This window comes from Syzygium oleosum, unplaced genomic scaffold (genome assembly GCF_021117445.2).
Source record: "Syzygium oleosum isolate NSW1041296 unplaced genomic scaffold, Sole_v2.1 Sole_v2.44, whole genome shotgun sequence".
Lineage (NCBI taxonomy): Eukaryota > Viridiplantae > Streptophyta > Magnoliopsida > Myrtales > Myrtaceae > Syzygium > Syzygium oleosum.
Window position 1 is genome coordinate 1,167,911 of NW_026607528.1, and position 72,089 is coordinate 1,239,999.

Genomic DNA, 72,089 nt, shown 5'->3' on the forward strand with positions numbered 1-72,089 from the left:
CAATCCCAAAAATACGGTAAAAAAACACATCCCCCAAGAAAAGCAAGTCTCCACCAAAGGAAGAATTAGTTTTTTAAAGCAAAATCTGCCATGCAAAAGGCCAAGATCAAGAAAAGAATCATGGAGTCCCAATGGGGACCAACCTACTCTACGTGGACCCCTACATCCACTGTCCACCGCCACGTGTCAGTCACCCTCTCACTCTCTCTCAAATATGCCCTTCTTCCCCTCTCTCTCTCTCTCTCGCTCTCGCTCTGTCCTTCTGTTTGTGCTTGTGCCAGTGCTTCTTCTTCTTCTTCTGCTTCTTCTTCTTCTTACCAAAGACCATCTCTCTCGCTCGCTCTCTCTCTCTCTCTCTCTCTCTCTCTCTCTCTCTCTCCTTTCTCTCTCAAACACGCACACCGTCATCATGACGAAGGGTCACGACATGATACCGGTGACCGATCCTTCGTCGAAGACCTCGTCGTCGTCCGCCATGAGCAGGAGAGGAGCTTACGCTGCCGCCTCCTACATGGCCTGTGCAGGTTTATCTTCGGTTCACCCTCTTTAACTTTACTCTCCCCTACGTTCTCCTTTTTTGCTCTGCAGAAAATGCTTAAGTGGTCACTCACTAGTGGAGCTTCGCTTTACTTTACTTTTCCGCTTCACGTGCACACAAGTGCTGCATATGGATAAACACGTCATGTATATAACTACTTTTCCTGTACCAACGCACGTCGGTTCACGGGGAAATGGAAGAAGGAGAGAGAAACGCGCTCTTGAGATCGGTTCTCTTCCTTATATTGGGTGTTTTCATTCGGAGGCTGAAGTGCCTCCTTGTGTTTTGAATCCGCGTGATCAAGTCTAACGATTTTGAGTTTTCCGGGACAAGCCAAATTCAACAATGGAATCTGTAGTTTTCCTACCGCTGACATAGGTAGCCAGTTTACCTGTTTGTACTGACTTCCTGTGTGATTGTGCTCGTGAATGAGCCAGTCATGCTCGAACTCGAGCAAAAATATCAGGATGTACGATACGCGCCTGGGAGATGATAGCGAGTGTCACAGTCACTTTACATTACACCAGTTTCCTTTTTCTTTTTCCTAAAAATTGTATATGAAAAAGTGGTATATGAATAGGAACCAAATTTTTACTCTTTTTTTATGCTGGTGTTTTTCCATCCAATGAATTATAGCTGCTCCTTTTGTTTTCTGAATTATGTGATAAGGTTGTGAATTTACACATGTTGGTTGTTCTTTCCAAAATTTTGTAATTGTACTTAGCCTGCGTAGTCTTGCTTTGTGAATGGGAAACTCGAGCTGTATGATCTTATGTTCCCACTACTAGTAGTTATCTTCCTGGGAAGTCCGATAATGTGGTTTTTCTACTTGTAAATTGTAGTGAAGCTACTTCTTGGTAATTACATAACAGTTATATCTTATGCAGTTCTCTTGGTAATGTTCAACAAAGCGGCCCTTTCTTCATACCATTTCCCTTGTGCAAATGTGATCACACTTTTTCAGGTACATTGCATGCCTTGACTAGGATTGTGTGTCAACTACGCAATCCTGGTCTGTAATTTAGCATATATTTAATAGGTATGTGAGTGGAGAGGGAAATGAAAGAATCAAACTCATGAACTCTTTGTTCTTGGCGTATAGCATTTTACTAGTCCAACTAGAAGGGACATGTGACAAACAATTAACCTGGTATTGGACTTTTTCTAGACAAGCTTTGATGTGAAGATACACTATTCTCGGAAAAATAAATTCCTGTTGACTATACTTTTACTCTTCTTATTTGTCTCTGTTTCTCCTTGTTAATTATTCTACAGTTGAATTAGAGATTCCTCCCAAAGCATTGCGTTTTCAAATAAACCAGATATATCATTTGGTCCATTGCGGAGGTTAAATCATATGAGATGCTCAGTGAGGCATAAGATATTGGTTGGACTTTCTTTTCTTTGAAATTCTGATTACCTTCTTATAGCATGCTATTCAAATGTGACAATGCTTTGGGGATCTTTCTCTAAACTTAGAAGTCGAGAAGCAGTCGTCATGAGATAGCTGGAGGTATTCTCACCTTGTAGGTGGGCTTTAGATTGTTCAGGAAAAGGATGTAGCCTGTGGAAGACCTTTGTTCGTGTTGATCTCCTAATGCTATGTCAGTGGGTTCTTTCTGTGGAAAGACCTGAGGTCATGTTAATCTCCTAATACCTTGGGAAGGATATGATTTTAGACAGGGTGAATGGCATGAGAGGATTTGGGTGAGGGGTGCATGCTCTTCCTTAGTCAAAGGTTTTGAATAATTTGAGGCAAGAAAAGAAGAATACCTGCCAGTTTGCCATTGATCTCTGGAAATGAAGTCTGATTGCAAGAGTGTACCATGAAGATAGTCACTGTTATGAAGTTTACTCTTTTATTATCACAATTTCATGCATTTATTTTTTTGAATTGGGTAATTTTAATGTATCAAATATTTTATCCTTGCCTTTTATATGGTCTATTCCTTTCAGATGGTATGTTCTTGTTTGTTACTGTATGCAATGAGATGCTGGGACATCATTTCTTTCTCTGCTGGAGAAACCCAGAGCATCAGTTACAACCCTGCAACACTGATTCCCCTTAAGACATTGCTTCGCACTATTCCTCTTGCGGTGTCCTATTTGCTGTATATGGTATGACTTTGCCTAGTTCGCTTGTTGTTTTTTTTTGGCGGTTTCTTTTGGTATACCTGATTTATTTTCCTTCTGGTTAAAGCTGGTCTCCATGGAGTCCATACGCGGTGTAAATGTTCCCATGTACACTATGCTCAGACGGACTACGGTGGCCTTCACAATGGTTGTGGAGTATTTTCTAACAGGACAGAGATATTCACTCCCTGTTATAGGCAGGTAAGGAACCTTCTCGTCCTGCTAAGACCTTTCCATTTTTCCTCAAGATATAGTAGGATTAGGTGACACAAACAGCTACACTTTACTGGAACGAAAAATATATCTGCTACTGAACTATCTTCCATGTACGCCTATGAGATTGTCTATGGAAGAATGAATTCACAAGACAAATAGGGAAAAGATCCAATTCATTTTCAGCCCACTGAAGCTTTTAACATTGGGAAGTTCCTTGATTCCTTCTTCCTTGGTTGAGAGGTGAAGTTTTATGGAATCGAATGTCTCATATATAGTAGCCCAATATACTCTGTTACTCGTAATGGAAGTGTCATAATTGACTGCAGAACTATTCAAGAAATGCTATCTAAGAGAGCTTAGACTCTACTTCCCTCATCTTCAATATCTGTTCACGCTCTCAAAGAGTTGCTTTACTACTGCCATCTGACTCAGATATGCCTTTTGCCAGCTTTATGGGATGTAGAAGAACTAGACAACATTTGAGGCTTTTCCTCTCTAACATTACTTGTCCGAACTTTTTGGTAAAAGAATCAGACAAGAACTGCGTGCAATGGAACATTTATTCTCTCTCTCTCTCTCTCTCTCTCTCTCTCTCTCTCTCTCTCTCACTGAAAATTAGATATTCTAGTGGAAGGGTGTTGATTTTTGGCAATCTGACAGAACATGTTATGCTCGTCTAAAGGCTTTCATCGTTCTAACCATTCTTATTGGATTATTTCCAAGGGATGCATCAGTGTGGGGATCATTATACTGAGCGCTTTTATTGCTGGAGCGCGAGACTTGTCATTTGACTCATATGGATACACGGTTGTGTTTATGTCAAACATCTGTACTGCAGTATATCTGGCTTCTATAGCCCGAATTGGTAGATTTTATTATCGCTTCCGCAATTTCTTTGTATATGATGATGCATTGGAGAACTTCTGATTCCTTTTCATTCTGTTTAGGAAAATCTAGTGGACTTAACAGCTTTGGCCTTATGTGGTGTAATGGTAAGATACATCACTAGCACAATGATCTTCTTCCCTGGTTTCTGCCACGAAGTGCCTGCTGGTCACCAGGTGTTATTGGCACATGTTTGTTTCAAATTTAATTGTCCCCCTGGACATTATGTAGGCATAATATGTGGACCAATTTTGCTGATCTGGACTTCAATCAGTGGTGACCTAGAAACGACAATGAAGTTCCCAAATTTATTTTCTCCTGGCTTTCAGGTGATTTTTTAAACAAATGAAATTCATCAACTTCTCCACAAACATGCAAACATCATTTACTGTTTTTGTTGTTATCAGAATTATAAAGCATTTACTTTTGCATTCTGCAATTACACGTTTTTTTCCCATGCTACAATACATTTCAAAAAAATTTCTCCTTTAGCCACTATGATACATCTCATCCATTTTATTTACGGGGAGTCCAATTAATTTATAATTGCAGGCTGTCATGGCACTTTCCTGCATCATGGCTTTCCTGATTAATTACTGTGTATTTTGGAATACAATGCTAAATTCAGCGCTCACACAGACAATTTGTGGTAATCTAAAGGTTTGATATGCACACCAAATCCCAGTATTACCTCTCCTCTTATGCTCAGTTATACATAGCTATTCTGATGCTAAAGAAGTATATCTAGTATATCTACTTCTTGATGGGATTATGGTTCTTGAGTCATAGTCTTGGCTGCCATTATCTCAATTTTCTTGTCAATGCTATCGGGAAGGTATTTTGTAATAAGTGGGTCCACAGCCATTCAAAAAATGTCTTCCCAGGATATTTTGTCCCTGTTGATAGTTACTTCACCAGAATAATTGCTATTTGGTAGCACTGTTCATACTGGAGTTTGATGTCATGGACACTTGTTCTCGCTTCACTTTCTTCCTTGGAGTGCTTTTGCTGGTAGTCGAAATCAATGCACTGTAAGATTTTCAATTAGGTGACTATACTCGACCATATCTGAAATATTGTAAGGTTATTTCTCCTTATGCTTTGACTTGAACCATAGTTTGTTCACAAGGGATAAGCAAGAAGATTCGAATCGTAATTTGCATTTCCTGTGAGTATACTGAAAGATGCTCACAGACTTTCTTTTTTCTTAATGCCAACTAGAGTCAAAATTGTCATTCTTGCACTATCAGACGTCTTTAGATGTTCTACTCTTATCTTTTTCTTTCTTTTCTTTGTTTGTAAATTTAATGTATTAATAACTTCTGCTTGATAGGATCTTTTCACAATTGGACTTGGCTGGCTAATGTTTGGTGGGCTCCCATTTGACTTGGTAAGTATAAAAGCCTCAACTGCATTCCTTCTTTGCAGTTTTCATAGTTTTGATTGTACAGGAGCTAATTTCCACCGTTGCTTCCAGTTGAATGTCGTCGGCCAATCACTTGGTTTTCTAGGGTCCTGTCTGTATGCCTATTGTAAACTTCAAGGGAGATAAGGTGATAAGCAGCTTGTGAGATTTTTGTTTTCTCTGATGTAAGTCTATCAAGTAATCAACAACCAAATTTTGGGACGAAGGTTACAAGTATAGTTGAAATTCGAACCGAAACCTGAAGACTTCTCTAGCATTCATTAAAGAAATTCACAAGCTAATATGAGAGCTGAGCTTTCCTATAAGCATTTTCAGTAAATTTATGAAACTTCTCTATTTGGTCGTAGGCGGTATGTAAATTTTGTATGATTCTAGGGTAATGGATCATTTGCCAACTCGGTTGGTGGAGGTGTGGTGGCACACTTCATTTCCTCAATGAGAGACCCAATTCTAATCGTTGTAATATCCCAATGTTGCCTGGTTCACATTTGGCTATTTGCCTGAGGAAGTTACTTAGAGAAGAAGGGTTGATGGTTGAAGACTAACAGTCAGTGGGCAGCACACCCTGACTTTATTTTTGTTTTTGGCTTTATTTTTATTTTTTGGGCAAGGATCCTCCCTCTTAAATCTTTTGAAAGGCTTGCCTTCGCTATCCAGCTTGTTCGTCCCTACCGCGGTGCAATTAGTGCGGCAAACTGAATTATGTCCTCACGAGACAGTACACATCTAGTGCAAAAGAGACATTGTTGTTACCTGGCCACTGTTTTCTTCCCTTCGACATAAGTGATGTGGTCCTGCTACAATTCTTTTGAGATAGACAAGACATTAAGGATAACCTGTGAGGGAAATTCAGAAGTGCACAGAAAGGTAGAATTTGAGCCATTTCAGACCAAGTACGAGACGTGATTAAGAGGAGAATGATAAGTTGAACAAATCGCTACATCTGACTAGCATGCAATAGTTAATCACATTGTCCTGTCACGGTGTTAGACACGGTCCTGGCATGCTCATGTCCTGTTCACCCTTAGAAAAGGAGATCCCATTGTCAATCCCTCGTTTTGCTCCCATCTTTCTCCCCTGTCCAAGAAAGTGAAAAGGCGCCTTTTACCCCAGTTATGGCAAAGAAGATTCTTCTGTCACTTTTGATTTCTGCTGGATGGACATTAGATATCATGGTGTCGGCATTGTATGGTGCTTCGAATATCGTCTCTTTGGATGAAACTGTTTCCTCTTCCCTCTCCTTGCATTCTAATTCCATCGCCATCTCTGCATTTGCTGATGTATGCATTGTTCTGTTTCTCAGCGTACTATTTTTGTGCTGGATTTCCATGTGATGTTTTTCCCAAAGTAGCATTCTGTCTGTGTAAGGTCACGTATGTATATGCAACTGCATGAAATGCATTGGTCTCAGATACTCGTGTGTGAACGTCAAGAGTCTCTCTCCCTAGAAAAAGGTGGCTGTAGAGAGAGAGAGAGAGAGAATGTGGGGGATAGGGCGTGTCTGTGCTGTCTCCGGAACATGACAATGGACTTTGCCCTGATTGCTGGGCATGATTGAGACATATTCATCAAACTTCAAGTTCAACAACTTTCTTTCTTTCCTGCTTAGCCCAAAGAAAGGGGGCTACAGAAAACTCTCTCTCCTCGGTTCTTTCCCTCTTCACGTTCGAGATGAGAAGTCGAAATCTCGTACCGTGTCTCTACCACGAAGCGACCATCGACTGTGATCTTTGGTCTCATTTAAGTCTCCGTCATTGTCTCGGCCGTTCAAAAGCAACCTTAAAGTAGCCGTGTATTGCGTGAATATTGCTGCATCTAACGACTCTAAATTATTAGCGGCCGCAAGAAAATCGATCAACATGTCATGTGAAAGCATGTTCGCTTTCCTACATCGTTATGTTGAATGCCGCCATCAACTCGACATGTCCCTTACTCCCTTGACCTTCACGAAGCTTTTCAATTAGGGAATGAAAATGAAGGCAAAAGCTTCACGGTCTTTTCAACTAGCGCTCCACATACCGTGCAACTCGGGCAAAACTTCACTTGGATACTCTAAAGCCTCTAAATCTTTATCGCGGCAGATACCTGCGATCGACCAAATGATATGCAAACTTCATATTTTCAAAGGAGAGTTGTAAGCAATAAGCATGGAGTTGCTAAGCGCTTATTTCCCTTAATTTCGAATCGCCGATTAACAGGCGGGCCAAGCAAACAAAAGAGCGAAGAGAAGTTCATAAAAAGTTAGGAATAACTTGTTCCATACGAATAAACATTGCGATGACTACTAGATGGATTGATGGATGGATTAGAAAAAAGTGGCGCAATTGCAACTTGCAACTTTGGAGAGAAACAATGAAAGCTTTTAAAAGAAGGAATGATGGCGGTGGGGAAAATACCAAGCTGAACCCAAAATCATGGAACTAGAAGCTTTTTTGACCTCCCAGCTTTTGAAAGAGGTGTGTTTGTGTGTCTTGTCGTTTGAAAGAGAGGTAGGGGACACATTCAAGGGGATGAGAAGTCCCAGAATCTAGTGAAAATAGTAAAACAAATGGATAATATTACAAATGGTCTCTAATCTTTGATCTAATGAGTAATGTCGTCCCTAAACTTTTAATTTGTGCAGTGCAATGCAATCCCTGATCTTTGGCTCAATTACGATTTCGTCCATAGACTTTTAATTTGTTTAATATGACCCATGAACTATTGACAATTGTTCAATGTAATATCTAGATTATATGAAAATGTTTAAATTTTCGGGAACTGCATTGAAAATTGGACCAAAGTTCAAGGACAACACTGGATAAATCGAAAGTTTGGAGACAACATTGCACATTGAATCAAAGTTTAATTCAAAGATCATTTGTATCATTTTCCTAGAAACAGACAAGCAAAGAGTTTGACAAATCCTGAAAACTGGTCTTGTCTTTAAGGCGTGGGATGAATCTGCCTGGGGGTTGTGGCACGCGAACTTATCGCGCTAAATCAGTCTCGAGAGAGAGAGAGAGACGGGGGCCTTCATCTTTTTTACGAAAAGGGTCTTTCACGATTCCCCAAATTCTTCAAAGAGAGAGGATGCATTGAAGCTTTGAAAAGATTAAGAGTTCGATTGGAGTGATTTCATACTTTGGCCCATGACTTTTGGGATCTAATTCGTTTTCCTGGACTGTTGTTCTGGTCGTGAGTTCAATTAAAGTTTCAGTGTTTAGGAGTCGTTAATTTTGTCAAAATTTGTCATAATTTTAGCATCAAGAGAAAGTATTGGTACTTAGATGGCATGGTGGCAATTCGACTTTGAAAATGGTTTTCATCTGTATCCCGGATAATTTCAATTTGAATCGTACGTGACCATTAATAAATCATTTAAAGTTCATGACTTTTAAAATTCAGGTATTGCAATTCTATTGGTTCCATATTTTCATAGGAATATTATATCCTAATCCTACCTCCCAGAAAACTCATACTTATTGAAAAGATGATGTGACAAGTTGAATAGTGCCCGAAGAAGTGAATTAATCTAATATGCATGAAAACTGACCCGGACATCACCCAACAGCTAAATACAAATAATGGAAAGAACTATTCCTACAAGTGATGGCAAGATCTTTCACATGTCTAGTCAAGTTTTATGCCAAGAGTTGTAGAGTGTGCCCTTTGAGTTTGAGATCTATTTATAAGAAAATGGAATTAACACTACACAAGCAAAAGATTTTAATTTAGATAATAATGGAAGAATTTATCCATAATAAATTTCATATACATAGTGTTAAAACGTAGCCACACGTATATTGAAAGTTCAATCATTCTATAAAATAGATTTTAACTACACATCTTATCATATCTTTACATATCGGACGTAAAAATAATTCTTTTTTCATGGTAGGTACATAGAGTGAAAAAAAAATCCAATTCCCTTTTTCCACCCGTGGTGGACAAAATAAATGCTGATTGAAACCACAAGAGGGACACAACATGCAACAACAACAAAAAAATAATAATGAAGTGAATCGATCAAAGTGGTCAGCAAAACCCAAGAAGAGTGTCCCCTAGTGCTCATGCAAGCTCAAGGCAGGGCTACTTTAACGCCGGTGTCTCCGGTGCTGGGTTGCCTCTGCCTCTCTAGGCCTCCACTGTTCGCAAAGTGCTTTTGGTTTGTGTTCCATATCAGACTTTGTACGTACTCCTTGGAAACTTCTTTCTAGACAAACAAACTTATATAAATAAACCTGTTCAGCTTCGCTGACATTCTGCACTCCTGTTCTCAAGAACTAAGATTCTCTCCTTTCTCCCTACGCACTCATGTTATTTGACCCACGATATCTCTTAATTTAAGTCTCCCTAGGCATCAGTTTCTCCAAATTGTTTATAAGGTTTGATGTGTGAATATTCGAGCACTGGAAAATACCTGAACAGGACTGCAGAAAAAGCGGGTCCATTACCTTACCTAATCTTGCTTACTCCCTTTGCGAATTTTTCGGATTTTAATACTCGGTTTTCTTGACCACCTGTGATGGAAGAACAATTCCTATCTTTCAGTATGATATTCGAATCTGGCCATGTATGTAACACCTCTGCATTTACAGAATGTTTGGCTCTCGAATACGCAAACAATCAGATATTGATACTGCATGTGCTTAAGAAGTCCTACTTGTCAACACATACGAAATGCAAGTTCAAAAGATGTGATTACATTAGACTGCCTGCCTCTAAGCACGCTAGCCACTCACTATAGCCTTGGTAGTTAATAAACTCAAGGGATGTCAGTTTCTGTACTTGTCTGCTTCTCCAATCTGGCTTTTTGGCTAGAGACGTAGCTGCTATATATTCAATAAGTTGAATAGTGGGTGTTCCATTTAGCAAGAATTAGGTCATCTTAAAATCACAAACACAAAAGTATGTCAACCACTAGTATCATAGCGGTGATACCGCAATGGATACGTTGCGCATGACATAGAGCCAATTGGTGTTAGGTGATCTCAAGATTAGTATATCTTTCCAGGTATTTGTAACAATGTTTTAGCTAATGACATATTGATTGCTGATTAGAGTTTTAGATAAAATTCCTATATCCCGTCCCCATGGGTATTGAGATTTCTTTATTTTTTACGCGTTATCTTTTTCTTTTTGTTATCGCAATTGCTTTGACCCTTTTAAAACCTCCTCGTGACCAAGATGGAAACCTCAGTCAAAAAGTTCATTTAATTTTTCTAGACAAGGCGAGGCCCATGGAATCAAAATGAGCAATTCTCTCTTTCCCTTCACCAGGAAAAGCATAACCTAATCCTACCACTTCAACATGCTGTCAGGGACATGCATTATTCGGTAAAAGGACACCATGGAATGTTCTTGATCATAAAGTGTCCACCCCCTCCTTTATAAGTATTCAAACATAAGAATGTCCCTTTCTGATAATCAAAAGAGTGGGTTCTCTTCATTCTTCTTTATGATTAGTGTCTAAATAAGTAACAGTTTAATGATGATTCTGCTTACAGAGCGTGCATGTAAGCCAACCATCCAATTCTCTTTCTCTCTCTCTCTGTCTCTCACCCAAAAGCATTTCAATCAAATTAATGCAAGCATGAACAAAAAGTTGGGGTGTCTTAAGACTTTCAATAATGATAATGTGGACGGGGAAGGGAGAATAGTACAATGAAAAGGAGTTATTTTGTGGGTTTCTTTTTTGGGGTGGAGAGAATATTTCAAGGTGCATGCGGAGAGAGAGTTTTTTTTATGTTAATTTTTTGAGTGCAAACTAAGCATGACAAACCCTAAAAGTGAGGCTTGCTCCCTCTTGACATCATTCCACTCACCTTCTTCCCCTTCTCATCCCGAGGCAAATCCTTCCAGTATACATTCCCCCTCCTTCCCTCACTTCCTCTTCAACACAATCTCTCTTTCTCTCTCTCTCGCTCCCTCTCTTTCTCCCTCCCTCATCACCTATTATTCATTGCATGAGTTTTTCCTTCGTGTTGGTCATGGGTATGGAGTCTGTCGATCACTTTCATAAATTTCTTCATGCAAGGAAACCCTACCCTCTTTCAGCCAACCCAAAACCTTACTTCTGAGTCAAGTTTTGCTAGGAACTCCTTATTTTCGATGGCTTGATATATTCATTTATATAGCTACTGTCATGCACTTGTGTTGTGTTTTTATCTTTTCGTGTTTCATCAATCTCTAGCAATTTCCTCTTTTCATTTTTGTTCGAGCTATTAGGCGATTTCAGGCACGTATTGATCACCAAGAATACTAAACTTATTGAAAATGAGTTAGCTAAATTCATTCCATCTGCTCTTATTTCTCTTTTTCCAAATTATCGATCTTGTACTGACGCACAAGATTAATTTTAATAACACAAAATAGTGGCAAATAGAATGTTTTTATACATGAATACCAAGAATATGCAATGATTCGGGTGATCCCCACTTCACCAGCAGATAATTCTTCTAACCACCAACAAAACCCATGAATCGACTCCATCAATCCAAAGAGACCTTTTTCCCTACCAAAGATGCCTCAGCTCATAATTATGTTATCGTGCTTTTGCAAGCAGCATGAGAGCATTAGTCTGAAAGCTGAAACCAGCACAAGGCTCTTTATTCACATGGTGCAAAAGAATGTTGGGGCAAACGTGTGTCCTGCTAATGATGGAAGTTAAGTCCTTGACTTTTTGCATTTGGCTTTTATCTATGGACGAGTTTGACAGGTATGGGTGGGAATGAAGCTACAGCGGCGAAAAGACAGCGATATTGGTGAGGTTCAATCCGAAGACGGATTTACATATAGGGTTGTAAAAGACGATCTCAGATTGAGCCGCGCCAATATCACTCTCTACATATCGAGGTTCATTGCTGTTCAGTCGGAAGATTACTTCTCCTATCAGGTGCGGTCATATGTGGCATAGCTGATCGAGTACACTCCATCTTCATCTGATTTTTCTCTCAATGCGATTTTGTTTCTCATCTGATCTTCAGTTTTACTTGCATGAAAGATATTAGAGGAAGCACGTACCGAACTACCCATTTGGATTTCTGCTCACATCTTGCACCTTATTTCCATCAGATCAACGAAATACTTCTTGAGTTGTGAATATATCCATAAGGTGAAATTCCTAGATTGAACAACAAAACGCTAGACAGCATGTTGGCTTTCTAATAGAACCATTTCTATATGCTAAATTATATGTTGATTTATTAGTGAAAAGGGTATAACAACTCTCTCTCATCTATGCTACAACTATTCTGTGAGCTTTTACTTTGTTGGTCATTGGTCGACAAATGCATCCTATAGGTCATCTTAGACGACTGATATCTGTCAAATTCGAAGACTTTATCTATAATTAGCAAAAAAGTAGACTTACAAATTGGACTGTTTAGCAAAGCTAGCGTAATCTTCGGATTGATTGCACAATTTATATCTCTAGCACGGTTGATTTGGAATAGTTGGTTTATTCCCAAAACTGTAATAGTTGATCTCAACGGTGATGGAGACGACGACATATGCAACAGTCACGCATCCCGTGAAGCAAAATAAGTCCCATATTAATTATGTGGTTTGCTTTCAGAGTTCCATTTGTACATTAATGTTCTATTCCGGGGCCCAGAGTTGAAGCTTTTGGCTTATAAAAGCTTGAGTACGTTCCCTCCATGGAAACAGACAGGTACGTAAAAGTTGCACTGTCAATATCCATTCTATCAATACATCATATTTCCATAAATAATTATGTAAGATTTATGTATTTGATGGGTAGATACATATCTTTTCTGATCTTTAATTCTTAGGTTATTTTAGTTTTTTCCTGTAGCTACTAAACTTCAACCTGTATCATTGCAATTACTCCTTTTTAATTACTACTTTCAACATTGTTTCCATGTCACTACTCCGTCATTTTGCCATCACAACTATTTATGAAACTTCGATGCGGAAACAAGTTCTCAATGACACTTCACTTGAAAGTAAGGGCATAAGCGATCTCAACAGTAAAGTTGCAGAGTTTAAACAGTGAAATACAGTAGTAAAAGTTGATAAGTTGCGATGATACAAATTATAAGTACAGTAATGAAGAATGAATCACCTCCTGTTTAATGACCAGCAAAAGAGATTTAAGGGGTCTTTTTAATGTGACGTGAACCTATGAACTTATCGATCGTTCGATAAGCATGTTATCTGCGATTGATTGATGTAAAAGATGCTGATCGAGTACATTCTGGAAATAACATACAGTACAAACATTCTGTCTACGCCCATATAAAACACTGTAAACATGTTGCTCGGTCTGCGTTGTGGAAAATGCATGAGTACAGCTACTTGTTGAAGGAGCATATATCATCTTTAGCCGACAAGTTCCTCATCAACTTTCCGGTAAGAAGTACCATCGCATGGCCGTTTCTTCAATAAAGTTAGTCAATCAGTTGATAGACTCTTGTACTGGTGCGTGCGAGTCACATAAGTCTAGATTTTACATCTGATGGACTTCGCCACAGCACAATTCGCCGAATTCAAGGATGCAAATGTATTGGCTGGCGTGCACCAAGAACATGCGAGAAAATTTTCAATTGTTGGCAAATCAGTTCATGCATTGTACTGGTGAAATTTGCACTTGGGAAGGAGGCAGCTCGATCTGTGAGGCGAAAAATTAGCTGTGTAATGTCTCTTCATTCTCCGATGATCAATGTACTTGTACTTCTCCATTTTCTGCAAATGATAGGGTTCTCTCTGTTCATCTGTTCTGTTTGATTTTCTATAGTTGTTGTGATAGAATGATGTAGTGTGTTAGAAGTCCCACACAGGAATCTAAGACACGATCTTGTTTCGAATTTATAAATGATGATGCAAGATCCGAGTTTAGCTGGAAGACAAGTTGGAGGGAAAATACAAATTATTTATATTGCAAAGTCAAAAAGGGCAATTGGAGGAATACTATACTATATTTTTTCTTCTGTTTTTTTTTTTTGGGTAAGTAATTTTTTTTGGGTAAGAATCTTTTTTTTTTTCTGTTTTTTCGTAGAGGTATAATCCAACTATGTGTTGGTAAGTGTCAAATTTTTGTTGATAAAGTATGGTCAATGACTGTTCTTTCAAAGTAACTTGTTGGTAACACTTTCATGGAATTATCAATTTTCTTTATAATTTGCAAATTAGCATTTTTTTGTATTATCTTATAATTTTAATTTACATAACTTACCAATGCCCCGAAAGTTAACTCTTATACGAAATTACTAATCGTAATTAGAGTGATTTATTAACTTTTGTCTTATTAAATTACTGTCTAGTTTTGGACTACCAACTTTTTTTTTTTGGTCGGAAAGAAATTGATACCATCCACTTAAAAGAGTTTAGTGAATACAAGTCTAAAACTTATGAGCATATGTATAGAAATTACCAAACTAAATTAGTCTGACTCATGCCAACTCACATTTGATTTATTTAACCATATTTATTTGATTTTTCTAGCTTGTAAACTTCTTCGAGTGTCATCAAGGAATATTGCTCAAACTAGAGGTCTGTCGCCAATAGGCATGCAGTCCTGCTGATAAAGGGATTGAGGGGTGGGGCCAGAAAGTATCAGGTTTGGGGTTTTACTCCCATGAGCACCACACACACATATACATAAAAAAGAAGAGTAAGATAAAAAAAAAAATTGGGGGTCCATCTATATGGGTGCACATAATCGCTAATATAAACGGATCCTCGAGAAGTAATTGGGAGTTTATATATTGTTAATTGCGGTTCCATCTCTCTACTTCATATACTATATTTTCCATAGTCTTTTTTTTTTTTTTTAGCAAAAGAGAGAAAGAAAAAGGGGGAGTAAAAATTTCTTTCCTATTTCTTACTTGTTCATCCACTTTTGATCCTCCTTTGAGTTAGTTTATTAAACTTCTAAAACTATCAATTAAGTGACATATAAGTGATTTCAATTTCGAGCATATCACTATGCAAAGTAAGGTACTCATATGCTATGCCATATGCCGCGATGCCAAATGCGACATCGCTGAATAGTGAGTGCCACACTAGCTTTCTATTAAGTTTTTTTTTCTAAGTGGTTGACAGAGTGACCTAATTAAAAAATATCGAACACACAATATGACTAATTTCTTATCTCCAACGGGAAAAGAATTAGTATGCAAGTCAAATTGCTCCCAAAAAAAAGACAATGATATGGGGTTGGCATATAGTTAATGTATGCTTGCTATTAACTTAACCTCCCAAATTTTACCACTTTTATTAGATTGAATATGCTAGCCATCTAGCTTTGCAAGACGCGCTCCTTGGGTAGCAAATGGCTTTGAATTTTGTCTTTAATTTCATCTACAACCATTAAATACAAATATAATATTTTCTCTTTAATACTCATGTAAGTATTAATACCCTCTTTGTAATTGAAATATTTAGATCAACAAAAGTATATTCGCTGCAAAACCTGACCAATTGTTCACAGCTCTTTTAATGAGAAAATTGTTCAATGAGTTCTCAACATATTGTATGAATGTCAATTCAGTTCTAAACTTTCCAATTTTGCCAATTTAGTCATAAATCTTTATACAAAATTCCAATATAGTCATTCAAGTTAATTTTTATAAAAAATCGCTGATGTGGTAGTTTAGTATTGCCGGCCATCCTATGTAATATATTGTCATTTCAACGGTTCCCAACAAAAAATTGTCAAAATGACTACATTAGAATTTCATGCAAAGGTGTAGGACTAAATTAGCAATATTGAAAAATTTAGAACAGAATTAGCATTCATACAATAAATTTATGACTGATCATACAATTTCCCCACTAATATGCAATTCGTGAGTAATGTGTTGTCAATCTTGGTATAATAGTTTTTTTTTGTTCAACATTGGTATAATAGTTCAAGTTGGGGAAAATTGTCTAAAAAATCCTAAACTTATTGTAAGAAGGCAGTACTAAATCTTTCAATTGTATAAATTTAGTCCTAAACCTTTTGATGATTCACCAATTTAGTCCTAAGTATTTTGACGATTTGACAATGTAGTCCTTCTGGCCAAATATTCAAATAATAGGTTTAGAACTGAATTGGAAAATCATTAAAAGGTTTAGGACGGTTCAATTAAAAGGTTTAGGACTAAATTGGTTGCCTTACAATAAGTTTAGGACTTTTTGGACAATTATCCCTAATTTATAATATAACTTCACATAGGTTAACTTGTCTAAAAGATGTGGCGCGAAAGAACCGGAAAAGTATTAGTCTTATGTATGTCCATAGATATTGCTAATATTAAACAAGTGGATTTATATTATATATATATCTACTAAATTTAAAGGCTACAAATAAAGAAACACTTGTGCGATTTTATAGACGAGACAAATGCTAGAACCCAGATAAATGTATATTTCATTGATTGTTCTAGTACGGTAACGACGACAGTTCTATATGCAGCGTACCAAATTAATATCCTTATGAAAGAATTACAGATGTCGAATTGATATTTTAACAATGACCTCCAAGGTTAGAAGTACTTAAATTTGTTTGTGAAATTTCCAAACCAAGAGAAGAGTGAGAATTGGCTTTTTTTTTTAATATTGACTAAAAACCTAAGAATTAATATAGAAAACTAAATTTCCGTGCATGCCACATCATCATTTTACTATTCATCACGCCAAACACTTACATATTTATAGAATATGGAGAAGAACATGCACACACCATTTATATATGTGTGTGTGTGTGTGTCACCAAAAACCTGTGGTAGTTGGCATATGAAAATGTGAAACGTACGGGAATGGACGTTAAATCTCTTCTTCCTACGTAAAATTTGAGTTTTGGTTCTTCTTCAGTCAGCGTTATGATTAGCTGCTTTAGTTTATGTAGTCCACCTTCACCGAGAGCAAGTGCACTTCATTGAGATTCTCACTGAAGTTCATCTTCTCAAGAAGATTGACAGCTTCAACACGAAGCAAAGACGCAGGATTGTCTCCCGAGATTGAAGAAAAGACGCCGTGTTTGCACGCATTCGTAGACAAATCTCAAAGGGTGCAGTTTCTTCAAACTCTGAGCAATTGACATCAAGCTTTTTTTTTCGCTTTTCTTTTCCTCGTTTTTCGTGCCGAAGGACATCGACATCGCGTTGCTAGATGCACATAAACAATTGCGGAGAACAACGGGGTTCGTTCATCTAATTACAGATGTAAAACTCAACTACAATACAGAACTCGCGGGGATATCCCAAGGTTAGTTTCTCTAGCATGAGAGATCGTGGAAGAAGAACCGGAAAGCACTTTTCCGTCTTCCTTTTTCTTTCTCAATCCGGCACTAATTAGGACCAAACATTCTAGTACAAAAACCAAACTTACAATAGTACTCGAATCAATCAGAAGGAAAGGGAACAGCTGACTCGTCACTTCGAGTTCTGCTTGCCGGTGTTCAGGGGAGAATCTCTAATGCTTTTGGTCTGGACGTAACTCCGCTGCTGAATCGGGTCCGGCTTTTTTTTGCGCCTTCCTTGTTGATATGACCGTGAGTGGCAAGACAAGATTGCGAGGTCGTTGAGGTCTTGTAATGGGGTGAGCACCTTGACGATTTCGTCCATCGTGGGGCGGCACTTGGGATCCCTGCTGAGGCAGTGGTAGGCTAATTGAGACACCTTCTGGACTCCTTTGATTGAGTAGTTCAGTTCGAGGCGCGGATCAACCAGCTGGTAAAGCTTCCTCTTGTCCCCCAAATGGGGTCGGGCCCACGTGACGAGGTTCTGTTCTCCGCTGGGACGTTTCTTGTCCATTGATCTTCTACCCGTTAGGATCTCGAGAAGCACAACGCCAAAGCTATAGACGTCACTTTTCGACGTCAAATGACCTGTGGGAAATGAGAACAGGACAAGCATCAGCATAGGGCTTTGATAGTGCGGAAAAACTCCGAATCTTCTCAATGCCGCCAATGTTTGTCTCATGAGAAAATCAGTGTGACAACTTAGTTCAGATAAGAGATAATTTCTCTTGTGCAACTTTGGTGAATCGGCTCATGACTAATAACTCGGTTACTCAACCGCTGAATAGACTAATATCTAGAATGAAACTCGCTTTTTCTGGTGAATCACAACGCTATCTGACAAAGCAACGACAGTTCTTTTTCTTTTTTGAGCTACAAGCAATGACAGTTGAAGACAATTTTGGTCAAGGCACAAAAAGAGTTGTATGTTTCTTGAAAATGATCATACATAAAGCTTTTGGAACCAATTTAACAAACCAGATATCACAGGAGTACCTGTCATTACATATTCTGGAGCAGCATAGCCATATGTCCCCACAACTCTAGTAGAAACATGAGTTTTGTCTCCCTGTGGCCCGGCTTTCGCCAAACCGAAATCCGAAAGCTTTGCATTGTACTCCTGCAGAGCAAAGGTTGCTATAGTTCTTAGACTGAACAGATATTGGCAGTCCAGTATAGTGCCGGAGTATGTACCGAATCAAGCAAAATATTTGAAGTCTTGAAATCTCTGTAAATGACAGGTTTGCGGTTCCCGTGCAGGAAGGCCAATCCTTTTGCTGCGCCGAGGGCAATCTTTATCCTGTTGGACCATGGAAGAGGCACAGCTCCTTCAAGAATTACGACGTCATCAGTATATTTTAGTGAGTGACAGACATGGAGCCACTATGACAAAAGGGCAAACAATTTCGCAATCAATTGGAAGAACCGCAACTTGGCTCACGACAGTGCTTTAGACCATTTTGGCATATATTACATAACCTAGCATTGCAACTGGTCAGAACACCATAGGACTTAGATATGATGCCACAGCCATGCAAAGGAGGCAGTGAGCTCATCAGAAACATTATGTTGAGCAGGAAAATTGTGCATGCAATAGGCATGCCACCTAACCAGGTACATAGATAAACCCAATGTGGCAAATTCATGTCGGGTCTCTAACGAGTAGGCAAACTTCTCATCTGTTGGAAGCATTCTCAATCAAGATTGCAATTTGATTTTCCATTCTGTTGGGGCCGCTACATCGAACTGTTGAAAAAGGCAGAAATCAACACTTACTTCTGAAAAGATGATTTTCAAGACTTCCCCTGGTCATAAACTCATAGACAAGCAACCTCTGATCATCTTCGATGCAGCAGCCAATGAGCTTAACAAGATTGGCATGGTGAAGCTGTCCCAAAAATTCGACTTCGGCCTACATTAACGAATCTGTCGATTATGACTCTATTCTCAGCATTTCGGCGAGAAACATACTTGAGACATCAATTTTGCTAGCCAGAGTTCTAGAATGTGCTCACCATCCATTCTCTGTGCCCCTGGAGACCATCTGGCTTCAAGCTTTTGACTGCAACTGTAATTCCTGAACCAGGTTTTGCGGGCGCCGTACCGTTCTCCTCAATCCACCCTTTGAAGACATAACCAAATCCCCCCTCCCCAAGAATACTATCCGGCCTGAAGTTCCCAGTCGCAGATTTTAGCTCCTGAAAAGTGAACTGGAGAAGCTGGCACTTGGGTTTATTATCTGCCACTGGTGGCTCGGGCATATCAGAGGATAAGCGAGCTTCATTAGGAGGATACATCTCGCGGTTGCTCGCATTGAGGTATCGTGTCTCAGCTGCTGCATCAAAATCAAGAAATTGCCTCCCGTCAATTTGCAATGTTGATTTTCCCAAAATATAGAAGTTGAAATTTGAACAAGTTCAGCTGGGACATCAGCTGAACTTTGGAACTTGAATTTGACTCGGATTCGCCCTCAGGTAGATGCTCATTACAATTGCTAGTCTAAGCTCAGTTAAGTGCAATGGAAGTCAGATTCCAAATGCCAAACAAAAAAAATTAGGCTTTAGGGCATTGAATGTTCCAATTTCCAAGTTTGACTGAAACCCTGGATGACTACTTTCCTGATGCAAAACCTGAGCTATGCAAGTAATCACAGACAGTCTACTAAATGAAAACAAAAGAAATCAGCAACCGGAAAAAACAATAATTTAAGCAAAAACTCAGCCAAGAAAACAAAAGAAGGCAAGAAAAAGAGAGAAGCCTTTTGCTGGTTGCAAGATTGTCTTTAGCCAATACCAAACGGATGGCTCGGATTCCAATTAGATTTGTCGAATTGGTATCTGTTAGGGATTATTACATCCCAAAATCAGCACACAATACACTCCTCCAAATTGTAATACCCAATGAAAACATGATGATGTGTTCATGAAACGGGTCCAAAGCTTGGAGCATCAAAATGCTTCCAACTAACTAGCAACTAATTATACGCTCAAGGAATACATTCGGAAAAAAACAAAGAGAGAAAAAGAAAAGAACAAGCGAGATGCTATGAGGAAAAGAAAGTGACCCATTTTGTTTCTACATGAAACAAAGATTGAGTTTTACAGAAACTCAAAGGACACGATCATGTTAGTGCTGTTACCTGCATCATAAACTGTGCTGGTACGAGGAATGGAATTGGCAGAGTCTCTTGAGGCAGAGGAGGTGCGTCTCAGAACAGCCCAGCAACCACACCTGCTCTTCTCCATCTCTTCTTCTTCACTACCCCTCTTCCCTTTTCACTTTCATGGGTTGGTGTTAACTATATTGAGTTCATGAGATGAGAGAGGAGACAGAGAGAGACAGAGAGAGGGGCGAGGACAAAAGGAGATTCAACATACTTATGAGGTGTGAGAAACAGAGGAGAGAGGCAGAGGAATATGAGCATGAGAGAGAGAGAGAGAGAGAGAGAGAGGAATTTGGTGTTCTTTTGCTGTTGGAGATTGCAGGCATCATCATCACCATCATCGCGGTGTGTACAAAAAGAACTTTTTTTCCCTCCACTTTTTGCTTGTGGGGGATGGGAAGCAATTCTCTCTCTCTCTCTCTCTCTCTCTCTCTCTCTCTCTCTCTCTCTCTCTCTCTCTCTCTCTATCTCTATCTCTTTCTCTCTCTCTCTCAAGAGTAGAAATTTGGCCAAAATTACTAAAACGACTATGAAAATAACGAGGCCAAACACAGTGTGATTGATGCAATGCCGGTTGTCCTAGACGTTCTTGCTTTAACAGTTGAGGCATTGTCTTGCTTGAAAACGAGAAGTGCAAGCAAAGACTTGCAAGAAGATTTTCTGCAAGATGATGCATCTTCAACTATAAACAGGAAGTTTAGGTTATGATTCTCACTAGCATACAAAAATAACTTTAACTTGTCTAAAGTTCCTCCAACAATGCTAAAGCGCAAATTAGATGGAACAAAGTTGTAAGATCTACATCTACTCAATTCGACGGTCGGTGAGGTCTAGCTAAATCCAATCTTTATTAAATCGGTTTTGAAATTTTCCACGAAAAGAGATAATTCACTTGTACATTGTCATGTTGCAATATCCAGACGTGCTTGGATGTGACATTGCCGGCCGTCAAGAAAATCTTAGCCAGCAGATTGTTATTAGCAAGTAAGCAGTAGTGTATAGGGTATGTTGCAACTAAGCTTAACAAAAAGAGTTAGAAATAGTTCCGTAAATTGTTCTTGGCCAAAATAGTGTAAAGGGAATGATTTTTATTAGGTCTAGTGGCAGAGCTACCTTAATTCTACTCGAGCATCCATGTATCATAAGGTGACTATAACTAATAAAGAGAGATGGGAACAGAGAATATCAAAGCGAGATTTGTAGCGATTCAGCTTTACTTTACTCTCTCAACTCTAGCAGTTCGATCAAGTCGTATCAATTACTATCGGCAAGCATTATAAACTGCTTCGACGCAAAACAATTCTACTACCGTTCGCCTTCTACCAGACTAGTTCCTCTTCACGGCGGAATCAACCCTTTATTTTTACCGATGCCCTCCGCCGATCTCATAGCCGATTTACAAAATTCCGTGTTTGCATAAGTTTGCGAAACAAATAACTTCTACAAACATACTTAGGGAAAAGTGCCAAAAAAGTCATAAACCTTTTGCATTAGTGCCAATTTAGTCCTAAACCTTTTTTTGGTGCCAATTCAGTCCTAAACCTTTTTTTGGTGCCAATTAAGTCCTAAACCTTTTAAATTGATGCCAATTAAGTCCTAAACCTTTTGTTTTTGTGCCAATTTAGTCCTTCCGGTCAATTTTGACCGGAATTTGCCGACGTGGACGCTGCCGGCCGGCGGCCGGTCACCGGCGCCGACGTGCCACTGACGTGGACAACTTTAATAATATTTTAATATTTTTTTGAATTTTTATTTTTTTTCCTTTTTTTTCAACTTTTTTTTTTGCCCCCCCCCCTCCTTCCTCTGGCCGGTCGCCGGTCCGGCGATCGGCCAGAGGCCAGAGGCCGGCGAGCTCGACCTCGCCGGCCACTGGCTCAGGCGAGCCTCGCCATGGTCGAGCGAGGCTCGACCTCACCAGATCCGGCGAGGCCCGACCTTGCCGGATCTAGCGAGGTCGAGCCTCGCCCGACCATGGCGAGGCTTGCCCTCGCCGGATCTGGCGAGGTCGGGCCTCGCCCAGCCATGGCGAGGCTCGAGCCCTCGCCGGATCTGGCGAGGTCGAGCCTCGCCCGACCAAGGCGAGGTCGAGCCTCGCCCGACCAAGGCGAGGCTCGAGCCCTCGCCGGAGGCCGCGGCGAGGGCGAGCCTCGCCATGGTCGGGCGAGGCCCGACCTCGCCGGATCCGGCGAGGTCGAGCCTCGCCCGCCGACCTCGCCGGAGGCCTACGGCGAGGGCGAGCCTCGCCTTGGTCGGGCGAGGCTCGACCTCACCAGATCCGGCGAGGGCCATGGCGAGGCTCGACCTCGCCGATCCGGCGAGGCCGACCTCGTCGGATCTGGCGAGGTCGGGCCTCGCCCGACCAAGGCGAGGCTCGCCGTCGCCGGGCGAGGCCGCCGCCGTCGCCAGTGGCCGGCGAGGTCGAGCTCGCCGGCCAGAGGAAGGAGGGGGGGACAAAAAAAAAAGTGGAAAAAAAAATAAAAAAAGGAAAAAAATAAAAATTCAAAAAAATATTAAAATATTATTAAAGTTGTCCATGTCAGCGCCACGTCGGCGCCGGTGACCGGCCGGCAGGTGTCCACGTCGGCAAATTCCGATCAAAATTGACCGGAAGGACTAAATTGGCACAAAAATAAAAGGTTTAGGACTGGATTGGCACCAATTTAAAAGGTTTAGGACTTAATTGGCACCAAAACAAGGTTTAGGACTAAATTGACACCAATGCAAAAGGTTTAGGACTGAATTGACACCAAAAAAAGGTTTAGGACTGAATTGGCACAAAAAAAATGTTTAGGACTTTTTTGGCACTTTTCCCAACATACTTACAATGATAATAACCCTTATTCTCTCTCACATTCAGCCAAGTGTAAGTATATAGAGAAGATCTACAAGTAAGCTTTCATATCTAGACTAGACATCACAAATTTGAAACCCTTGAGAGTAATGTAGCACATATATCTTTGGCACTTCTTATCTTCGAATTACATCAATATTATGTCGTGTATATGTCTGCTTGCTTCCTCTTTCAATGATTATCAGGTAAATATAACATTTAATACATGAATATCTCCACTTAATATCTCCATAAAATCAGATCTCGTGAGGTACCTCGTAGAAAATCTTTAAGATGCGCTATTTCTTCTACATTCATTAAAAAACACCCATCAAGTACTTTGATAAGTTTTTGTGATCATCAAAATAACCTAAGAGATTTTGACATCGATTTTCAAATTGTCCAACAATAGTAGTCTAAAAACTTGATTACACAAAAAGAAAACGTCCAAAGATATCATTGAACAATTAAAAGAAAGTTCAAAGATCTATGATATCTCCATCCCTTTCTTGAGGAAATATTTCTCTCACTTAGGCTCCATTTGTTTCGCGTAAAATAAATTATTTGAAAAACACTTTCTTAAAGACAATCATTTGTATTTCTTGCAAAAATGAATGAGCGAAAAATATCTCAATCGTCCACGGAAATGTTTAGACAATAATGAAAACATTTTTCATTGGTTAATTATTTCAAGCTCCATTCATTTTGCAGAAAATGAATGATTTGGAAAAATTTCTCATAAAAATGATTACTTGCATCGCTTGAAATAATTAGCCAATGAAAAATATTTTCATTATCGACTATAATTTATATTTAAACATTAAATTTCGTTCATTCGTTTTTGCAAGTGATATAAGCGATCATTTTTTGAAAAATGTTTTTCAAATCATTCATTTTCTGCCAAAACAAATGGAGCCCTAATTCACTTATTGTTTGCTTTTGGGTTCACTCATCACCATCCGCGTCCATAATCTATCTCAAACGCTTACACAATCGTAATAGCCTGCTCTAAGCTTATGAAGTTTATAAAAATTCTAATTCCAAAATGTTAGGTGCATGTGTGAGCAAATTCGGGAAAAGAAACCCCACATTGGGTAATACGTGATGAAATATTAGGTAAAGTGAACTTGGAACTGAAGAACAGGAAAAATAAGATAAGTAGGACCTACATTAAGAATAACTGATTCCGAAGGATGTGGAACTAGCTCTCAGACAAGTTAGAAATGTTTGAACCCAAAAACTTAAATCATTAGCTAAAGGAAAGTTACGTGCATATAAGAGTCGTACCTTTATGTTTTCATTTTTTTCTTTGAAATACTCCACCAATAATTATTTACCATTTACTCGTGTTTCTTCTTGCACGTTATTAATCAATTTCTTATTTCTTCTATAGAATAATTCGGCGTAGCGCGAACTGAACCGATTAGCCCGTTTATTTCAACGGCTTAAACTATGAAAGAGGGGTGATAATGAATGACCGGAGTGTAACTTATAACCCTAGGCACTTGTGATCTACAAACATAATGCACATAGAGTAAGCATAGAATAACTTTTAAAGTTCGAAACTGGGGGCTTTTGGCAATAAATTATAAGTGCATCAATCTCGCACCTAAAAAGTTTTAAGTGGACCGGCCCAAGATTTTCTCCACAAGCTGTGTCTGAGACAGTGATTTTCTGAGTAATTTAATTATATTGCTGCATTATTTTGTTCTTCTTTTCTTTTGGGCAAAACAAGGTTGAGAGCCAGTTCTGTGGTCTCGACAGGAAAACAAGGGAGCACCATGCCTTTGAGGCATGATGATGCACCCTATTATTGTCCTCTTATTGCATTAAAACTCTTATAGAAGGCCATTGGGTGTTTGAATAGCTATCTAGATTTCCATAACTTTGCCAAACTATTTGGAACTTCTCTCTCTCTCTCTCTCTCTCTCTCTCTCTCTCTCTCTCTCTCTCTCTCTCTCTCTCTCTCTCTCATGCTGAGACATATTCACATTCGATGTTGATTTACCTAAGCTCGACACCATTTACTAGATAAGTATGCAAGAAAATCTCATATCTGTTTGCATGAGCTGCAAAGGCAATGTCCAAAAGGGTTACCTAATTTAGAGGGTTCAAATTGCTCCCACTTACTAATGATTCTTTATTGCTTCAAAGACCGCAAATAAAATCTAAACGATTCTTGGGCCTATAATTGTGTGGTCAAAGCTGGAGGAATGGTCAAGGAGCATATTTTTAGTGCAATCCCATCAAAATCTCTCTCTCTCTCTCTCTCGCTCTCTCTCTCTCTCTCAATTATTCCATTCATGGATGGGAAATGGGAGGGTTATGATAGGGTGGGCTTCCATGGTTAAGGGTTTTTTTTTTTTTTAAAAGAGAGACGGGGAAAAAGTGAAGTGGGGGAGTGGGAGTGGTGTGAGTAGTGCTTGGTGAGGAGTCATCTCATCAACCACCAAAGAAAATATATTCTATGATGCTTTGGTTGGACAAAAGCATTTTCCGATCCTTATTCTCCTTTCCCTTTTCCTTTTTTTTATCAATACGAATCATCGACCTAACCATGTCTCAATACCAAACTGTATCTCAATAAGCGTGATTACGGGTTGAATCTTAATATAAACGACTCTCTCGAAAGCCGTCCTCAAAGATCTCTCCGTGCCCGTAATCACTCGACCGGACGCCGAATGGAGAGACCGTCGCCGTTCGACGCTATCGGGTCTAAGAAGTATGAACACTCGACCCAAAAGAAAAGAAAGAAGAAAGAGAGAGATCATTATTCTTTGTTTTTTGGTTTTAAGGTGCCTTCTCTAGACTGTGCTGAGCAACTTGACAAAGGCCCCTCGTGGAAAAGGAGTGATACCCATCTTCCCCCACCTAGGCACTCACTACATGGGCCCACGGCCCACCGAAAAGAAGAAGAATAGAGAGAGAGAGAGAGAGAGATGTGTGGGGCACCACAAGCTCAATCATCATATGGGGCAAGGCAAGATATTCCATTCTTGGAGGTGGTAAAGTTTCTCCCCCAGCCATGCTGCTTGGAGGAGGAGGAGAGGCCCATCTGTCCTGCTGAGACAGGGACAAGAGAGAATGCAGTGAACATGTTGTTACTCATCACTCACAATTCTCACACTTAAAATCACTTTCCTGTAAGCATCTTGATGAAAAGCACCAATTACATGCCGGGATTTCTCAACATAATCATGAAAATTTTCCCGAATTATTTGCTGGAGGTGTAGCTCGATCATTCGAGGAAATTATGTGACACTAGAAATCGGGCCCCACGAAAAGTAAAAGAGACGCCAGCCGGTGATTTTTGTACGTGAGGATTCATTCTAATTATTTCCCCGCAAAGCAAGATTAATACTATGGTAAGGAGAGGGGGGGAAATTCACAGAAAGTTTTTGTTAGAATATCCTATAGTATGTAATGCAAGAACCCTGCTTTTTAAGATGAGTTTGAGGATTAGCAATGGTTCATAGATGTCTTCACTAATTTGATGAAACTGTCTCCTCGAATCAAGATGGGGCATGCCAGCATGGATAGGAGTTCTGTCTTCTATTGGGTCATGTTAGGCTAGATTTCAGCCCATTCATCTTGAACTTTTTGGGCTTTCTTTGTTTGTTCTCTTGTCCTTCAATTGCTTTGCACCGGTGACCCATTTTATGGATGTGCGCTGTGGGAGTCAGAACTGGCTCTGAACCAAGGTGCTCTTGGCTTCATCTCTCATGGGATTGGTGGAGAGAAAACCCTAATCTTTGAAATCATGTCTGGAAGAATTAATTTGTCTTTTCATAAAGCTTTTGTCTTTTCATAAAGCTTCTAACTACGGGTGTCAACAGTTCGGTTCAATTTGGGTTTCCGTTCGATTCGATTTGGGTTCTTTGAAAATCCAAACCGAACCGAACCATTAGGGTATATGCTTGAACCGAACCGAATTTTGAGCCAATCCGAATATGAATCGAACCCTCGGTTCGGATGAGAAAGCCAGATATTATGGTTTTTCATGGTGATTTTGAGAGGGCTAAAAAAGAGCATTTAGTTTTTTTTAGAATATCAGTTCGGTTTGTTTAGAATCGAAGTAAACCCGAATTGGAAGAAAATAATAGTTATTTTTTCATTATTTGAACTAAAACCCGAACCGAACTGAAAATGCGCAAAATTTCAGCTCGGTTCGTTTTGGTTCTGATTTAAATTCGGTTTTCGATTTGGTTTTTGACACTCCTACAGTTCTAACAAATGAATATAATCATATAAGTCACACATATCGACCCTCCTCCATTCGACCTTTTCTTTTACTTTTTATGCCATTTGCTAATGCTAGTTGACAAAATCGATTTGTTTAGTGAGATGACGGATTGCAACAGTGTGTTATTCAAGGGAGTCAGGTCGAAGCCGTCAAGAGAAATCTATCACACAAGCTCAATGAATTTAATCTTCAGATCCTGCCTTGGTATCTCTAGCATCGTTATGCACATGTAAGTATATCAATCGGTTTGTACACATTTCTTCGAGAGAAATGGGAACTCGAACAATTGATGAGAAGATAAGCATTATGTGTGTGGAAAACGTTTACAATACTGAGTCTCCAACATAACCATAGACCAAAGGCTCACGATGCCGAGGTAGAGCTACGCGTGATCATTGGGCAAACTCGAGCTAAGCTCACCTGACCCGTCATAACATATACATATTTTTTGGGCGGCAAATTGGATGAATGACCCCAAAATCCTTCGTAACCCGGCCCAGGCTCGATTACTTGTGTAAAATTCTTGGGCTTAGGATGGCCTGAAAGGCATCGGTCCATGAAATAAAGGGTGGATTGGGATTTTGATTTATGGCACCCTACATCGTAAACAAGAATAGTGTGCTCATGTCATAAATGCGATAACATAAAATGTGGTATCCATCTATCGGTGTCAACATTATGATATCGGCAAATATATGATTTATGAACATTGCAATTTTTTTCAGTCTGAAAAGCTTTAAAATTCTCATTAAGAAGTAGTTCGAAAATACATCAAATTTGCTTTACAACACAACAAATTCGAAAGGTTAAGGGGGAATAAGAGACTCAATTCGAGGGTAAGGTTTTGGTACGATGGGTTTCCACAACTTAATCCGCAATCTAATTACTCTCTCCCTATTGCAATGGGCTATATGGAGGTGAATGAACTTCTTCACGTGGGCCTAGGCTTCGATAATAAGAGCAGTTACTTGCCAACTTGCTTGATATTTAGTACCGATTTATTGCAGCTACTACTGTCTTGAGTTCCAACTTGAGTTCACTTAGCTTCACTTCGCCAAGGCTTACAAAGTATTTTAGGGTTTCCAGAATCGCCGTTGCTTTAGCTTGAATCACCAAGGAGACGGCCACCGAGCGGGCACAACCGTCAATCAATGTTCCATGGCAGTTACGGCACACAAAAGTTATAGCACCTTTCCCTGTTTCTGGGATGAACGACCCATCCACATTGATTTCAAGCACGCCGATAGTGGACACAATCCTTAGATGATACGGACCCACATAATACATTTTCATCACATCTCGTGATTAAGATCCGTTTGAAATGACTTTAACTTTTTTATTTACCTTTGTCAAATCTTACCAGCATTGTAATTTCCTTTTTTTATGTACAATATTTGATACCATTGAAAATGTCCTTATATGTACCTGTAGATTTCATATAATTTTTTAATAATTTTTTAAATTCGAACGATGATTTAAATTTTGACGAAAAAATAAAAACATTACTCTACATTGATGTCCAAGCAAACCAATTCTTTTTTTCCCATTGATTTTTTTGTTTTGGTGAACTGCGGCTTAGTCCTTGTACGGCTACGCAACACCATCAGCGCAGCACAATGCAGTGTCAGTAGATGCAGGGTGTTGCTCGTGCACCTGACTTGTCATGCATCAGTCTTATCAAATCGCATGCAACACATATCACAAAAAGGCAAAATCGAAGGCATAATTCCCAAAAAAATAAAAAAAAATCAAACTTTATATTAAGTTCCAAATTTATCTTAAATTTTTTCTTATCTCATAAAAAATCTTAAATTTTATGTATAGTCTCAAATTTGCCTTGAACTTTTTTTTTGTCTTAGAAAAAACCTCAAACTTTAAGCCCAGTCTCAAATCTGTCCCGAATTTTATTTTGTGTAAATAAATCACCATAATTCAATTTATTTTCAAAAATATACCCCGTAATCCAGTCCCAACTTGACACGACACTTCTACATCAATAACAAATCAATATCAACAAAGTAATAGGGCTTTTTTTTAGACAAAGAAAAATTCGAAACAAATTTGGACTGAACCAAAATGTTAAGTTCCAAATCTAACTTTTTCTTATCACAGAAAAAACCCCAAACTTTATGTATAGTCTCAAATTTACCTTGAACTTTTTTTTTGTATCAGAAAAAATCTCAAACTTTAAGCCCAGTCTCAAATTTGCCCCGAATTTTGTTTTGTGTAAATAAATCACCAAAATTCAATTTATTTCAAAAATATACCCCGCGATCCAGTCTCAACTTGACGTGGCACTTCTACATCGATAACAAATCCATATCAACAAAGTAATAGGGCTTTTTTTTAGACAAAGAAAAGTTCGAAGCAAATTTGGACTGAACCAAAAGATTAGGTTTTTTTAAAATAATTTTTTTTGGATAGATTTGTTATTGTCCCTAACTTTCATATTTTACAATATTTTTATTTTATAGAATTTCAACAATTTTAATTGGGTTGGATTTGTTATCCAAGTGGAAATGCAACATCGGTATGTACTTGTCGCCCATTACTTTGTTGATGTGGATTTGTTATAGACGTGGAAGTGCACGTCAAGTTGGGATATGATCACGGGGGTATATTTTTTAAAATAAATTGAAATTTGCTGATTTTTTTACACAAAACAAAATTCGGGGTAGATTTGGGATTGAACTTAAAGTTTGGGGTTTTTTCTAGGACAAAAAAAAGTTCGAGGCAGATTTGAGACTAGACTTAAAGTTTGAGATTTTTTCTGAGATAAAAAAAAAGTTTGGGGCAAATTTGGAACTAAACCTAAAGCTTGGGGTTTTTTAGAGAATTCACCCCAAAATTGAAAAACGAAAAATACATATTTATCATGCTTCATTTTGAAACCTATTTATTTTACATAAAAGGAATTAAAACAATCGCTTATATAACTTACAAATACAAAGATATTTAGACATAAATTATTGACAATAATAGAAACATTTTCTATTGACTATTAATTTCAAGGGATACAAATGATCGTTTTCGAGAAAAGTGTTTTTTAAATCATTCATTTCCTGCGAAACAAATAGAGCTTTGATGGCACGACGGATGAACTCCTATAGTTGGAACAGGATTTGAAAACAGAAATCGATCGTAATTTTGAACACTTTCTTTCCATGACCCCCCTGATTGAAATATGAGTCCACTGTTTGAAAGTCCAAATCAATTTGATTCCACCACTCGGGGACTGGCCCGCTTCTAGCTAGTTTTGATTTTCTATATTTCTAAGCACGAAACGACGGAATCATGTCGACAGAGAAAGCTTTCGACGAAGAATTTAGCTATGAAAGATGTCTTCAACGATGGAAATGACTTTACTTCTCTACAAGATTAGCTTCGATCCGAATGATGAGAAAACCAGCAACTAATGCTATAAGTGTAAGGCTTCTTTGTGCAATGAGAAAAGTAGTTGAGCAATGAAGTTTGTTCTGCATAGAAGCTTTTGTTTCATTGAATAGATGCAAGGCTTTTGCACTAATAGTGAATTCCAGGTTGATGAATATGCATCTAAGTAAGGGTGGGTATAGTTTCAAGTTTCCAGGTCTGCAGGTAAGTTTCAAATTTAAAAAATTGGAGAATCGATATCGATTGGTAGATTTTAAGTTCTGAGTAAAATTTGGACCGATCCTAAAACCGCTCACATCTACGTCCAAGAGTAAATTGTGCCTTGACCCTCTGTACTTTTAGGTCAGTGAAAGACCTCATGCATTTGATTTTGGCAGCATCTCTGTTGTACTTTCAGAGTACAAGTGCGAGACGCTTCACTTCGATTCGATTTCCGACTACATTTCATCGGTATTTACGAGTTTGCCGCCGCTGATTTCGACCCGAAGGCAGTTACAATCAACCATTCAATCACCACACGAAGGATCCTAAACCACTAATTGCACGGCAGCCGCACGGAGCTATAAACACAACAATTCGAAGATGTTCCGGTTTGTGAACAACTTCGGTAGCAATCACGCGGCTTGCCATCTACCTTCGGAGGGGGGCCGCTCCCGCTCGCCTGCCCCCACTCCGCCTTTCTAACTCGCGAAAAGAAAAGAAAAGAAAGGAAACGACACCTCTAGGGTTCTGCAAATTTCGTGCTGCACCGGGTCCTCCATGGAAGGTGGGTCAATCCACGGGCTTGCAGGGTTCAGGGCATGCAGTGGGGAAGTGGCGGAAGCTGAAATTACGCCGGCGGAAACTGAGCAGCACCTCTCGCTTTCACTGACGGAGACAACCACCAATTATTTTTCCCCAATAATTGGTCCAACATCACCTCCTGTCAGCAGCAGCCTCACCGTTCTCCGAGCCATCGAATCCAATCCCTCTTCTTTTGGATCCTTTTCACCAGATGCATGATACTCGAATTCGGACATCTGATGTCTAAAACCCTCGTCGTGGATATGAAACTCAGATCCCGTTTGTTTTGAGTAAAATAAATTTAAAAATATTTTCCTAAAAAATGATCGTTCATATCGTTTACAAAAAATAAATGAACAAAAAATATCAATATTTAAATATAAGTTGTTATCGATAATGAAAATATCTTTCATTTGCTAATTATATTGGTGTGTATGGGTAAATATGGATCACGAGATGATGTGATTTTGAAGCTTTCAAGGGTTTTGGAGTTTGGATTGCTAGGGTCGGTTTCAATTGGTGGGTCTATTGGCTCAGGAGACAACGTTTGGTTTGCGAAAAATGAATAATCCTAACAACGATATTTGGAATCGCCTACAAAACTGAATGAACGGAAAATATATTCAACGTCTATGAAAATGTTTAGTAGTCATAAATTATTGTCGGCAATGAAAATAATTTTCATTGATTAATTATTTTTAGTGATGTAAGCAATTATATTTGTGAACATATTTTTCAATTTTTTTATTTTTCGCGAAATAAATGAAGCCTTAAAATAATATTTTGGGTCTGAAAGTTTTTAAGTTACCCCAAGCAGCACCCTGCGATTTTTCCAAATATTAGGAAATGCAATGGTCATGCTAGGGTTTTGGACAAGATAGCTCCAAGCTATCTTTTTAGGACTTTATGTCCAATTTGTCATGCATGAACATGTATCGTGCTAAGGGCAGTCTCTGGGCCATAAGAGCTAGTCCTCAATGGGAGGTGGGGGCTAAATATCTAACTGACCTGATTGTTTTTTTGGAGTTGGCGTGTCGATTCAGTAAATTTTTGTTCGCTTCTCACGTCTTTAGCTTTTAGTGAAAAGACAGATTTTATACGGACACTCTATCATATGAAACCAGTGGCAGTAATTCTCGCATTGCAATCGAATATGTTGATCATATGGGCTCGAACTTATAGCAAGCTCGATGGGTTTGAACGATTAAAATGGTACGGTTCCTAACAGGAAGGAGTCCAAAAAAATGAAGTAAAACCACATGACACAGCACGATGCACCTCATAACAGTACATAGCCAAAAAAATCAATGCACTTTAGATTCGTAGCCCAAAGAATATCTCGATCAGACCAAGTACAAAAAGACCATAAGTAACAAAACCTTGAGGAAAATCGCTACAAAGAGTGCCAATAAGAACAAGAAAAATCTGACCAAAGGGTGAAAAAACAAATTGATGCGACAGCTGGCAACGAGGTGGGCCTGAGAGTGGGTCCACTGAGCCTTCCAACTTTATACAACATCAGGCCCGTATGGGGCAAGTGGGCCACGGTTGGCGAGTACAAACATCACATCGAGGCCCACCCACCAGATCAGCAATCGTACCACCGCACATCATGTGATCGTGACCAGTGATGTGATAAAGTTGATTTCATAAGTCATCCTACATTACCTATACGTTCAGTTCAACACGAAGCATCTCATCGCTGCACTCGATCACATGAGATGAAACCATCACATGGGGACCGGAATCGAGCAAAACAATCTATTCATTCCCATGCGAGGGCATGGGCGGCGGGCCTGAGGCGTGCGTCAGCCCACCGGACCGATAGGCCTGCCCGACGATCTCGACGACGTGTTGGGCCCGACCTCATCTGCTGCTTGGGGTGGGGTACACCTAGGGGCAAGTGGCTCTATGGTTTTGGAAAGGTACTTATCGTGTTCTTGGCTAGTTGTGGGCAAGGAAGGATTTGAACCCCCGATACAGTGGGATCGTGGCCACGTGCTCCATTCCATTGAGCTGCAGGTGCCAACCTGTTTTCATCGGACATCTTGTCGAAAGTACACTGAAAAAGGGGAGCTTTTTCTCTTCCCATCTATTCTCGGGTCAAGAGATATGAAAATGTCTATCTTTTGTAATAGTTGTGTTTTTTGAGGTGTGAAGTAAAGAGAGAAAGGATTTCAAGATTCGAGTTTTAAATGAAACGGCATTTCAAATATGTTATTTCTCCCTTTGGAAACGAAAACGTAATAATAAGAATGAGAGCTATTGAGCCTTTTGAATTATCATTGGGGTGTCAAGGGCCGACTAAGCTTGATAGATTTACATGTAAGTTTTTGAGATTTTTCAAGTCATGGATGGGATTGGCCAAGATTTCTTGATCCAATTAATGCTAGGTCCTGCAGCACCATCGAACCAATAACTATTCCATCGATCGTACTTGGGTCAAAATGAACAGATCTATTGTGGAGTCATTGTATCTAGAAGATGGACACTTTATTTTGGCTTATCCTTGGAGTTCGATCTTTGAGGTTTTTGCACGTTGTGGATATTGCTCATCACCACCATAAAGGGATAACAGTTCTCTATATGGATGCGAAAGATATACAGAAATCTCTATGTTATATAAGGAATAACAGTCCTTTACAGGCCAGAGTCTCGGCCACGATTGGGCCGTGCGCCAGCAGCGAAGGGTGAGGGTTGAAAGAAAACAGGAAATGGGCTCACTTAGGCTAACGGCGGCAATGACGGTGAGGGGCGAGCAGCAGCTGAGATGTTTTTTTGCCGGTGAATTCGGGCAAAAGAAACAGAGAGGGAGAGAGGAAACTCTTTGTCACACCAGAAAAAAGTTGTTTTGTTAGGCGCATGATATTACACATACGGGTAGCACGAATCTATAAGTAAAAATAAAAAGGTTACCGACAGTGAATGTGTAAATCCGAAGAAGTTCGGCTTAATGTAGTAAGACAGACAACAAAACATTCATTTTTGTATAATGGCCGTCCCTTACCCCCTCTATAAAATTAGCCGGAATCGAGTTGTTTCATCACACGATGGAGGGGTCCAAACTCTCTCTCTCTCTCTCTCTCTCACACACACACGCGCGCGCGCAAGAAAGAAGCTGCTTGTTGCAAAGCAAAGTATATACTTATTATCTGTGCGAGATCGTCGAGGGTGAAGGTGAAGACGTTCAAGTCCTGCCATGCTTTTCCACAGCTTTCTTGAACTTCCTCAGCTACTACGTCTGTCCTCGATCGTGGAGATTTTACAGACTCGGAAGCTCAAGAAAGCTGTGGGACGACATGGCGATTCAGGATTTCTCAGTCTTAATTGCTCTGCAGAATTATTCTCACGGCGCTGAATTCGCCGGCATACAATTCAGGTAAATTTCAATGGATCTGTGTATCTCTTTTAAATTATTTTTCTTCTCCGAATCTCTACCATGGTGGTTGTGGGTTGGTTGGTCATAGAAATGCAAGAATAGAGGCCGGGGTAACGATTTTTTTGCTTGTACCGCACAAGATCAATGACCGTGATTGCACTCAATCCATGGACTAAGTTCAAGCAAAAACTTCCCCTACGATCAGTAGCTACAAGATATTATACTTTTGGCCCACGTGCTTTTAGAATGTTCAGTGTTAATCTCTCCATCTTTTTTGTGATAATTACGGTCCCTACACCACATATTATCGTCAACTTAAGTAATTCCATCACATTGCTATCCAAAATGCGATGAAAATGCCCAGAGAGAGAGAGAGAGAGAGAGAGAGAGAGAGAGAGAGAGAGAGAGAGAGAGAGAGAGAGAGGGGTGGTAGAGCTTAATTTACAATGAAATTTTCTTTTGTGATATGAGGGTTTATTTGTAGAGCTATATAAATAGGTGTTGCGTTTAGTGAGCAATGCTTATTTCAAAGCGTCTTGGTTGAGTTTAGGACTGTGGTAGAAAATGCGGTCGAAAGTTAAAACGAGATGACAAACAAGTGAAAGAAATGTTTGTCTGGCCTTGGGAGCGCGCATTAAGTTCCCCATAATGAGTGAAAGAAGCAACATTCGGCCTTGAGGTTATGCGCGGCATAGCGAAGCTCGAAATCTCCCGTCACCACCCGACTAAGTTAATTTTCTTCCAGCAAAGCCCATGCACTCTGATGTCGCTAAATCGACATCTTTTACTAGGATTTCTGGTTAGAGATCGCGGAAGAACTTTTGTTGTCACAAAGGGATGGTACGCAGATTGCTATGGAGGAATTATTCGAAGTGTCGTCACGGAAAATATCACAACACAAGGACATACGCACTTCATAGGTGCAATGTTCTCTTTTTCTTCCCTTATCACCTTCGAACCGTTACAGATCGCATCACATCGTTGTTGAGAAGCTTAAGATAACTAATCATCACGTGATCACCGAACATCCATATCAGTATAAGTCAGACTAACGCTTCTTGCTGAGAACCCTAATGAGCTGGGACAAGTAGCCCCACGTTGCATTATTGCAGGATAGGATCCATTAAGTGCTCACTCGAAAGGAACCGTTCATGTGGGAAGATACAAGGAAACAAAAGTAAAGGATGGGGAAATCCTCATTGGGTAGAGTTGGATCTCATCTCATCTCAAGCTTTTGTCAGTGGAATTAGGGTTTGGTCACCCTCCAATCAAGCTCGTGATCTGGAGAGAGACACCAGAAGCTGTTGTCGCTGAGAAGATTCCCCTCAGTTTCCTCTTTAGCATCAGCAATAATTGTAGCTCTTCCTGTTGGCTTTCTTTTGTGGTCCTGAAATTGTCTGGTTGCGATCTCCTAAGTTTCAGTGAAAAAACGCGGGGGTTTACCTTTGTCACTATGTGACCTCAGGGAGTGTTTTTCTTTTTGATCTTTGACCCCTTCATTGTTGGTGACTGGTTTGGTTCAATTGCCCGAATTGTCGAAGCTGAAGATTCGGTTTGATCCCGACCAAACTTTCTTTTAGTGGAATTGGGATTCTTGCATATATGCTGAAGTCATAGGACAAGGTGAACAACTTATTTGTATTTAGAGTGGATTGGGATGAATCCGAGCCGTCATATCTTGCGAGCCTGGCTTCCTATGCCACCTCTGTCTAATTCGCATGGACCCGGCACTAGGAAGAGCTTTGCTGTATCGTGGCCACGTTGTCGGCATGATCAATAATTTGACGAGAATCGAAACTCTTTACAGGGCATCTATATTTCAGTTAGATGAATTTGAGAGCAGGATTGATGTCATATTAGCATTGCAACATTAGTTAGTATCAAGGATGACAATTCTTGATGTAACACGAGAACATGGGTAACACACAACAAAATTTATTGAAGAGACCCGAATTGGACATGGCGTGACATGATGAATAGCTCTATGACAAAAAATTTCATATGTTTTGGCTAATTAAAAAAAATCACTTATACTTACGTTGAAAATTTTAATTAATGTCGGAAGATGAAAAAAATTAAACAATACTAATACGATGGAACGACATGAATTGACAGCTCAATTAATATGAAAAAATTCAAGGTATCAGATAATCTAAAATGTGTTAGACATATAAGGGTGATGTGTATTATCTAGAAAATAATATGGACAGTTTTTTACCTCAACATGAGTTACACCTCAGCAATCTATTTCCATATCTATATAATAATATTATTACATAATCTTCCATACAACTCTCTAAGTTGTTGCCATGTGAACTCATGATGTTTGAGTATCGTATCTCTATCTTGCAAGATACTACTAATCCTTACTTTTGAAGAGTTTTTGGGAGAATATTAGCTATATATGGTAATATTATCATATAAAAAAAATTCGTTATTGACTACATTATCCAAAATTTTGTGGGAAAAGGATTTTCCTGCTAATGTCCCGCAATTTTGCTTGTGAAGATTGAATTTGACGAGAGAATAAATTTCTTCGATGGCAACAGTTTTGAAATATATTCAACTGGAAACTTTAACTAATACAACTAATACCTGTAGAAGAGAAAAATGTGACTTTTAAATTATTTGGCCTCTTTGACTTTTTTTAGAGTATTTTAACTGGATCTGCGCGTTGTGGGATATGTCGTTTAATAAATCTTTATTTGAAACGTATTAGGTTTTTGATCTATATTCAAACTCTAGCTAGGTTGTTTTGGACATTGGTTGGCACCAAGAAAATAGGTACAATATATGTTCTCACGGGGTGGGGACGAGGAATGTAGTCTCAATCCCCGCTCTACCCCGTGCCCATCGCTAATCAATTTAAATGTGTCAACAAGCAAATTAGATAGTTACGCCTATGAACATTTGAAAATCTTGTGATCATCAATTAAGTAATGTCGATATGGCAAAGAAGAACAATTGGTTAGGTGATACATCGAAGCGCGATACAATTGTTGAAAGCTTTTTCTCAAAGGTTGTGACCAAATTAAGGTAATTTAATTGATTCAAGAACTCCTAGAGCTTTATATTGCACCCTTTCTTAACCCACTCCCTGACACTAAATAATAAATATCTATTGGGTTCTAGCTTTTCCTAATGTGTAGGAATTGCATCTCTTTCTCTAGCTTCTGGACCTGGGCCATGTATACAATTAATTGAATATTTGCCAATTCAAATTTGACATAAGTGTACTATACATATGCTTCATTGCTTAGCATAAGTAAGAAAATGTCCAACTGTGTCTAGCTAGGCTATAGTGACCTTGACCAATAATTCTTAGCATCTGCAATAAGGCTCTGACCATATTGGCAAAGACTTTAATTAGCCGAACTTATCAAAATAATTTACATCTTACTAGCCCTAAAGATTATTTATGTGGAACCCAATTATATTCTGACAAATTACAGGCAGGAGAGTGAAAGAGAAACGCATCATAACAGCTTCAACCTGCTTTCATTACTGTGTCTGCTTTTCCAGCTTCTTTTTGAATTATTTCATGCATGAATACATTTAAACTTTGGACTTTTAGGTTTTATCACAAGGTCCAAGCTATTTCAAAGACACATAATACTTATAAGTTATATGGGCAGAGTCTCAGCATTTCTTGAAATAGCTCATCACTTACAAGCTGGACATTAAATCTCTAGAGATCGAACATCTGTGTTCATAATCTATTTGGAATGATCTTTCGAGTCATGCTAGCGAGTGATCGAGTAATTCCTTGCAAATCCCTTAGTAAAATGGATCACGACTAGTTTTGATCAGGTGGAGTTACGAGCTCGGAAATGCGATCCGATAGCTTATTCATAACTTTGATGCCCTAAGTCTAATTGCCAAATGAATAATGTTGAGCTCACTTCTGCCTCGAATCCACTTCTTATGTGGGTTTCGATCCATTTCAATTTTTAGAATTTGGCCTTCCAAAGTACACAGTTTGAGCCCATTTGCTACGTTTTCTTTTAAATTATTTTAAAATTTTGTTTCTGTTTGGAGCTTTTGCCTTCAGATTTATTAGGGTTTACCTGCGCTTATAATGTATTTATGTATGCACATACATCTACACGTACATATTCATATGTCACGTGACATTTTCACCTCAAATAAATACTTTTTTCGGTCGATAATAACCGCGAAACTTCTATATTTTTTTCCCACTTCAATGTTCGCGAATTCAATTAGTGTTGTGTACGTGCTACGCAACAAGCTAGTCTCGACTGGACTAAGCAAGTAGACATAATCTAACGTGTGGAAGTTGGCTTATGAGACCAATCAAGCATGATCCACAAGACCCTTTTCCCTAAAATAAAATTTTAAACTTGCGAATGATGGATTGTTACAAACTTTTAGCGCTTCCTTTTTTCGTTTCAATGCCCTTTTGGTTTTGGCTAATTAGCCTCTTTTTTTACCCATCCATAACTAATAAATCGGGAAAATTACTCAATCAATTCTAAACATATTGTACGGATGTCAATTCAGTCTTAAACTTTTCAATTTTACCAACTTAATCCTAAGCCTTTGTGCAAAATTTCACTGTAGTTTTTTCGACGAATTTTAGCCGGAAATCGCTGACTGACGGTATGACACATAGGAGAGGCGATCATTAAGGACTGCATTGACATACGTACAATAAATTTGTGACTGATTAGACAATTTCCCCGTATTTCCTAATTGGGAATGCATGAATTACATATCCTATTCAACCATCATCACTTAATGCGACGCACCATTCAATTTTTTGACCAATTAGTAAGCCAAAACAAGGCAACATGGGGTCATCAAGATTGAAGTGACATCAAGGAATCGAGTAGGTGGGTGTTCTCTCTAGAGGAATCTTTGCCAAATGCTAGGTTACAAAGTTCTATTATGAGAGCATTAACTGACTGATGAAATGTTGTTGAGGTCCACTGAGAGAGATTAGCTTATAAAGCTGGGATAAGGTGGGGTTAGGCTGTTTTCGCGCAATGTAATGATAATGTATAGCTTTCCTTTATCAACTTGTTACTCAAAACAAAAGTACGCTCCGGGAATTAACTGCATTCGGAGACATTTTCCTCTGCACGGCTAATATCAAGTGGCACGTTCACACGATATTGTTGAGTGTAAGAGACGCGGCAATAACTTGATTTGATGGAAGAAATTTTTGAAGGTGAAACAATCGCAACTCGCGCAAAGAAAAGAAGAAGATAGATAGAATTTTCTGACTCAATATATTTCACTCAGATTTCACTCTTATGAAAAAATTACAAGACTCCCCTATTTAAAGAAAAGTTACGTGACCCTTATCTTTCCTAAAATATAACTAGAAAGAATATCTCACAATATCTCATCTTATCTCTTAATATCTAACCATATCTCTTAATATCTCACAATATATCGGAAAAAACAATTATTTCACCTAAAAACACAAAAAATCAAAATATGGAAATACGAATAGACTCAAAAAAGAAACAAGTACCAACAAATTTGGTTTAATTTCTAACACTCCCCATTAAACCAAATTCTCTTCCATCAATCATTCCAAGCAGGCTCTTGAACTTTCGAAAAGCATCAATCTTGAGAGGTTTAGTAAAAATATATGCTACTTGATCTCCGGTCTTCACATGCAATACTTCAACTTCATTCTCTTTAACATGTTCTCGGATGAAGTGATATCGAACATCGATATGTTTACTTCGTTAATGAAAAACTGGATTTTTTGCCAAAGCAATAGCAGAAACATTATCAACAAAAATCTCCGTTGCTTTCTTCTGCTCCATAAGAATATCTTTGAGTAGTCTTCTCAACCATATTGCATGACAAACACATGAAGATACAGTTACATATTCAGCTTCACATGTTGACAGAGTAACACTTGGTTAGTTCTTTGATGACCACGTGAAAGCAGTGTCGCACAAGAAAAATACAAATCCCGTGGTGCTTTTTCAATCGTCGATATCTCCACCATAATCACTATCCGAATAAGCTCTAAGTTTGAAAGATTCAGAGCAATAATAGTGTAAGCCATGAGAAATAGTACCTTTGATGTACCGAAGTATTCTCTTTCCAGCTTTAAGATGAGATGATTTCGGCTTCTCCATGTATCGACTCATAATTCCAACACTATACATAATATCCGGTCTCGTGCATGTCAAGTATCTCAAACTCCCAATCAAGCTTCTATAATATGTCGAATCAACATCGGCACCATCATCAAACTTCGAAAGCTTGGTTCCGCACTCCAATGGTGTATTGACCGGCATACAGTTCTTCATGTTGAATTTTTCAAGGATATTTTCTGCATATCATTTTTGGGAAATAAAAATCCCATCGGCACTTTGCTTCACTTCGAAACCAAGGAAATAATTCATGAGAACATTATTGATCATCTCAAATTCTTTCACCATCAATGCCTTAAAAGCATCAATCATCGCCGAATTATTACATGTAAAAACAAGATCATTAACATATAAAAAGGCGAGCAGAATATCACATTTTTCTTGCTTCAAATAGAGTGCATGCTCGTATGGACATTGAGAGAATTCATTCGCCTTGAAATATGTATCAATTCTGAAATTCCATGCTCTCGGTGCTTGTTTAAGCCCATATAAAGCTTTCTTCAACCTCAGCACTTTGTCTTCATGACATTTCACAACAAACCCCTTGGGTTGTTCGACATAAATTTCTTCTTCAAGGATGCCATTCAAGAATGCTGATTTGACATCTATTTGATAAATCCGCCAATTATTTTGAGCAGCAATGGAAATAATTAATCTAATTGTTTCCATGCGGATGACAGGGCCAAAAACTTCATCATAGTCGATTCCGGCTTTTTACTTGTACCATTTCACGACTAATCTAGCTTTGTACCTTGTCACTTCGCCTTTCTCATTCTTCTTGGCCTTATACACCCATTTAACACCAATCGATTTCTTGTCCTTCGGAAGATCAGCAAGCTCCCATGTTTGATTTTTCTCGATGGCTTCAATTTCTTCGTTCATGGCTTTTTTCCACTTTTCTTCTTTGACCGCATCATCATAAGTAAGTGGTTCATAATCTGCAAGAAGACATATAAGATGAAGCTCTTCAGTAACTTCGTAAATTTCAGACAATCTTCTTGATCTTGGCACTAGCGGTTCATCGACACTATTTGAAGGGGATGGTGTTGATGAACTTGAAGAAGATGTTGGAGAAGAAGGTGAAGGTTGATCCTTCAACTCCGTTTGATTGGAATCACCACGAACATTCGCTTCTTCTTTTAGATTTTCTTCCCACATTCCATCTTCATCGAACTTGACATCTCTACTTACATACACTTTCAAAGTGTTAGGGTCAAATAATCGATAGGCTTTGGATGATGAGTCATACCCGATAAAGATGAGCTTTTTGCTCTTGTCTTCAAGTTTCGATCTTTTTTGGTCCGGGACATGAGCATAGGCAATGCTCCAAAAAATTCTCAAGTGCGAAACACTTGGTGTTCTCCCGGTCCATGCCTCTTGTGGAGTTACGCCTTCAAGTCCATATGTGGGACATCTATTTTGAAAATAGACGGCACACGAAACAGCTTCAGCCCAAAGTTCCTTGGACAAATTTTTGCTCTTCAACATGCTTCGAACCATATCAAGAATGGTTCTATTTTTCCGTTCAGCCACACCGTTTTGTTGAGGAGAATACGGGGCCGTCAAGAAACGTCGAATACCATGATTTTCACAGAATTTGTTGAATATAGCTGAGATGAATTCTCCACCACGATCAGTCCTCAAAGCCTTGATAAAATAGCCGCTTTCCTTTTCAGCCGGGTTCTTGAATTGTTTGAAAGTATCAAGCACTTCTGTCTTTTCTTTCAAAAAATACACCCAAGTTTTCTGAGTAAAATCATCAATAAAAGTAACAAAATATCGATGATTACCATATGAGTGAGGATTGATCGGGCCACACAAATCAGAATGAATCAACTCAAGCGGCTTCTTCGCTCGATAAGTCGCCTCCTTCGGAAAGCTAGTTCTGGAATGCTTGCCGATAACACACTCTTCACATAATTGATCGGGATGATCAATATGTGGTAAGCCATAAACCATCTTCTTGCGAGAAAGCAAATTGAGTCCACCAAAATTGAGATGGCCGAACCTCAAATGCCACAACCATGAAGGAACATCTACGCACGCCTTTAGACATCGAGATATCTCACTCTTTATATTAAGAATAAACATCCTGTTCTTCGACATCTTCACATTTGCAATCAATTTATTATTTCGATCTCTCAACATAAGATTAAGATCTCTCATATGAACAGTATAACCTTTCTCCAGAAGTTGTCCCAAACTCAAGATATTGCTTGACATTTTTGAAACATAATAAACATTGGTAATAAACTGACGTGCACCATTCTTTAAGCGAATCAAAATTGTACATTTCCCTTCAACAAGAATTTTAGAGTTATCATCGAATGAGACAATCCCTTTAATTGTCTCATCTAACTCGGCAAACATCTCCTTTCTCCCGCACATGTGATTGCTTGCGCCGGTATCCAAATACCACGTATCGCTTTGACCTTCTTCATATTCTTTGAATGCCAATAAGAGAACTTAATCAGCATCATTCACCAAGTTCGCCTTTTCGTCTTGTCGCGACCGACCTCCCTATTTTTTTTTAACAAAAGAGGGGGGTCTCGCCTGGTACGCGCTAAGTCTAGGTTCGGGACTTAACTCGGGCTCTCCCAAGCCCATACCATATCGCGACTTAGGGTTTAAGTATTTAACATGCAAGTTATTTATATCAAGGAGTCGCCACTAATCGATTTGGGGTGGGTCGATTAAAAACCCAAATAAGGTGATGGGAGAATCACCATATTCCTGCGAACTAGAGATTAACTGAGTTCGGGGACTTGGTTACACTAGTTGGATAACTAATGCCCTTTCGGTACCTATTTTACCCTGTTCATTTCAGGAAAATATTTGTCAGGCAATTTAGATTGATTTTAGGATCTTTCTCCTAACATGTGAGGTGATCAAGCGAGTGCATAATCGGAAACGATTAGCAGTCAAAAACACAACAATTCATGCGGCCTAAGGTTCTAACCTTAACTAAGTCAGATGACATTCAAAACACAACAACTCATGCGATTGTATTAAAAACATGCATAACAATACAACAGTAATAAAAATAACATGCAAAATATTACCGCGCAATCTCAGGCTTGTCTAATTTAAACAAGACAATAACATGCATAATAATACCGTAATAAATTAAAATATTTAGATATACTACATAATTTTAAAAAGATTTATTTTTAAAAAAAATTTGAAATTTTTTTTTGGAAAAAAAAATACGGAAGAAGAAGAAAGAAAAAAAACTATTATTATTTTTTAAAATTTTTTTAATTAATTAATTTTTTTAAAGATTTTTTTAAAAAATAAATAAAGATAAAATAAAACGGGTCGGGTTGGGTCGCGGATCCGGATCGGGCCGGAACTGACCCGGGTCAACGGATCCGACCCAGGGGGTTGACCCGGGTCGGATCAGTTGATCCGGGTCAGGTCGCGGACCCGGCCCGGGTCGGAACCGACCCGGGTCAACGGATCCGACCCAGGGCGTTGACCCGGGTTGGATCGGTTGATCCGGGTTGGGTCAACCCCGCGTGTACAGACACGCGGGGGCGCCGGCGGGGCCAAAATTGGCCGTTCGCCTGCCGACCCAGACCTCCGCCGGCCCAAAACCTGTCACGCCCCGTACCCCACGAAGCATGAGCATCCCGCTTATAGGTCGAAATAGTAGCGCGACGCTCCCAGATTACGGCACCGACCCGAAACCCAAATAAGAGAAAACACGCCACATGCAGAAACGACGTATAAATAATAAATATATATACACCCAGACAATTTAAAAGCAACCACGAGTGGCAAGAGAAAACAAATTACGATTGATGAAACCCCCAAATACATTATCCATCTATAAACAAAAAGGTACATCAAAAGGCCACGAACAAAAAGGGATCGGTGACCTAGGGGTGTCAAACTAACTACCGGAGGGGTACGGTCAAAAAGTGTCGACCCTCACTCCTATGCTGATATCTAACCTACGGTACCCAGTCAGGATCGGAACCCGACGACTCCGAAGAACTCTCGAGTCGCTCTTGATCCTCCTCAGAACTCATGGCCTCCAACTCTATCTCTGGCTCAGGGTCTTGTTCTTCGTACTCGTCTATGTCCATAGGCTCAGGGGCTTCTGCGACCACCTGCTCTGGAGCTGGATCGACTATCTCCGGCTCGAAAGCTAATCCACCAAGCTCCTCGTGCTCTTCCTCTTCTTCCACAATCTCGTACTCAACCTCAGAATCAGGATTGCCCTCCATATCAACATCTACTATATCACCGTCTGGACATTGAATATCTAGCAGACCCTCTGCCACAAACGGGACGTCGGCGGACCTGATGGGACCGAATTCTACTCCAAAACGATCCCAGAAACACCAGGCTAGGTACTCGTGAGTCTCAAAGTGAGTTAAGCCTACGTCTACCCATACTAAAGCATAGTGTCTATAGTACTTCTCCCCGTTCCCCACGGGGTGCACGGTCAGCGTACGCTCTATATGGTGGGGAATCCCAAAGCGTAACGGTGCATCGTCGAAGTTCATGGCGGGAGATCTGAAAAGTCGGTTTTACCACAACCGTGAGAAAACTCAGCAAGTAAAAACCACTAATCCTAAACTAGGCTAATGTGCACCTCCAGAGGGTAAATAAAACACATAAATAGATAAATAAACCAGTATAACAATCAATATAAGCTCACCCGGGCCTACAGCCCAATTCACTACTCTGCCCTGCAGGTTAGGCTTTTAATATCAATATAAAACATATTCACTTAAATCGACCCGAAGGCCACGACCCGAAGGCCACAATTTTTCCCGACCCGAAGGCCCGACCCGAAGGCCACAATTTATCTCGACCCGAAGGCCCGACCCGAAGGCCACAATTTATCTCGACCCGAAGGCCCGACCCGAAGGCCACAAATTATCTCGACCCGAAGGCCACAAATTTATCTCGACCCGAAGGCCCGATCCGAAGGCCACAATTTATCTCGACCCGAAGGCCCGACCCGAAGGCCCGACCCGAAGGCCACAATTTATCTCACTACAACCATGTACATCAATGCGTCCAATATTGATCAATCAACGTCACGAGAGATGAATACAAGCCAATGCACTCAAGGTTAATCGCCCACACTAATATACCAAGTATACTCATTCTCGACTTAGATGCATTCAACTCATCCTCGAGACAATCAATATACTTCCGTTCTCACCCAATCCACTCGACAATGAGTCGCACCTTTATAACAATTCAATATAATGCACCTAAGGCCCGCCTTGGGTAAATCAAACTTAGTCCTCATTCTCATTGGTACGGGGTCACAAGATAGGATTTATATAAGTCCTAAGTAACCTCTAAAAAAATGCCTAATTCCTTGCCATCAACCAATGACTCAACTAGGTATTCAACTTGGATAAATTGCACAAATTCGGTACTCAATGAACAGTACCAGGAGATGACACATTTTGTCAACTAAACCACAATTAAACACCCTCATTAGGCTCTAATCTCAAACCCCAATCACCCAACAACCAAATCCACTTAATTAAGGTTCAAATAAGCCTAAATAATCCCCAAAATGTCCACTTCCAAGTCATTAGTACTTGAGCTTAATTAGTGCCACACTTAGACAATTTTACACAATTTCGGAGCCCCATGAACAGTACCAGGAAAAATTCACATTTAGGTACTAAACCACCTTTAAACCATCTCATTAGGGCCTAATCACTTACCCTAAACATCCAGCCACCAAATACACCTAATTAAGCCTCAAATGAGCCTAATTAACACCTTAATTAGGCCTAATTAACCCCTAAAAATGCACAATTAAACTAATTAAGGGTTTAGGGGTTTATACTCGCCTAAAATCGACTCGAGGCGACGGGAGCGGGCGGTCGATTACCGACACGCGGTGAGAATCGACGGCGGCGCTCCGGGGGCAAGCCGGCGGTCACGGCGGCGCCGGTGTGATTCACGGCCACACACCCAACCGGAACAGGGGAGCTGCTGGGCGTACGGGCTGAGGATGGTGGAGAGAGAGACGGTGAGGGTGAGGTGGTCGACGAGGGCGGCGCATAGCGGTGGACGGCGGCGCGGTGCCGGCGAGGTGAAAACCGGCGGTGTTTCTCTCTCTCTCTCTCGCCTGGAACAGCTGCTGTGGGGCGAACAATGCAGAGGGTGGGGCTGGTCGACGGAGGCTGGGGCGGTGCCAGGGGGTGCTGTGCGGCGGCCAGAGGTCAGCAGCTCCGGTGGCGCGGCTGTTCCGGCGTGAACAGTGGTCGGCGGAGCAGAATGACCGAGGAGCGGCGTGAAGAAGACGATCGTGAGGCTGCTCGGGAGAGAGAGAGAACGTGAGCTGAGAGGGACTAAGGAGAGAGAAGAAGCAGGTCAAAAGTGGTCAAACTTGGGTGAGTGGAGTCCAAGTGTCAACAATCCAAAGGTTTGGACAATTTGCCCTTGAATCCAATGGCTTAGGTTCACTCCTCTCCAATAATTCAAGGGTATAATGGACAAATGCCCCTAACCAAGGCTGACCAGGTCTGGTTTGGCTACTTAACTTTAGTTAGTCCCCAAATTTTATCCAAATTTCGGAATAAATTAAAATGGCCTAGGGGCATTTTCGTAATTTTCCGATCCCGGACCGAAATTTCAATTTTTGTCCATACCGGTCCTATATGTTCATGGGAGACATAATACGGTGTCGGATTCGCGAAATTCACTTTCTACGCCTTCGAAAATCGCCTGCGAAGTCCCGGGAATAAAATAATATTATTTTTCCAATTTTTGCCGAAATTCCCGTTTTTGTCCAAAACCACTCTAAATGTACGTGGCCACTCCAAAATGACCTTGGCCGCGAAAAATAACCTCAAACGGCCTCCGAATCCTGCCCCGGTGCCCACGGGGGCAAAACCGTAATTTTCCCAATTTTTGTCGAAATTCCTATTTTCAGCCGTTCTTGTCCCAAACTTACTTGGCCACTATAAAATGACGTCCGTCCTACAAAATAGTCATAATTACCCTTGAAATTTTGATATCGGAGTTTGGCTCAATATCGCGATCAAAATAGCTCGTTTTGAAATCTTAGGATCTCTCACTAACGGGTGGCTATTTAGGTGTTACGCGTATCGACCTAAGACTGTCGGAGTCTCGATAGTCTCAAATCTCGAGAGAAGGTGAGAGATTATCACTAGTACCGGGGGTCGCGATCGTTCGGATAAAATTTGCGATTTGTTTGTCAGGCGTACTTTTGGTCGTGCGGAATCACCCGCGATCCAATCGTACGTTACTAACTATATCAAATCCATTATCTTCCTAAGATCGGCCCATATTGGCTCAAGATATTCCCTCGACGTTTCTCGAAATCAGTGTCCAATCGCGATCGTTTTCTCGGTCCACGTACCTGTTCCTATTTAGCCTTTCCCATTTGGTTAGTATCCCGTGATTGATCAAGTCCGGGCGAGACTCACTAAAATCACACGAGAATTAATATACGCTTTACTGGTTCCGATAACGGGTCAAAATTCAGGATGTTACAAAACCGGCCTTTGGGAACGCCACCAAGCCTCGCCGGCTACCTGGGTCGCCGTCCGACCACCGCTCGCCGGCCGGCGACCGAATTAAAAACCGGCCTCACTGAGGCATTTCAACAAACACTCGGCGTGCGTGACCAAAACAGAGATATTCCGACCTGTTCCGGCGAACTGGTGGACTCAGGCGACCCAACATACCTTTGATGACGACACACGGACGGCGGGGGACGGCGGTATGGGCCGGGACTTGCGTGAAATGGCCGGCGCGGGTCCCGGCCAAACTGAGCATAAAAACAGGGGAGAACAGAGGCGGACGGGACCCCGGGAAAGCTCACCGGTCGACGGCGCATACAGAGGGGCTTCCAGCTAGTCAGAGAAGCGACGGCGACACTGCTGGCTCTTCTTTTGCTCCGGCGGAACCTCGGTATGCCTTCTTTCTCTCTGATTTCTCTCTGTCTCTCCCTCTCCTCCGGTGCTCTGTTTTGGCCGAGAATGACCAACCAGCCGGCGACATCGGTTCGGTGGATCGTCGGCGACTTTGACTCGTTTGGGGGACTCCTGCGGCTGTGTTCTTCCACCTGCAAACCAAAAATAAAAAAAAAAATTTCTCCAATCCTCTCTTTCTCTCCCACGGTCTCTCTCTCTGTTTTTCTCCCAAAATTGGCCGACCTAGGCTCTCTGGATCTCTGTGTCGCCGCCGTCGGCTCGGCGGCGGGGATGGATGGCTGAAGATGAGGCACGGTGGCCGCCAGAAGCTCCCTTTCTCTCTCGGCTCACACTTTCACGCTCTCTCTGTGTTTTTCTCAAAAATGGCCGACCCGGGGGGTGCTTTCGGGGGTTGCCAGTCGGCTTGCTGGAAACGACAAGCCCTGCTGGGACCTTCAAGACACTTCGAGGCTCCTCTCTCTTCTCGGTTTCTCTCTCAATCTCTCTCTCTCTCTCTCTGTTTCTCTCTCTGGATCGAGAAAGACCCCCCTCTCTCTCTCTCCTCTCTTTGGCCTGTATAGCCGACGACGACGCTCGCTCTCTGCTCCGTTGCGTCTGCTGACGACCGCCTGCACCGGCCTGCGCTGCCCCGCGACTTTCGCGGCCACTTAGGCCGGTGCAAAGCAAGGGGGGCCGATTCTGAGATGGACAGAGAAGAGAGGAAGGAGGAGAAGAGAAGCCGGAAAATCAGGGAGGACGGGACTGGCCATTAATGCCAGTCCCGTTGGCGTGTTTCCCTCGGCTCGGTTCTGACCAGACAGCGATGGTGAGAGGCCGCCGCCGTTCGTCACTCTGCAGCCGCGAACAGGTGAGAACAGGGGAAGTGAAAGCGACCGGCACAGGTGGAGAAGGAAGGAGAAGGGGAACTGGGCCAGGCTAGGCCCAGCCCGAGCAGGGAAAAGAAGAAAAGAAAAGGAAAGCGGGTCGGGCCCGCGCGAAGGGGAAAAAGAAAAGAAAAAAGAATGGGCTGGGCCCATGCGGGGGAAAAAAAAAAGAAAAGAGAAAAAGGGCCGGGTTGGCCCGGCCCCGACCCGGCCCGACTCGTTTTTTTTTTTTTCTTGAAAATTTTTTTAAAACATTCTAATAGACCCTATTAATATAAAATGTACCTAATTTCTATATGCAATGCATTTTAAATTGAAATATTTTTTGTTTTAGAAATTAAAGGAAATTAATTCCTAAATTTTGTGCAATTAATTTTGGGCAAATTAAAAATAGGTGTCAACACGTCTGCTCTGCTACTTTCTTTGTTCCAGCAGTTAGAAGCATAATGGCCAAGTTTATTGCAATGATAACATCGGATTTTAGATTTATCATACCATTGGCTTGTCGAGTTCTTTCCTCTTCCACGAACACCTCTTTGGTACCGGTATCCTCCATCACTTCGAGCAGGATCTCCTCTGCTTCGTCCACGACCACTTCCTCGAAAGTGACCTCGGCCACGACCTCGATCATGATCTTGATTTGTCCCGTGATTTTGTACGGGATCTCTTCTTTGCTCCTTCTCATCTCGAATGGTCAATTGCGTTTGGAGAACTTCCTCCACCGGTTCAATCTTTTTCTTTTTAAACCTTTCTTCATGGGCTTGTAATGAACCCATAAGTTCATCGACCGTCATGGCATCCAAGTCTTTGGATTCTTCAATTGCAACCGCAATATGATTATACTTCTTGTCTAAGGACTGAAGTATTTTCTCAACAACACGAACATCGGAAACGTCTTCTTCGTTTCTTTTCATTTGATTAACAATTGCCAAAATTCTCGTGAAATAATCAGCAATCGATTCAGATTCTTTCATATGAATTACCTCGAATTCGTCTCTCAAGGTTTGAAGGCGAATCTTCTGAACTTTCTGAACTCCTTGATGTGTGTTTTGAAGAATCTCCCACGCCTCTTTAGCGGTAGTGGCATTCGAAACTTTTTTGAACATGGAATCATCTAATGCTTGATAGATGATCGACAGGGCATATTGATCTTTCGTTCGAACCTTCTTCAAGGCATTCCTCTGGTTCTGGTTCAACGTGGCTTCATCCTCTGGCTCATCATAGCCAGTGTTAACAAGTTCCCACACACCGTAGGTGCCGAGTAGAGCTTTCATTTTAACAGCCCAGTTACCATAATTTTCTTTGGTAAGACGAGGGTATTGAAGAGGAAGCTAATTGTTCGTTGAGGCCATGATCACGAACCGTAGGCTCTGATACCAATTTGTTGAGCGTTAGAGACGCAGCAACAACTTGATTTGATGGAAGAAATTTTTGAAGGTGAAACAATCGCAACTCGCGCAGAGAAAAGAAGAAGATAGATAGAATTTTCTGACTCACTCAGATTTCACTCTTATGAAAAAATTACAAGACTCCCCTATTTAAAGAAAAGTTACGTGACCCTTATCTTTCCTAAAATATAACTAGAAAGAATATCTCACAATATCTCATCTTATCTCTTAATATCTAACCATATCTCTTAATATCTCACCATATATCTAAAAAAACAATTATTTCACCTAAAAACACGAAAAATCAAAATATGGAAATACGAATGACTCAAAAAAGAAACAAGTACCAACAAATTTGGTTTAATTTCTAACAGATATATCCCCACCAATCTTGTTTTCACATTGTGCCGTCATGACTTTATCCTTAGCTATAAGCCTTCGAATTTTGAGATGCCGTTGGTGGGAAACTCTTCCACGTAGCAGAGCTGGGGTGGACTATGGCTATAATGGACTATAATGAGGAGGAGGACAGATCCATTTACGATCTACTAAGATGGAAAGTTGCTTGATTGGTTCAAATCCAATTCATAAACTAGAAGAAAGGTTAGTATGTAGAAACTTGGTCAATGATAGTTTTCCCCATACCGTATGATGGCTATGCAATCACTTCATTCATAAATCACTTTCTTTGGCTAGGTGCAATGTTCTCAGACTCTCTCGATACGAATGCATAGAATTTCTTTGTGCCTATATCCTTACATTACTCCTTATGTTAAGGACAACAATTATGTGTCATTGACCTTACGTTTGCTTAGCTAAGTGACATTTTGCATAATACCCTAATTTTGACTTATATGAGATTTGTAAAAACCATGTCGTCCGGAAAGAGGAAATTATAGTATTTCATGTTCGATCATTACATAAAAATTTCACGCCGAGTGGAGTAACATGAGATGATTAAGGTAACATGAACTTATTAAGCTAGTAATACGGCGTACATTCATGACGGTGACGTTTGTAGCTAGCTATCTCATTTATAAAAAAAACATATGATGATAATTCATGACACCACATCCAAGTCTGGTAGACCTTAGGGATAGCATAATGATATTTCCAAAGGAAAGCACAAAATCTCATGCACATTGATTTCAAGATCATGACTTTCATTATGTTTGCCAAAATTCTTGCTTCATTAATTGCAACGCCTCCCTCTTGTTCTTTTGTGGATTGATTAATCCAAAAGTTGCTGGGATTCTTCCTTCTGTTAATGGAATAGGTGACCGTGAGCGGTTGGGACCCAAAAGCTAGCATTGAAGAGTGCATTTGAAGGTCAAACTTAGAGGAGAATTTAAGTAAACAAAACGACAACAATTTATGTGAATGCGATGGTAGTTGTTGAATGAATCAGACAATTAACTAAGTTGTTGAACCTTTGATCGCAGATGTTATGGAGATGAAGCGGGGTTACTTGCACAAACCAAAGGCCTGGATTTAACCGTTCATGGGTTTTGCCGGGTGTTCTATAGGTTTCCAAACAATCGGGTTTATGCTCATTCTCTAGATTATTACTAGAATGCCTTATCCGATACTTCATTTTCTCATTGCAATAGTAGAAAAGAAAAATGCACCGGAACTCCAACCATGTAAAGTGTATGGAGTTGGCTTAGTGGTTAAAGAGTGGACTCGCATATGTGGATTAGGCGCATGACAAAAGTTCTACTTCCCACACCATTATCTACATATAGTTTCATATATGAGCCATCCAACGTGACTTCAACTCGCTTCTAGGCCTCAAAATTTACCTACCTAAGATGATTTCCTCATCAATCAACAAAAGTAAATAAATAAAATTGTGTCAAAAGCATCCCTAAGAGCTGCTCATAACAGTTGGACACTATACTTCAAGAGAGCACGAACATGAAAGCAACTCAACACCAGATGCAACAGCTATAACTTATTGAGTACACAAAGGATATTAATTGATCACACTATATGTATGGTAGAAAGTTTATCGCAACATTTCTCCATCAACACATGGTGCAAAAAAAAAATTCTAGGTTAAGCAAATAATGTGTGTTATATGCTCAATTTAATTCTAGATAACATGCAAACCAAATCACAAAGGATAATCCTGGCGTGTTAGCTTAGTTATATGAGTTCACCCTCTTACGAAAACACCCTTATACCCTCATACAACTTTATCATCTTCGAACCATTTTCAAAAGAGAAAAGTTCTCCTTAATTGGGAGAATGGGGAAGATTAAGTACATTAGCTAGCTTACAAACGTCCTTGAATTAACCCTAACAGCAAATTAGGAGCCCAAAGAATGCCTTCAACTTCAAGAATCAAACAAGGGTTTCAGTGGAAAGTGGGGAATCTATTGGAGTTTCGGATGATGAGCATGCACTACGGAGAACATGGGTTAGTTTGAAAGGGAAATGGCAGGGAGAAGCAACAAATCAATAATGGCGTCCCCCCATTTTTTCGTTGGCCAATGGGATGGAGATGTGTCCCGTCGCTATTCACATTCACAACCCTATTAATATTCCTCCAACCCATTTGAGCATTTGCATTTGCAACCACCTCCTCATCACATGAAAGCTGCAAAACAAATTGGTCGAACGTGATTGGCTCCGATTCATAGGCTTTCTTTCCCTGAGGCGAATTTGAAACCTTTCTGATTGGATGGAGAAGATATTTGGACAGAAGGTTTTCTTGATTTGCAAATTCCTTATAAAGTTGCCATTTTCCTCGTACTATTCCCTTTCCTCTTTCATGATAATTGGTTAATTAGGACAAGCTAGGGTGATCGATATGAGCAACATCGTTCTATGTCAGTCCTTGGAGACAACTATACTTTGCTAATTGGAATTGTATGTGAGATGTCACGGTTTTTAGGTTGTACCTTCCCAATTTCGGTCCCAATGTTAGTAATTCGATAAATTGACGAATCGGTGGACCTTCAATTTGAGAGGAACTGAGGTTTCATCCATAAAAATGGGAGATTGACCGATCAATAAATAACCTTCTACATAGTACTAGGAAACATTTTTCCTCCTCCAACAACATTTCATAACGGCGTCGTGTTCTTCCAATACAATGCAAAATATAAAAAAGATAAGTAACAGATTAATGACATATTACCACAAATTAAAGATACATGTACTAAACGAGAGAGAAAACGGAATGCTTTCATAGATGTGTATAGTCTTGAAAGGATTTTTCCTAGGGTTTTGACTAAACAAACGGGAGATTACATTGAAAATTTTGAATAATCAACTAGAGTAGTTGGTTAAGAGAAGTTATAGTTTGACTTTAGACTGGTAGGCTTGAATTAAATAGCAAGACCTAAAATGCGCAAGACCTAGATAGCTCTCATATGCGCCATTCATAATTCCACATGTTGTTTTCGCATACATTGATTGTCTTGGATTCAAAGATAATTGGTAAAAACAAGTGAGGTCTACATGATGTACGGTTCTTGGGCATCCGGTTGCACCCAAGTTTTGTTCCTCACTGGCCGGTCCGACTTGTTTGCCATTGAATGCATTTATCTTATAATTTTAGTTTCTAATGTATATTTATTGGAGGAGAAAAATGATATTGAAAGTAATTGGTAGGTAATAATGTTTGTCGGCCTTTATCATATCATAACAAAAGAATGGAGATTAGATTCAACTTTTGTGAATCTCATCATCTTTCCCTCTGAAATGAAAGCATTATAAATAGAATTGCAGAAAGAAAAGGCCACTGTTGTGACTTGTTTATTGCAAGGTTGTCTTTTTCTTCTTTCTTTTTGAAGAGAACATAAATTGAACATTGATCAAAGGACAGATACTATAGCTAGCAAACAACCATTCAAATTGTCCAGTCGATGCGTAATGGATCACCCAAACTACTTCTTTATTATCTCTTTTGCCGACGGAATCAGCAGCATCCTTGAGAGAAAATATTTTGATATATAAAGAGGGAGCACCAAAAAGAGAAATAAAGTAAAGTCAATTGATCATCTTTGATGAGTGTAAAGAATCATGCAATTTACAAAAAGATGAGTGATCCCAGCAATCTTAAGCCATAATAAGCAACAAAAGTAAAGCAAAGTGTGTGTATTGTTGAAGAAGCCACATCAGATTATTCTTGCGGACTCTATTATAATAATCAATTCCGCTAATGAAATATCAAAAAGATCCGCACACAATAATTTGAATAATCTTACGCCGGACCCTTCATTAGATCCGATCTAAATTTTATAATGCAGCAACAATTTGCATAAGCTCGGGCATTGGAAATTAATGACAAATTTCATCTGGCTTATGGGTTATGAGTTTTGAAAGAAGAACTTCGTATTAAAAAAACTAATATTCATTTCCTCAAAAGGAGAGGCCGGCAAGAACATGAGAATCTTATCATAGGCACATCAGTTCTAACGAAGACAAAACAATGTTTCTTTTGTTACTTGCAGAGTCGTATATAGAGGGGGACCTTTCTTGCCTCTCTCTTGTCTTTAGCCTCACATACAAAAGGAAACCCTAATTTCCTTTTCGCATTAGACTTACGTTTTCATGGGGTTTCATGGGGTCCCGGAGAAAAGGCCATTTTTTGCAAGTTGGTTGATGTATGTCTTTGGTTTCTTGTTTCAAAATCAAGATTTCATCTACCCAATTATCCTCAAGATTAATTGGCCCAAAACCCTCAGTAGGTTTGGCTGAGTGGATGATTCGACTTAGAACAAAGTAAGAGAGATTCATTGCAATTGAATTACAATAATCTATAAAAGCAAAGATATAGCTAGCTTTATTCTCGGGACATTTAGCAATGCAAAGCTAGCAATACTATAACGTACCAATGACGCGTACATATGAACAAGCAATCCATCTAACCTCTTCAAATGCACATTTTAGCACCCAACTCAGACATGGCTCGTGTGACTAACCTTTTACTTACATGCCTAGTAAGCAAACTGAGAGAAATGCGTAACTTTGCACCCATGTGCAGGTGAACACCATCAAGAACATTACGAACTAATATCAGAAGATTCCCACTCTGGTGAAAATCATGATCAATCACAATGGCAATGATGATGCGCGAGGCCAGAATCCAGATAAAGACTCAAAAGTACAGAAACATAAGAAAAACCGCAGTCCAAAGTACAGATCATTAGATCAGCAACATGTTCCTTACAAAAAAATACAAAGTGGTGACTTTTAGATCTGTATTGATCGACCGTGAGGTTTTATCTTTTATTGATCTGTAACAGACGCCCCACATGGGGGGTGACTCTCTGAAACAGGAAAAGAAGTAGTATCTCAAACAATTAATCTGGCATAAAAAATAGCAAATTTCACCAGATCCGCGTCTAGAGAACTGCTTGGAGAGAGAGAGAGAGAGAGAGAGAGAGAGAGAGAGAGAGAGAGAGTACGGCTCCATTTCACTATCAATGATGAGATCAATCAAGAACGTAAAAGGAGTACAAGTAAACACCGATGAACTAAACAAGAATTCTGAAAACAAGAGAAAAACCAGTGGATGAAAAAAACAAAACTTTAAGAACTTCTGCACTTGTAAATGATGAAATTCTTTCACTTCTCAAGATCCCCCGTGAGAGAGGCTCTCGTTTCAGTGTGTCAAGAATCACAGATTTGTAGAGAACAACATCAAGAACCGCACTTTTAGCCTTCACATGACCCAACAGAAAAGCAAAATCTGTACCAACTGCTCAAAATTCCGAATACTTACTATCCACACGGAGATGATCCGGACGGAGAATTTTTCCTTGGCCCTATTTGTATCTTCCCACAGCTAGCTTGAACCGCAATCGAAACAAGGACTTGTTTGAAAGAGTGGTGAGTGTGTGTGTACTCGCTTCAAAAAGATCCCAATTAATATATGCAGTTCAAGAAAGCTGTGGAAGAATACAAAGAGGACCATTCACTGGACACCCCTGAAAACCCTAAAAGCAAGAAAAGCTTGTGAGAGAGAGAGAGAGAGAGAGAGAGAGAGAGAGAGAGAGAGAGAGGAAGAAGTAGGTGAAGGTTAGGCAGAGAAAAGGGTCTAGGATAGGGGTGGTATTTATAGGAGAATTGAGTGCCTTTTTTGCTCCACCACCAATCCCTAGAAGAATATTGGGCTGAGAGATTGCTGAATCCACCATTTTTCTTTTCTGGAACTGTTTCCCTCAATAAAATATCTTGTATTTTCACTAAAGTCTTAAAAAGCACTTGAGGCTGATCAGCATAAACTCTAAATTTGCCATTTTTTTTTGTTTAAATGTAAATCTTGCGGCAGACATATTTTGACCCTTTTTAGTAACAAAAACACCCGAACCTTTTACGGTATAAATTCACATGCATTTTCTTTTGTTATTTTCTGAAATTTGCATAGGAAAACAAAATTGTACCTTTTTTTTTTACCTAAACCTAATGTTAAACAGACAAATCTTAAGGCTTGATCCGAAACTAAGAAAGTGGGAGCAATGCAAATACTTGTGAAAATTTTTGTGAGAGAGCGATGTAGAGAAAACTCTAATTTTATTCACATTTTCATTTCCCACCTCCCAATTTTTTCCCATGTCATAAGTTCCCAAACTAACTTATTCTTAAAAAATTATTAATTACATACACCTTATATAGTCAAAAACTTGAAAATTATAGGAAGGTATTTTGTTAATGAAAGTTTAAAACCAAAAATTCTCAAATATTATTAGTGTTGGTAAGGCCGACACCGTTTTGATCCCAACTCCCGGTAACCCAGAAACCCGATCACAAGAAAAGGTCATCAAAAAACGTGCGGCTGCGATGCAAGTTGCCGCATCTGACGGTGATCGAAACCCCACACGGGGCGCACAACCGGCGGGCCCCACCTCAGATCTGTCCTCTTCTCTTTGGGAGGAGGGAAGTGCGAAATGGCCCCAGCCCCACGCGCCCCGCGTCGGTTGTCCGACAATCGCCGGACAATTAAACCCTCAACACTCCCCTCCCCTCCTATTCCAATCATTTACATAATGCTAGGAATGAATCGATATAATTAAGATGAATGAATCTATAAGTACATTATGATACATAGTATGACCTAGTTTATTGGTGATTTTTTTTTTCGGACGACATATTATATGTAAATCGATGTCATCATTCCCACAAATGATTTTGGAGAAATCTGAAGAACGATCGTTTTATTATTAGGTGTCTTGTGTGCGCAGTTTTCTAAATCGATAGGAATTCTAGCCTTAAATTTGATACTGATGTAATGTGTTGTGTAGGTTATCTTACTAAATTTAAGCTATTTGCTTCTAGATAAACCCAACTTTTCTTAAGTGTTGATAACGATGGCCACTAAGGTGACAAATTAAGGGTCACGTTAATCCAAAGTGATCATAGAGAGAGAGAAAGAGAGAGAGGGTGGTCCTATGCAGGAACAAGTATCCCCTAACACATAAAGTCCAACTTTGAATTTCATTGTCTCCTTTCATGGTCCCGATTGAATAGAAATCCCGGAAAGATTGCTCGGCGGGGTTGAAAGAAAACCCGCCAAACTCACTCTTGGATCTGAAACGGACGGACGAGAAGAGGACAGAACGAGCAACCGACGGGGTCGGGCAATGAATTCCCGGGGTCGAAATCATCTCATGCTTCCCTAGACCATCGACACCCCCTCCCCACACGAACCAAAGGGTGTGTGCATGATGAATTGCAAAGAGGAGAGAATCAAAGAAGAGAAAGAAAAGGGGGGACTATAAAAGAAATTTTAAAAAGGTTAAGGGGGGGAGGGGTGGCAAAAGGGACATGAAAGGGGAGTTCACATGGAGGCATGTGCATGTGACCCACCCACCGTTGGGGAGGAGCGTGCGTGGGAGTCGGGACACTGCGGTACACCCCCGTCTTTCCCGGGACGGAGGTCTCTTTGTCGGCCCGGTTCGCCCCTGGACTCCTCCCTTTTGTTCACTTCTTCTCTCTCTCTCTCTCTCTCTCTCTCTCTCTCTCTCTCTCTCTCTCTCGAATATTAAACACTTCTTTTTGCAGGTTGTTGTTGTGGGCTCTCCAAAAGCTCGAGTCACTAGCAACAATTATTCATTTGACTTTGACCTCCGGAACAACAATTACCCCGTTTCCCCCCTTCTTCGTGTTCAAAATGCACCGAAATCAAGCCGATGCATTGCCCTCTCTCTCTCTCTCTCTCTCTCTCTCTCTCTCTCTCTCTCTCTCTCTCTCTCTCTCTCTCTCTCTCTAGTTATTGAGTAAGGGGGAGTCGAGTTGCTGGTGAGTAGCTCGAATTCGACTCGATGATATGGACTCTCTCTCTCTCTCTCTCTCTCTCTCTCTAGTTATTGAGTAAGGGGGAGTCGAGTTGCTAGTGAGTAGCTCGAATTCGACTCGATGATATGGATGGACTCGACTTGACTCGGCTCGGCTCGGCTCGTTTTGTTTCGAGCCGAGCTCGGGTTCGTGCCGTGCAAGCGAGTGGAGTGCCGCGATTGATCGAGCTCGCGGGCTTGTTAATCATGCTCGTAGCTGATCGGAACCCTAGTTGTATCGAGTGCCTAGATTTGAAGTTTACAAATTTTCGCTGCTCATAAGAAATTTCAACATCAAAGACATCGAGACTACACATTGTACCTCGACAACACATCAGTGAGCCTAGTCGAGCAGGGCTTGAGTTTTGCGAGTACCTTCCGAGCCGAGCTCGAGCAGGACACGTAATGCTCGATCTAGCTCGAGTAGAGTTTTGAGCACCGCTGTCGAGATGAGTTGGACCCAGACCTTGCAATATATCGACTCAACTTGATTCGGTTGCATCCTTACGTTTATTTAATCATCGTGGGTAGATGCGAATTCAAATAAGCATGGATTTTTTTTGTGCCAGTATGCGATTTGTAAATATATAAAATATTTTGCAATAAGCATGATGTGCGCACGTTAAGGCACTTCATTTATTTTATTCTTCTTTTTTGGCTGCTGGGTAGGAGTTTAGTGGGTAGGTGCATTCTCTTAAGTTAGCTGGCAATCACTTAATTAACATTTTATGCCAATCTTGTCAATGACCCTCGACCCACCCCATCATCATGCCTCTCCGTTTTTCTTTTCAAAGGGTTTGATTTGATTTGATTTGCGAGTAATTAAACAAGTTTCTATTCCAATTTTCCATCGCGTCCCTTGCTTTCTTGAATGCAACGTGTAGGGGGATGGTGCTTTGGTGCTACTTAGATGGATCGCAGCCCACGTCGGTAGAAAGTGACGTTTTGTGATTGCGCATTAGGTAGGCGTGAAATTTTTGCCGCATCCATTGAATGCGAGTTTTTTTTTTTTCCCCTTACCGCATGAATCTCGATTAGGGCATATATTGTTTGAGTGAAAGAATTTTTAATGAATTAGTGTTCTGGATTTTTACGAATTTAGTTTGTTGAAAATGATTAGTCAATGAAAAATAATTTACGGTCAAAGAAAAATAGGCATGCTTAAAATTAGGAAAATGAATTTATTAACACCGACCGTCCTACATGGCACAATCAACGTTACTGTGGACAATTTTACAATTAAAAAAATCGAATTTTTTAATTTTTTATTATTTTCTTTTCTTTTTTTATTCCTTCTTCCTCTGCCGATCGTGAACCTTGGTGATGGCCGACGACCGGTCACAAGCAAGGGCCGACCTCGCCGGCTTTAGATGAGACTCCACGTCACCAGATCTCGGCAAGGCTTGGGCTTGTCGGGATCAGGCAAGCTCTAGTTCGCAGGCCTGGGGCGAGCTCAACCTCATCGGAATCTAGCGAGCTCGAGCCTCACCTAAGGCCAACGAGGTTAGCCCTTACTGTCCCTCTCTTGTGGCCGGTCACTGCCTGTTGTAGAAGCCCAGTGACCGGTAGAGGAAGAAGAAAAAGAAAATGAAAGAAAAGGAGAAACAAAATATATCAAAAATTTTGAATTTAAAAAAAATTGTAAAAATTGTCAGCATTAGCATCGGTTGTGCCACGTAGGATGGTCGGCATCCATGCCAGTAATTTTTGGCCAAAATTGGCAAGAATGACTAAATTGTCAAAAGATTTATGACTCAATTGGCACAGTCAAAAGGTTTATGAATCAATTAACACAATGCAATAGGTTTATGACTTTTTGATAATTTTTCTCTTACAAACTTGTAATTGCAATTCTTAGCAACATCTAATATTTACAAACTCTTCTTAGAAATTAATTAATTTAATTACAGCACCTTATTAACTTTGCTCTAACTAAGTTAACAACTAGTTGTGGGTTATCAACTCTCATTTGAGTTATTTATTAAGTTAATTTTTCTTTTTCTTTTTCACGCAATTTTACCAACTATTATTTCTTCTAAGCCTTATTTTTATCGACTTTCATATGAAATTGCTAATTCTAAATTATGCTAATTCTAAATTATGCGATTTATCAACTCTTCCCTGAGCGAGTTATCAACTACTTCTCAGTTCCCAACTCTCATTAGTGACTTACTAAAGTCTATTTAGTTTAGTTTTTTAATTTTCCAACTTTTCAATTGGATTACTTAATTGAGAAAAAAAGTTAGTCAGCCACTTAAATAAAAAATGATAATTTCATACAATAATTGGTAAATTTGAGGGGTTGGTAAGAAAGAACTTTTTTTGTAAATGTAAGAGAAGTTCCTAATTTAAAAATATCAAATAAAGTTGGTAGTTAACTCAAATAAGAGTTGATAATACAAAATTAATTGGTAACTTAATCGTGTAGTATGAAGGGTAGGTAAAGCAAAATATATTGGTAACTCAATATAAAAATTGGTAATTTTAATTATAAATAAATAACTGTTGGTAGAAAATTCAAACGAGAGTTAGCAACCAAAAAGAAATTGGTGACTTAGTCGGTAAGAAAGGCATATAAAAGTTAGGAAACAGATAAGAGATGTTTTTCGTCATAGATAAGATAAGTTGGCAATTAAAAAAAACAAATGAATATTGGTAACAAAATCAAATAAGAGTTTGGACTCAAAATCAGATGGTAACTTCATCAATGAAAAGTTAATAGTGGCTCTAATTGAGAATAGTAATTTCTAAAAAGTATTGGTAATTCACCAAGTTGGCAAGGCAAATATAAGAATTAACTCAATAAAAAAGTTGATAAATCTAGAAAAAGACAAATAAAAGTTCGCCCAGCCTAACAAGGACAGGGCAAGGCTTCACGATTTCGGATATGGCGTTAGGAGCCATGACCCAACTTGCGAGGAGCCTCAGAGAGAGCGAGAGAGAGATTGATCGGGTTGGGGGTTCGCTATTGGCCGACTACGAGAGTGGCGATGTCGCGCCGAGGGATTTGGCAAAGTCGTTCGGCGGAGGTCGTAGGTCGAATTAGATAGCACAAGACTTCACAACTCAAGCGTGCGTGTCTATACACACACCCAACATCGATATATGCTAACATATTCTGTCATGGCAGGAGTTTTGCCCTCTGACAAACAGAACAAAAGACAGGAGTTTTTCCCTGGGGAGTTGTACTCTTTCACTATGAGATTACAAAGCAAATGTGTACTCTCTGGTCTCCCCTATCTCCATTACTTTCCCTCCTCCCTCTTTCGATTTGACTACCCACGTCCACTCCTATACCCTCTCCCTTCCTCTCTCCCAAATCATTGAACTCATTCCACATTATTCAGTCATTCATTCTGAAAAAAGTGAATATCTAAGGGCCCGTTTGGTAACGTGCCAAATAGTGAAAATTTCTGTTCTTTTGTTCCCAGAAATAGTTTGGGAACAGAAATGCGTTTGGTAAACTTTTTGTTCCTCGGCACATTTTTGCAAAAATTTGTGCCGAGAAACGGTTTTGGAAGAGAAACAAGAAGTAAAAAAAAGTTGCTTTTTGTTTCTCGGCACAATTTTGAGAATCAGTTTTTTTCTTCTTTTTTTTTTTCTTTTCTTATTTTGTGGTGTTGTTCTTGGTGAGCCGGCGGCCGGCGACCGGCCGGCGGCCGGCGGCCGGCGACCGGCGTCCGGCCACAGCCCTAGGGCCGGCGAGGGCGTCACGGCCCTCGCCGGCCGCCGGCGGAGGCGAGGTCGCCTCGCCGGCGAGGGCGAGGGTCGGACCCTCGCCGCCGGGCGAGGCGGCCTCGCCCGGATCGAGCGAGGCCGAGCCTCGCCGTCGGCCGCGACGGCGAGGTCGGCCTCGCCGTCTCGGGCGAGGCCGCCTCGCCCAGCGGCGAGGGTCCAGCCCTCGCCTCGCCGGCGAGGGCGACCTCGCTCCGCCGACGGCCGGCGAGGTCCGTGACGCCCTCGCGCCTCGAGCCGTGGCGGTCGCGGCGACGCAACCGGCCATGGCCAAAGAAGAAAGTAAAAAGAAAAAAATTTTTAAACAATTCAAAATATTATTAAAATATTATTTGGGACAGAAATTTTGTGTAGTTACCAAACGCATTTCTCTTTTCTCACTCTAGGAATAGAAATTTTGGACATTTATCAAACGCCTTCAAATACTCAGAAATTATTTCCGGGCACAGAATAAAAAAAAATCATTTCTGTTCAGAAATAGCGCCCGGGCATAGAATGGTATTCATGCGCACCCTAAGTAGACTATGAAAGAGAAACAGACATTCAACAAAATTTTCCTTTTCCCTCCCTCAAGGGTTTAGGCTTTTGTAATTGACCCTCTTTTTTTCTCTTCCCAACATAGTACTTTTTACACGTTTTCACGGGGATTGTACAACGAAAATAGAGCTAATTAAAGCGATTAAAGCACTAAATGTTTGGAGATTTTCACTCGGACCAACTTTATAGCTTGGGAATACAGGCCACACGAGCTAATAGCCCTCGTCAATACCCATGCATGAAGGCTGTTCAGGAAGGTTCTGTGGGTGGCAATACGTGTAGGAGAATGGGGACAATTGCATGGAAATGCATGCGCTCTTCTGTCACTTTTACCGCTTGACTTTCTGATCTGATCGATCTTTCAAACACACATCCCATGCCCGACACTGCTGTGAGGTTGGCTTGTCTCTTCGATTCAACCCATAAACTTGTCTTGCCATTTCCCCATTAAACTAGCGCATCTCTCTCTCTCTCTCTCTCTCTCTCTCTCTCTCTCTCTCTCATGTTCCTTCGTTTTAATTTACTTTAAGAACCCCAGATAAATAATGGGCTTCCATTATATTTATTTGGGTCATCGAGAATTTTACAATTTTGTTTCCACGCGTAAAAAAAAAAAAGAAAAACCCTAAGTTGATAATTACCTGATTGTACATAATCAACAACCCTAGAATGTGCCCTAGCTTGGATTTATTAGTATGAATGAGTTGGTGTCGGTGCATTGTCAAGACTAGAGAGCAGAAGTTAAGATATGTCTTTCAATATCAATATCACGGATTATTATTATTATTATTATTATTTTATTATTTTTATTTTTGGTAATCCAGGGAACCCCCGCACGGCCGACAGCCGGGGAGTAAACCCTGGGGGCGACACGTGCTAGCCACCACACACGTGCCACCGGTTAAGTCACCCTGCGGTGCCCGGGATTCGAACACTCAACCTTTTGCGAGAGGAAGAGTGCGCGCTCCAGCAGCGCCACCCAGGCGGGTGGTATCACGGATTATTATCAACAACAAAAAAATGAAGAATACAAGGTTGACAACCTTGATAAGTCAGGCGCACGTGTTGATTAAAGATTTGAAATTAGAGAGAGTTGTAAAGAGAGTTTTCAGTAACTGGCCACCACATGCATCCTTAGTTGGACTTGTGTCTCTTACTTCTGGCTCATGATAATTTATAAAATTTCCTTTCCATTATTGTTTGGAGTCCGACATGAACGTGTTTGATGATTTGGTGGTTTGTTAAACTATCATCTAAACAACAACCCCCAACCCCCTCCCCCTCCCTCCCCCCCCTCCCCCTCCCCAAAATAGAGAGTGATTTTGATGTAGGACTAAAGATAAAGATATTAAAGCAATGAACTAGTCGGTGATTTTATTTAAATGATATAGATTGCGAATCTACACTAAGCCAGTACTTTTTAAGGTGGAATCTAAAAGATGAAAAATTACTAAATATCTAGGTGAATGTGAGTTAGGCTCACATGATTCGGGTGCAGGCAATAACTGCTCTTAAAAGCACTCCTAAATAAGTGCACATAACCTACGAAATTTGTGAATTCTATGGTCGTCAGCTGTCGCTTTCTTCGTCTCTCCTTTCTGGGCTCTCTGCTCTCTCCGAACCGCATTTCATATGTTTCTGTCCTCTCCTTCCTGCCCCGTTCCCTCACTCTCTCATGTTGTCATTAATGGAAATAGAACTACCCGCTGTCGCATCGGAGCTCCACTTGGCTGAGAAGAGGCAAAGCTTGAGCTGGAGGTCTAGCAAAGACACAAATATCTTGGACACGACGTGAGCTCCTGTTGAAGCTTGACTCGAGGTAGGGCGAGACTAAGTCAAGCAATCCTACCCAATTTCGTGCCTGAGGGAGAAGACTATAGCCACTGTTACATAATTATTAGTAGATGTTATTACAAGTGAGGGAATCATAGATGAGGAAATCCGACATTGAAAGGCTACAAAATTAGGCCAAGAGAGTAAAAGGTGATCATTAGGCATGCCCAACCCTAGGGGTGATGGTAGGTTCCAAATCTAGAAGTTAGAACCTATTCTTACTTTTTGGAACCGGAAATTGGCCTTCTTGACCCTAAAACCGAACCGGGCAGTTTCAAGGTCAACCCGAGAACCAACGACAGCTTTTTTTTTCATTTATATATACAATATGTTTGTATCGAACACGAACACAATTTATTCTGCATGAGGATAATATGTCAAACACATTTAATTTCAACAAATATCTTCTGTTTAAAAAAAAAAAAAAAAGAGTAAAATAACTTACTTAGGGTTAAGGGTAAATCGACTCAAAATTGATTTGGTACCAGGTTTCGATTCCTGGGTTGAATAGGCCAAGTCATGGTATATAACCAGGAATTGCATCAGTCCCCTTGTGAACCAACCTTGAATCGGCCGAGTAAGGCGAGTTCAAGCAAGTTCCGAGTTGAACCACTCTGGTTGCTCACCCCTTCGATGCAACTCGAGCCTAAAGCTCAAATTAAATGGGGTTGCCCAAACTCACCTTTACCATAAAATTTATATATGAATTTTTAGGTCGAGTCGCGAGATTTGCACCCAAGATGGGCTAGCTAGGCTTTCCTATGTAGGACCATTGCCCAAGCACTCCCATTTACTTATTGGGCTTGGGCGTCCAAGACCGTCGATCACTTCTACTGGGGAGGAAAAAGGATACATAAGGTTTTGTTGTTGGAATTATTGCTATAGTAAAAAAAAATTGCATGCTTGGTACGATGCTTCCACAACTACTATAGTTTAGCTTTTCGAAACGTTTTGTAAAGATATCACAGTTGGAGCACCCTTGTAGCTGAGGTAATTTCACAGCAACTTCCACGGAGTTATTTTAGTACCTTTGAAATATTGCAAGTTTTAAACTTTTTGAGGATTATCTTATTAGGACAAAAATACCCATACAAAAATTTTGTTTTATTCTCTTAGGGGGGCTCTAAATTCACTAGTAAAATGGATTTATCCACCCCTTAGAGGATGGAAAAGACGAAATTGTTCAACTTATGGGTTCCATTCCTCACCTTCTGTGTCTCCACCCAGTCTTCGTGCTTCACCCTCAAACCTCTCTTTAGTTTTTTTATTTCCTTCTTCTCAAAATGGCTGGCAAGCGGGCCATTTTTTTAATTTAAAGTTGTTCTGGCTACACCAAAGCAAAGTGAGAGATCAACACAACTGTGTCTATGAGACAAAGTCGAGCCCCTCACTGAAATTGCCAATCATGAGCTTGAACATTGTGAAATGCTTGCTAGTGATGGAGGAAGTAACTTGATAAAATCCAATAAAAACCCACGAAAGAGAGGAGAACAAGAAAAATTTGGACGTGAAAAGGGGTGTCTTTTGGAGGCTCGTTACTCGAGAGGAGAGAGAGAAGAAATGGTGTCTCGTTGTAGAACAAGGAAGAAGTACATGAAGCAGTTGATGAAAGGGAGACAAGCATGCTTGTTTTTGCATTCTACGTACCTCTGAGCGCTGGACAGCACCGGATCCACCCTCTATCAATTCACCAACGGCGAGATCACCCTCTGACTCCACCGCTGTCCCGCATCACTCGTTGTAGCTACTACCCTCTCCGCCACGGCCAACGCCATCCTCTCTAAGTCCCAGCTTCAACACCTAAACTTCCATCCACAGGACCGCCTCCTTGGCCTTGCCGCCCCAACCTCCTCCGTCATTCAAGACTTTTTCCGCTATGTTTTCTCTTCTTCTTCTTTTTTTGTTGTGAAGGAAATGATGCCATTCTTCATATGACTTTGCAACCAATTCACAAACCAACATGAACATTATAGCCAGACAAATAATGTAAAATATCTATTCAAACAACTAGAATTAAACTCTCAGCATGGAAGTCACCAATAGAGTCAAAATTGGAGAATGCCCAATCACAAAGCATCCACAATTGCATTACATCCTCTTGGACTTTGGAATGCCAAGCAAACAGTAAGAAGGATTTTGGTTGAATGACCTCGACCCGAGCAATGCAGGCTTTGAGCTCGAAGCGGCGAGATTTGGCGGGTGAGGGTAGAGGCGCACATGAGTAGAAAGGATCGAGGAGGAGAGAAGGAGAGAGATGCAATGAGCTAATGAGAGATAGAGAAGGAACGTGACCCATAAAAAGGGTGATTCTATCCTCTAAATTTTCTAGAGGTGGATGGAGCCATTTTAGGGATGGATTTAGCGCGACCCTTCTCTTATCATCACATATATACGTTTCTAAGTGTCTCCTCTCTTTTTTTCTTTAACTAAAAAAAAAAGCTTCTCCACCACCACCTCCAATCTATTTAGTTCCAATTTTTAATTTCAATTCTTCTCTATCCTCCAACCATGTGACTCAACGGCATCGTCACCTCCAACCCTCTACAGCAGCTATTATCTTTTAAGAGAAAAATGAAAAAAAAACTGATTATAATTATAATGTCAATAATGATCCTAATTCTATTATTATTTCTACTGTTGTTGTTTATTTCAAACTTTTTTATAAAAAATTAAAAGAATAACAAATAAGAATATATCAATTTTATAATAGCAATAAATGAAATAATAATTATGATAATGACAACACCATCATAATTATTATATGGTGAAAATGGTGTATTGCAAAAGTTCTAGTAATACGGACATAATCATTGGTATCAAAGTATGGAGTGAAGAGAGAAGGAGAGACACAGAAGAGGAATTAAGGAAGGAAGGAAAGATGCTGGGGAGGGAGGCGAAGAATAAGAGACAAGAACACGTACCGAAGTTGGGAGTGGCGAAGGAGAAAATGGTGTATTGCAAAAGTTCTTATAATACAGATAAACATTGGAAAAATTATCCAAAAAGTTCTTAACCTATTGCATCTTTCCTAATGTAGTTTTAAATCTTTTAATTGTGTCAATTGAGTTTTAAACCTTTTTACCATTTACCAAATGAGTCAATCTGGCCAATTTTGGCCAGAAATCATTGACGTGAATGCCGACACAGTAGTTGTTGACGTGGATAATTTTTAATAATTTATTAATATTTTATCGAATTTCTTTCATTAATTTTTTTTATTTTTCCTTATTTTTCTTTTCTTATCTTTTCCTTCTTCACTTTTTTTTTCCTTTTTGTCCTTTTCTCTTCTTCTTTTTTTTCTTTTTCCCTGTTGCCCTCTGCCAGCCATCGCAAGGCCTCATCGATAGCCGGCAGAGGTCGCCGGCCTCAGGTCAAGGCAGCCCTTGCTCTCCCAGATAAGGGTTGCCTTCGCCAACGTAGGCCTAGTCATCCCTCGCTTGAGGTCGAACGACCTCCTCTAGCGGAGGGAAAAAGGGAAAAAGAAAAGGACAAAAGAAAAGAAAACAAAGAAGAGAAGAGAAAAGGGAAAAAAAGAACAAAAAAAGTAAAGAAGGAAAACAGAAGAAAAGAAATAATAAGGAAAAAATATTATTTAGAATACTCCACGTTAGTACCGACGTTCACGTCAGCGATTTTTAACCAAAATTGATCGGATGGACTCGATTGGCAAAACGTGAATAAATTTATGATTCAATTAACACAATTAAAAGGTTTATGACTGAATTGGCAAAATGTTAATAAGTTTAGAACTTTTTGGACAATTTTCCCCATAAGCATTGGTATCGGAATATAGAGCAATAGGGTTCCCTATTCACATAGGAGAGAAGGAGAGAGAAATGGAAGAGGCATTGAGTAAGGGAAGGAGAGATGCTGGGGAGGGAGGCGAAGGCTGCAGAACAGAAGCATGTACCGGAGCCGGAAATGGCTAAGGCGTGCGTAAGCGACTTGTGCAGAAGAGGAGGGAGGTTCTGAGCATTGTCTTGTGAAGAGTGCAACCATGGCCAGCATCTCCCACCGGCTTAAATGAACAACCGATTGCCATTTGGGAAATCACAGAGATGATGTAGAATGAAGGGGCACCTGCCATGTTATCAGCGGTAAAGAAGTTCTGTTTTCAACGTGGATTGGTGAGGGGCTTAGGGTTTAGGTTTTATCGTCCTCGAAAAGCCAAAAATATGATGATATAAATAAAAAAATCTCCACATTTGATAAATCTTGACCGCGATAACAACCTCATTTCCTCGAATCAATGATTGAAATTGGAACATGGAAAGGAGCACCGTACGGAATATAGGATATTAGCCTGTTTTGGTGGACATGCTTGCACATTTTTGGGATCGTTACCATAAATGCACTGAAACATCATCTACCAGTCAAGGTTGAGTGTTATAGTCTCAGGCTCTATCTCTAAGTTTTTGAATTAATGTACAAAAGTGAAGTAGCTTGCCTCCAGAGCAAAAGTAAGTTTTGGCAACATATCTTTCTAATTCTTATTATCCTACATTTTCGGGCGCGTAGCAGAAGGGGCCACTTTGATGTCTCCATTTGAAACGATCCACGTGAATATCTCCATAAGAAACGTTGATAAAGATGAAGATATTCCATCACTAGTCCGTTCTTCATCACACTCACAACGCTCCTAATGTTCCACCGTGCCCCGACCCGAAAGTGACATCGTCGTCACCTCTTGCAAGAAGTTTGCGGCGTGTGACCCGCAATTGTGCTACAACTTCCAAGTGAACACTCTAGGGTCAGACCCAAGGAGCCGCACAATGGACCTATACGGATTTCGTCATTGTCGATAATCACGGTAATCTAATAGTAACTTTTGCCAAACGCATTAATCGTGGCCACAATAGAAAATCCTTTGGAAAATGTGTCGCCAAACGGATGCATTTCGACACAGTCTGGCTTTTTAGCTGCAGCTGTACCAACCATACTCGAAGAAATTTAAAGAAATCGTCCTTCATGATACTGTGAGGTCGGTTGATTGTCTATTTGATATGTTGAAGTCGATCCTTATTGGTGGATATGAGGATGCCATGTGGCTTTTTCTGATAATTTACAGATCCTACATGGCAAATAATTTGGGGAAATAATCATTAAATAATGTGCCTAGGTATATATTTCAAAGGGAAAATTTATCTGTCGAGTCACATTGGATAAGTTATTTTTTTATAATGATATCATATAGAATTCTTAGGCAAATTAAATTGTCCTTTATCACTTAAATGAATCATCATGAAAAGTTTTGACATCAAAGTGATCGCCGTAAATTATTCACAATAAATCGGGCGATGTATACTGTCGCTACTAGTGTCCTTATTTTTTAAGAATTTCTAAGGAGTATTATCTAAAGGGATAAGTACACTAGAAGTCCTAAAACTTATCACGAAAGTGCAGTTGAGTCCTAAAACTTTCAAAAAGTGCAAACAAGTCCTAAAACTTATCACAAAAGTGGATTTGAGTCCTAAAAATTTCAAAAAGTGCAAACAAGTCCTAAAACTTGTCACGAAAGTGCAAACAAGTTCTAAAACTTTCAAAAAGTACAATCAATGGAAGAACTTGATTGAATCAATTTGACAAGTTTTAGGACTTGTTTGCACTTTCGTGACAAGTTTTATGACTTGTTTGCACTTTTTGAAAGTTTTAGGACTCAAGTGCACTTTCGTGACAAGTTTTAGGACTTGTTTGCACTTTTTGAAAGTTTTAGGACTCAATTGCATTTTCGTGACAAGTTTTAGGACTTTGAATGCACTAATCCCTTATCTAAATACTAATTTTTTAGCATGGCGAGTCGTCTGGATCCCTATTGGCATTTGTAAGCCGTAGGCCTATTCCCTTTTCTTGGCATATTAATTGTACTTAGCATGAAGATTCATTGTTTTTAGAATACTAGTGATGAATCATGCGTGTTATAAATAGTTTACTTGCTGAGGATAATATTGACTTGACGTGTTGAGGATAAATATTTATGAATTAATTGCGGAAATAATTGAAAATATCTACTGATTGAAAATATTTTTCCTTGTTTTTTTAAAATCTCTATTTTTAAGGAAGAAAGGAGGATTACAAATTATAGACGCCACCATCATGATCCACTGTTTTTTGAATACATTTTCATTCGTTTAAATTATTATT

At 40.1% G+C, this 72,089-nt stretch overlaps 2 protein-coding genes and 2 long non-coding RNA genes across 7 annotated transcripts; 2 read left to right on the forward strand and 2 right to left on the reverse strand.

Moving 5' to 3' along the window:
* Nucleotides 1–306: 306 nt before the first annotated feature.
* LOC115684272 (UDP-N-acetylglucosamine transporter UGNT1-like) lies at nucleotides 307–5,661 on the forward strand. 3 transcript variants are annotated; one of them, XM_030609014.2, is made up of 10 exons: nucleotides 310–524; nucleotides 1,426–1,502; nucleotides 2,495–2,656; nucleotides 2,739–2,872; nucleotides 3,622–3,752; nucleotides 3,835–3,879; nucleotides 4,004–4,101; nucleotides 4,325–4,432; nucleotides 5,106–5,162; nucleotides 5,250–5,661. In XM_030609014.2, exons 1-10 carry the CDS (start codon nucleotides 410–412, stop codon nucleotides 5,322–5,324), a joined length of 1,002 nt encoding a protein of 333 aa, XP_030464874.1. In that variant the 5' UTR covers nucleotides 310–409; the 3' UTR covers nucleotides 5,325–5,661. The 3 variants fall into 3 exon arrangements, with proteins under 3 accessions (XP_030464875.1, XP_030464874.1, XP_056162422.1); XM_056306447.1 differs by lacking the exon at nucleotides 310–524 and adding an exon at nucleotides 729–916; XM_030609015.2 differs by lacking the exon at nucleotides 4,325–4,432 and having other exon boundaries at nucleotides 307–524.
* An 11,650-nt stretch (nucleotides 5,662–17,311) lies between these two features.
* Nucleotides 17,312–20,895, reverse strand: LOC115684229 (serine/threonine-protein kinase PBL35-like). 2 transcript variants are annotated; one of them, XM_030608952.2, is made up of 6 exons: nucleotides 20,567–20,895; nucleotides 19,443–19,759; nucleotides 19,204–19,339; nucleotides 18,622–18,755; nucleotides 18,424–18,547; nucleotides 17,312–18,015 (listed from the first exon to the last, which is right to left on the reverse strand). In XM_030608952.2, the coding sequence occupies exons 1-6, from the start codon at nucleotides 20,670–20,672 to the stop codon at nucleotides 17,561–17,563; spliced, it is 1,272 nt and encodes a 423-aa protein (XP_030464812.1). In that variant the 5' UTR covers nucleotides 20,673–20,895; the 3' UTR covers nucleotides 17,312–17,560. The 2 variants fall into 2 exon arrangements, with proteins under 2 accessions (XP_030464812.1, XP_030464811.1); XM_030608951.2 differs by having other exon boundaries at nucleotides 19,443–19,762; nucleotides 20,567–20,890.
* A 14,015-nt stretch (nucleotides 20,896–34,910) lies between these two features.
* Nucleotides 34,911–37,044, forward strand: LOC115684230 (uncharacterized). Its single transcript, XR_008815224.1, has 2 exons — nucleotides 34,911–35,218; nucleotides 36,310–37,044. It is a non-coding gene; the product is annotated as an uncharacterized LOC115684230 (long non-coding RNA).
* Nucleotides 37,045–55,175: 18,131 nt separating this feature from the next.
* Nucleotides 55,176–57,698, reverse strand: LOC130136230 (uncharacterized). The gene is made up of 2 exons (XR_008815222.1): nucleotides 57,293–57,698; nucleotides 55,176–55,494 (listed from the first exon to the last, which is right to left on the reverse strand). It is a non-coding gene; the product is annotated as an uncharacterized LOC130136230 (long non-coding RNA).
* Nucleotides 57,699–72,089: the final 14,391 nt, after the last annotated feature.

Coding starts and splice junctions, on each gene's coding strand:
- LOC115684272 (XM_030609014.2), top strand. CDS start 410: ATGACGAAGGGTCACGACATGATACCGGTGACCGATCCTTCGTCGAAG. Junction 2,657..2,738: donor TGTCCTATTTGCTGTATATG/GTATGACTTTGC, acceptor TTCTGGTTAAAG/CTGGTCTCCATGGAGTCCAT. Junction 2,873..3,621: donor TCACTCCCTGTTATAGGCAG/GTAAGGAACCTT, acceptor GGGATGCATCAG/TGTGGGGATCATTATACTGA.
- LOC115684229 (XM_030608951.2), bottom strand. CDS start 20,672: ATGGAGAAGAGCAGGTGTGGTTGCTGGGCTGTTCTGAGACGCACCTCC. Junction 19,763..20,566: donor CAGCACAGTTTATGATGCAG/GTAACAGCACTA, acceptor ATTTTGATGCAG/CAGCTGAGACACGATACCTC. Junction 19,340..19,442: donor AGGGGCACAGAGAATGGATG/GTGAGCACATTC, acceptor TCGTTAATGTAG/GCCGAAGTCGAATTTTTGGG.